The 72,089-nt window shown below is 33.9% G+C and overlaps 2 protein-coding genes and 1 pseudogene across 2 annotated transcripts; 2 read left to right on the top strand and 1 right to left on the bottom strand.

Annotated features, from left to right (window-relative positions):
- The first annotated feature begins 42,594 nt into the window (after positions 1-42,594).
- Positions 42,595-51,262, top strand: LOC139893000 (histone-lysine N-methyltransferase ATX4-like). The gene is made up of 22 exons (XM_071876129.1): positions 42,595-43,767; positions 43,867-43,922; positions 44,034-44,235; positions 44,310-44,435; positions 44,524-44,661; positions 44,751-44,842; positions 45,065-45,157; positions 46,173-46,308; positions 46,437-46,542; positions 46,838-46,937; positions 47,041-47,165; positions 47,267-47,412; positions 47,912-48,016; positions 48,173-48,237; positions 48,795-49,005; positions 49,472-49,558; positions 49,651-49,707; positions 49,860-49,949; positions 50,051-50,137; positions 50,222-50,296; positions 50,635-50,735; positions 50,821-51,262. The coding sequence occupies exons 1-22, from the start codon at positions 42,796-42,798 to the stop codon at positions 50,909-50,911; spliced, it is 3,261 nt and encodes a 1,086-aa protein (XP_071732230.1). The 5' UTR covers positions 42,595-42,795; the 3' UTR covers positions 50,912-51,262.
- Positions 51,263-52,666: 1,404 nt separating this feature from the next.
- On the bottom strand, positions 52,667-57,553 carry LOC139892999 (splicing factor SF3a60 homolog; annotated as a pseudogene).
- A 2,171-nt stretch (positions 57,554-59,724) lies between these two features.
- LOC139892997 (uncharacterized) lies at positions 59,725-62,140 on the top strand. The gene is made up of 6 exons (XM_071876128.1): positions 59,725-59,924; positions 59,999-60,052; positions 60,816-60,889; positions 61,347-61,464; positions 61,594-61,652; positions 61,890-62,140. Exons 1-6 carry the CDS (start codon positions 59,811-59,813, stop codon positions 61,966-61,968), a joined length of 498 nt encoding a protein of 165 aa, XP_071732229.1. The 5' UTR covers positions 59,725-59,810; the 3' UTR covers positions 61,969-62,140.
- The last annotated feature ends 9,949 nt before the right edge of the window (positions 62,141-72,089 follow it).

The raw sequence follows: 72,089 nt of genomic DNA, 5'->3' as shown, positions 1-72,089 counted from the left end.
GGTAATTGGGGTAAGAAATGAGGTTTTTAGATTGTTAAGGGACTGTTAGATATTACGTAACCCTCGTCCATTTGACGACATTACAACACAATGTATTATCAACGGCCATAACGGTTATGTTCCACAAGACCAAGGATGGGAAGTAGTCCTAGTAAAACCAGAATGCATGACTTATTTCTGGACGTATGAATTACGTGTCTTTATTGCCTTTACTGAACGACTTGTGTACTAGCTAGAATTATCTTCACAACTATCTTATATCAAAGTTATTGTGTGCTATATTTCATGCTATATGTAAAATAAGCGGTATTGTAAGTTTGTAAAATATTGTGTAAAAGTTTGAACGCGAAATATTATTATAATCAGTTTTTTATATAGAATTGTAGTAGTTGAATTGTATATTAGCTACTAAGTATGAACTTAACGGGTAGGTACTACCCGAATTTAAACTTATAAAATGCTAATATGAGGAAAAAGCTTTTATAAATGAGTTCATATTATGCTACGAGATACTATTGACTACTCTTAATATTCTGTATGATTAACTTGTTTCATTTGACTATTTGAAGGAAATGGTACCGACTACTCGACAAACCTTGAATATGAGTGAAGAGGAATTTCGTGCCTTTCTTGCTTCAAACATAGCCGCAGTACAGGCCGCGCTACATACCAATAATAACCTTGGATCTAGCAGTACAGGAAATCGTGTAGGATGCACCTACAAAGAATTCACTGCCTGTAAACCTTTAGAATTTGATGGAACCGAAGGACCGATCAGATTGAAACGGTGGACCGAGAAGGTCGAATCGGTGTTTGCCATAAGTAAGTGTACTGAAGAGGACAAAGTGAAGTATGCTACGCATACCTTCACAAGTTCTGCGTTAACATGGTGGAATACCTATCTAGAGCAAGTGGGACAAGATGATGCTTACGCACTACCGTGGTCAGCATTCAAGCACTTGATGAACGAGAAGTACCGTCCCAGAACCGAGGTCAATAAGCTCAAGACAGAACTTAGAGGGTTACGAACCCAAGGATTTGATATTACCACATACGAAAGACGATTCACAGAATTGTGCCTATTGTGTCCGGGAGCATTCGAAGATGAGGAAGAGAAGATCGACGCGTTTGTGAAAGGATTACCGGAAAGAATCCAAGAAGATATAAGTTCACACGAGCCCGCCTCCATACAACAGGCATGTAGAATGGCTCACAAACTAGTAAACCAGATTGAAGAAAGAATTAAAGAACAGACTGCTGACGAGGCCAATGTGAAGCAAGTCAAAAGAAAGTGGGAGGAAAACGGTGATAAGAATCACCAATACAACAACAATAGCAATTACAACAATAATCGCAACAACTATCCCAACAATCGCAACATCAATCGCAACTACAACAACTGGCCCAACAACAACAACAACAACAACAACAACAACAACAACAACAACAACAACAACAACAACAACAACAACAACAACAACAACTACAACAATCATCCCAACAACAATAATAACCAAAACAACAACAACAATCAGAAGCAGCTATGCCAAAGGTGTGAAAAGTATCACTCGGGGTTCTGCACCAAATTTTGCAACAAGTGTAAAAGAAATGGTCATAGCGCTGCGAAGTGTGAGGTCTACGGACCAGGGGTTAACAGAACGAAAGGAACAAATGGTGTCGGAACGAGTAATGGCAGAGCAAGTAGTGTCGGAGCAAGTTATGCCAATGTAGTTTGTTATAAATGTAGAAAACTGGGCCACATTATTAGAAATTGCCCGAACCATGAGAACACGAATGGACAAGGCCGTGGAAGAGTTTTCAATATTAATGCGGCAGAGGCACAGGAAGACCCGGAGCTTGTTACGGGTACGTTTCTTATTGACAATAAATCTGCTTACGTTTTATTTGATTCGGGTGCGGATAGAAGCTATATGAGTAGAGATTTTTGTGCTAAATTAAGTTGTCCACTGACGCCTTTGGATAGTAAATTTTTACTCGAATTAGCAAATGGTAAATTAATTTCAGCAGATAATATATGTCAGAATCGAGAAATTAAACTGGTTAGCAAAACATTTAAGATTGACTTGATACCAGTAGATTTAGGGAGTTTTGATGTGATAATCGGTATGGACTGGTTGAAAGAAGTGAAAGCGAGATCGTTTGTTACAAAAATGCAATTCGCATTATACGAGAAAAAGGAAAACCCTTAATGGTGTACGGAGAAAAGGGCAACACGAAGCTACATCTTATTATTAATTTGAAGGCACAAAAACTAATAAGAAACGGTTGCTATGCTGTTCTAGCACACGTCGAGAAAGTACAAACTGAAGAAAAGAGCATCAATGATGTTCCCGTCGCAAAAGAATTTCCCGATGTATTTCCGAAAGAATTACCGGGATTACCCCCACATCGATCCGTTGAATTTCAAATAGATCTTGTACCAGGAGCTGCACCAATAGCTCGTGCTCCTTACAGACTCGCACCCAGCGAGATGAAAGAACTGCAAATCCAATTACAAGAACTTTTAGAGCGTGGTTTCATTCGACCAAGCACATCACCATGGGGAGCTCCTGTTTTGTTTGTCAAGAAGAAAGATGGTACATTCAGGTTGTGTATCGACTACCGAGAGTTGAACAAACTTACCATCAAGAACCGCTACCCACTACCGAGAATCGACGACTTATTTGATCACCTACAAGGCTCGTCTGTTTATTCAAAGATTGACTTACGTTCCGGGTATCATCAAATGCGGGTGAAAGAAGATGATATTTCAAAGACTGCTTTCAGAACACGTTACGGTCATTACGAGTTTATGGTCATGCCGTTTGGTTTAACTAATGCACCAGCTGTGTTCATGGACCTTATGAACCGAGTGTGTGGACCATACCTTGACAAGTTTGTCATTGTTTTCATTTATGACATACTTATTTACTCAAAGAATTACCAAGAACACAGTGAACATTTGAGAAAGGTGTTAGAAGTATTGAGGAAGGAAGAATTGTACGCTAAGTTTTCAAAGTGTGCATTTTGGTTGGAAGAAGTTCAATTCCTCGGTCACATAGTGAACAAAGAAGGTATTAAGGTGGATCCAGCAAAGATAGAAACTGTTGAAAAGTGGGAAACCCCGAACACTCCGAAACACATATGCCAGTTTTTAGGACTAGCTGGTTACTACAGAAGATTCATCCAAGACTTTTCTAGAATAGCAAAACCCTTGACTGCATTAACACATAAAGGGAAGAAATTTGAATGGAAGGATGAACAAGAGAAAGCATTCCAGTTATTGAAGGAAAAGCTAACTACGGCACCTATATTGTCATTGCCTGAAGGGAATGATGATTTTGTGATTTATTGTGACGCATCAAAGCAAGGTCTCGGTTGTGTATTAATGCAACGAGCGAAGGTGATTGCTTATGCATCTAGACAATTGAAGATTCACGAACAAAATTATATGACGCATGATTTGGAATTAGGCGCGGTTGTTTTTGCATTAAAGACTTGGAGGCACTACTTATATGGGGTCAAAAGTATTATATATACCGACCACAAAAGTCTTCAACACATATTTAATCAGAAACAACTGAATATGAGGCAGCGTAGGTGGATTGAATTGTTGAATGATTACGACTTTGAGATTCGTTACCACCCGGGGAAGGCAAATGTGGTAGCCGACGCCTTGAGCAGGAAGGACAGAGAACCCATTCGAGTAAAATCTATGAATATAATGATTCACAATAACCTTACTACTCAAATAAAGGAGGCGCAACAATGAGTTTTAAAAGAGGGAAATTTAAAGGATGAAATACCCAAAGGATCGGAGAAGCATCTTAATATTCGGGAAGACGGAACCCGGTATAGGGCTGAAAGGATTTGGGTACCAAAATTTGGAGATATGAGAGAAATGGTACTTAGAGAAGCTCATAAAACCAGATACTCAATACATCCTGGAACGGAGAAGATGTACAAGGATCTCAAGAAACATTTTTGGTGGCCGGGTATGAAAGCCGATGTTGCTAAATACGTAGGAGAATGTTTGACGTATTCTAAGGTCAAAGCTGAGCATCAGAAACCATAAGGTCTACTTCAACAACCAAAAATTCCGGAATGGAAATGGGAAAACATTACCATGGATTTCATCACTAAGTTGCCAAGGACTGCAAGTGGTTTTGATACTATTTGGGTAATAGTTGATCGTCTCACCAAATCAGCACACTTCTTGCCAATAAGAGAAGATGACAAGATGGAGAAGTTAGCACGACTGTATTTGAAGGAAGTCATCTCCAGACATGGAATACCTATCTCTATTATCTCTGATAGGGATGGTAGATTTATTTCAAGATTTTGGCAGACATTACAGCAAGCATTAGGAACTCATCTAGACATGAGTACTGCCTATCATCCACAAACTGATGGGCAGAGTGAAAGGACGATACAAAAGCTTGAAGACATGCTACGAGCATGTGTTATTGATTTCGGAAACAGTTGGGATCGACATCTACCGTTAGCAAAATTTTCCTACAACAACAGCTATCATTCAAGTATTGAGATGGCGCCATTTGAAGCACTTTATGGTAGAAAGTGCAGGTCTCCAATTTGTTGGAGTGAAGTGGGGGATAGACAGATTACAGGTCCGGAGATAATACAAGAAACTACCGAGAAGATCATCCAAATTCAATAACGGTTGAAAACCGCCCAAAGTCGACAAAAGAGCTACGCCGACATTAAAAGAAAAGATATAGAATTTGAAATTGGAGAGATGGTCAGGCTTAAGGTTGCACCTTGGAAAGGCGTTGTTCGATTTGGTAAACGAGGTAAATTAAATCCAAGGTATATTGGACCATTCAAGATTATTGATCGTGTCGGACCAGTAGCTTACCAACTTGAGTTACCTCAACAACTCGCGGCTGTACATAACACTTTCCACATCTCGAATTTGAAGAAATGTTTTGCTAAAGAAGATCTCACTATTCTGTTAGACGAAATCCAAATCAACGAAAAACTTCAATTCATCGAAGAACCCGTCGAAATAATGGATCGTGAGGTTAAAAGAGTTAAACAAAACAAGATACCAATTGTTAAGGTTCGATGGAATGCTCGTAGAGGACCCGAGTTCACCTGGGAATGAGAAGATCAGATGAAGAAGAAATACCCGCACTTATTTCCAGAAGATACGTCAACACCTCCAACTGCTTAAAATTTCGGGACGAAATTTATTTAACTGGTAGGTACTGTAGTGACCCGAACTTTTCCATGTTTATATATATATTAAATGAAATTGTTATTTACATGATTAAGTGTTTCCAACATGTTAAGTAATCAAACTTGTTAAGACTTGATTAATTGAAATAGGTTTAATATAGACAATTGACCACCCAAGTTGACCGGTGATTCACGAACGTTAAAACTTGTAAAAATATATGATGACATATATATGGATATATATATATATATAGTTAACTTGATATTATGATAAGTAAATATATCATTAAGTATATTAACAATGAACGACATATGTAAAAGCAAGACTACTAACTTAATGATTTTGAAACGAGACATATATGTAACGATTATCGTTGTAACGACATTTAATGTATATATATCATATTAAGAGATATTCATACATCATATTATCATGATAATATAACAATTTAAAATCTCATTTGATATTATAAACATTGGGTTAACAACATTTAACAAGATCATTAACCTAAAGGTTTCAAAACAACACTTACATGTAACGACTAACGATGACTTAACGACTCAGTTAAAATGTATATACATGTAGTGTTTTAATATGTATTCATACACTTTTGAAAGACTTCAAGACACTTATCAAAATACTTCTACTTAACAAAAATTCTTACAATTACATCCTCGTTCAGTTTCATCAACAATTCTACTCGTATGTACCCGTATTCGTACTCGTACAATACATAACTTTTAGATGTATGTACTATTGGTATATACACTCCAATGATCAGCTCTTAGCAGCCCATGGGAGTCACCTAACACATGTAGGAACCATCATTTGGCAACTAGCATGAAATATCTCATAAAATTACAAAAATATGAGTAATCATTCATGACTTATTTACATGAAAACAAAATTACATATCCTTTATATCTAATCCATACACCAACGACCAAAAACACCTACAAACACTTTCATTCTTCAATTTCTTCATCTAATTGATCTCTCTAAAGTTCTATCTTCAAGTTCTTAGTGTTCTTCATAAATTCTACAAGTTCTAGTTTCATAAAATCAAGAATACTTTCAAGTTTGCTATCTTACTTCCAATCTTGTAGAGTGATCATCCAACCTCAAGAAATCTTTCTTATTTACAATAATATATCTTTCTAATACAAGGTAATACTTATATTCAAACTTTGATTCAATTTCTATAACTATAACAATCTTATTTCGAGTGGAAATCTTACTTGAACTTGTTTTTCGTGTCATGATTCTGCTTCAAGAACTTTCAAGCCATCCAAGGATCCTTTGAAGCTAGATCCATTTTTCTCATTTCCAGTAGCTTTATCCAGAAAACTTGAGGTAGTAATGATGTTCATAACATCATTCGATTCATACATATAAAGCTATCTTATTCGAAGGTTTAAACTTGTAATCACTAGAACATAGTTTAGTTAATTCTAAACTTGTTCGCAAACAAAAGTTAATCCTTCTAACTTGACTTTTAAAATCAACTAAACACATGTTCTATATCTATATGATATGCTAACTTAATGATTTAAAACCTGAAAACACGAAGAACACTGGAAAATCGGACATACGCCGTCGTAGTAACACTGCGGGCTGTTTTGGGTTAGTTAATTAAAAAATATGATAAACTTTGGTTTAAAAGTGGTTCTTCTGGAAAAATGATTTTTCTTATGAACATGAAACTATATCCAAAAATCATGGTTAAACTCAAAGTGGAAGTTTGTTTTCTAAAATGGTCATCTAGACGTCGTTCTTTCGACTGAAATGACTACCTTTACAAAAATGACTTGTAACTTATATTTCTGACTATAAACCTATACTTTTTCTGTTTAGATTCATAAAATAGAGTTCAATATGAAACCATAGCAATTTGATTCACTCAAAACGGATTTAAAATGAAGAAGTTATGGGTAAAACAAGATTGGATAATTTTTCTTGTTGTAGCAACGTGAAAATTGGTAACAAATCTATATTAATTATATCCTAGCTAACTTATATTGTATTATACATGTATTCTAATATATTATGTAATCTTGGGATACCATAGACATGTATGCAAATGTTTTGACATATCATATCAACCCATGTGTATATATTATTTGGAACAACCATAGACACTCTATATGCAGTAATGTGGGAGTTAGCTATACAGGGTTGAGCTTGATTCCAAAAATATATATACTTTGACCCATAGGTTCGTGAATCGACCAGTGGCCAAGTCTTACTTCCCGACGAAGTAAAAATCTGTGAAAGTGAGTTATAGTCCCACTTTTAAAATCTAATATTTTTGGGGTGAGAATACATGCAGGTTTTATAAATGATTTACAAAATAGACACAAGTACGTGAAACTACATTCTATGGTTGAATTATCGAAATCGAATATGCCCCTTTTATTAAGTCTGGTAATCTAAGAATTAGGGAACAGACACCCTAATTGACGCGAATCCTAAAGATAGATCTATTGGGCCTAACAAACCCCATCCAAAGTACCGGATATTTTAGTACTTCGAAATTTATATCATATCCGAAGGGTGTCCCAGAATGATGGGGATATTCTTAAATATGCATCTTGTTAATGTCGGTTACCAGGTGTTCACCATATGAATGATTTTTATCTCTATGTATGGGATGTATATTGAAATATGAAATCTTGTGGTCTATTGTTATGATTTGATATATATATAGGTTAAACCTATAACTCACCAACATTTTTGTTGACGTTTTAATCATGTTTATTCTCAGGTGATTATTAAGAGCTTTCGCTGTCGCATACTTAAATAAGGACAAGATTTGGAGTCCATGCTTGTATGATATTGTGTAAAAACTGCATTCAAGAAACTTATTTCGTTGTAACATATTTGTATTGTAAACCATTATTTAATAGTCGTGTGTAAACAGGATATTTTAGATTATCATTATTTGATAATCTACGTAAAGCTTTTTAAACCTTTATTGATGAAATAAAGGTTTTGGTTTGTTTTAAAATGAATGCAGTCTTTGAAAAACGTCTCATATAGAGGTCAAAACCTCGCAACGAAATCAATTAATATGGAACGTTTTTAATCAATAAGAATGGGACATTTCACTGGTGCTCCCCACGGAGATGAACTAGGACGAATGAAACCTTTCTCCAAAAGTTCTTGGAGTTGGTTGGATAATTCCTTCATCTCTGGTGAAGTTGAGAGGTATGGTGCATTTGCAATAGGTGCAGCACCGGGGGTCAAATCAATCTGAAACTTAACCTTTCGTTGGGGAGGGAGACCAGGGAGTTCTTCAGGAAATACTTCAGGAAAGTCTCTAACTACCGGTACATCTTCAATGCATTTTTCTTCCAATTCGACTTCCTTAACATGAGCCAAAATGGCATGGTATCCCTTCATTAGATACTAGCGGGTCTTGATGCAAGAGATGATGTTGAGTTTGGAACCACTCATCTCCCCTTGAACAATTAAGGTTTCCCCATTTTCAATAGGTATGTTAATGGTTTTCTCATAGCACATGATTGAAGCTCTTAATGGGCATAACCAATCCATCCCTACAACTACATCCAAGCTCCCTAATTCGACTGGCAATAGGTCGATCTTAAAATGTTTGTCGACTAAAATCAGATCACAGTTTTTATACACGTTGTCTACCCTCATTACCTTACCATTTGCTACTTCTACAAGACGCTTAATTTCTAAGGCTTGTGGTTTTTTAGTGAATAAGGCACAAAATTAAGTAGAAACATAACTTCTATCAGCACCAGAATCGAATAAAACAGTAGCATAGAAGTTGTTAACAAGAAACGTACCCGTTATCACTTCATCATCATCATGGGCTTCTTCAGCAGTCATCACAAATGCTCGGCTTTTAGCATTTCCCTTGTTACCCTTTTTCTTCGGACACTGGTTACGGATTTGCCCTTTCTCACCATAGTCATAGCATGTAGGAACGATTGCCTTGGTTTTGGTTGCAGGAGTATCCATTGGAGGAACTGCAACTCTACAATTCTTGGCTATATGGCCAATCTTCTTACACTTGGTGCACTCAGCCTTGCACCACCCAGAATGGTGTTTCTCACAACGCTTACAGTAAGGTTGTTTTCCAGAATAACCTCCTTTTGAATTTTCGGCAACTTTCGTATTTGAACCTTGGTTCGATCCTTGAGCAGATTCAAATTTCCTTTTGCCCTCATTTGTCTTAGCCTTGGATTGTTTATTTGTCGCGGCCTTTCTCCTCTTAGCCATCATGAGGTTCTGGGCCATCAGTATCACCGCATCTAAGGTCTCCTTACTAGCAGCAATGACATTTCCCTGAATCTCTTCAGGAAGACCTTCTATGTACCTTTCTATCTTCTTTTGTTCATTTAGTACCATATCTGGGCACAAAGTAACCAACTCAATAAACCTGTTTGTATAGGCTTCAATGTCAGTTCCTTTTACCTTCAATTCCCAGAACTCAACTTCCAGCTTTTGAATTTGGTTTCGCGGACAGAATTTATCTGTCATCATTCATTTCAGAACAGGCCATGGGATAGCATTTGCAGCATCTAGCCCTACAGTTTGGGCATAGCCGTTCCACCATGTTAGAGCTAGGCCACTTAGCATGTGAGTGGCATACTTAATCGGTCGACATTCGTACAGTTACAGATACAAAAGATGGACTCAAGCTTTTCGAACCAACGACTCAGTTCGACAGCTTCCTCATTCCCCTTAAAAGACAGAGGCTTGCAATTCATAAACTCCTTGTAACTGCAAGAAGTGGGAGGATTTCCTTGGTTGTTCCCTGGATGATTGTTATGGTTGCCTTGAGCGGCAGCCAACAGCTATTGGAATTGTGCAGGAGTCAGAGACACATTCGGAATATTAGTAGCACCTCGTATTGATTGGACCATCGTTCTTCAATACATAAATACGGTATTAGTTGAAGAGTTCGTGGTGCTAATAAATGATAAGTTTTATAAATGCACAAGGTTCACACAACAGATTCAACCAAACAGATTACCCAAACAGATATGAATAGGGTATGATAGATGGTAGGAATAACAAGATGTAATCAAAATACTTGAATTAAACCATAAAAACCACTAGTTTTACATGAATCAAAGAAAAATCAATGTAACTTAGGCATATGCCTTTACATAAATAACGGAAATGGAAATAAATGAGAATCCTAAGATCTAATCTTTCTTAGACGACGGAGGCTTGAAATGATCCTTAATGTACCCCTTGAAGTACATTACAAACTTCTCCAATTCCACCAGTGTGTAACGCTAGCGGTCGAGCTCCCTCTCTTGCCTAGCAAACATCACGGAGAACTTATCATAGACTCTCTTCACATCGCTATTTGTGTAGTCGATACGCTTCTCCATCATAGCCAAGCGATCACGAAACGTATCTCTCATAGTTTCAGTGCGACTCTGTAGATTCATGATATCACACCGAACCAGAGCATGTTCATACTCGGAGTAGACAAACTCAAAAGTATTTGGCTTCTTGGATGAACTAGCATCATTAGTAGTGGGAGTCTCAGGCTCCTTCCTGTTAGGTGAGGAAGTCTTGATAGCAGGAGGTTCAACTTCCTCCTCGGAATCATCTTCTAAACTGCATATAACTCCAATACCATCATAAGCCGGATTAGCCTCCTCATTAGTTGGTTCTTGAACTTCCTCTTCTTCATGTTCAGACTCTTCCTCGGGTTCCCCCTCAGAATCATCTTCACCTTCGAGGTGTTCTTCAACCTCTTCATCATCACCCTCATCATCCCCATCATAATCATCATGTGGCTCTTCCTTCACCGGTGAGTATGGTGGAGTGGCAGGCGTGTAGACCGGTGATGCAGGAGGAGTAGCCGGTTGGTAAATTAGAGATGTTGGTGGAGAAACGGGTCCATAAATTAGAGTGTGAACGGATCTTTCCATATCAGATTCTTCGGAGTCAGAAATAACGATCGGGTTGCGGCTCAACATCCTAAAAGAAAGGAAAGAAAGAAATCAGAATGTTTCTAAGGTAGACGTAAAAGCACAGAAAGGAATAATCAGGAAAGGCACTAAAATCTTAAGTCAGGAAAGGTTATAGTCCTATAGATTACTAAGGCACCCTAACTAACACATAAGGCACACATTGTAGTGACCCGAACTTTTCCATGATTATATATATTAAATGAAAACTATATTTGCATGATTAAATGTTTCTAACATGTTAAATAATCAAACTTGTTAAGACTTGATTATTTGAAATGAGTTTCATATAGACAATTGACCACCCAAGTTGACCGGCGATTCACGAACGTTAAAAACTTGTAAAAACTACATGATGATATATATATGGATATATATATATATATATATATATATATATATATATATATATATATATATATATATATATATATATATATATATATATATATATATGATTAACATGAGATCATGATAAGTAAGTATCTCACTAAGTATATTAACAATGAGTGATATACACAAAAATGAGATTATTGAATTAAGAAACTCGAAACGATATATATAACGATTATCGTTATAACAACGTCTTACTAAATACATATGAATCATATTAAGATATCGTTACACTATGTTTAACATGATAAAATGATAGTTAAATATATCATTAAAGGTGTTAACAGCAAACTACATATGTAAAACAAGACTACTAACTTAAGAGTTTCGAAACAATATATATATATGTAACGATTATCGTTGTAAATGTATTTTAACATATATATATGATGTTAAGATATATTTATATACCATATTATCATGTCAACATAACAATTTAACATCTCATTTAAGTATAATAACAATGAATTAACTACATTAAATGAGATCGTTAAAGGTTTCAAAACAACATTTACATGTAACGACTAACGATGACTTAACGACTCAGTTAAAATGTATATACATGTAGTATATTAAGATGTATTAGTACACTTTTGAAAGACTCCATGAAACATATCAAAGTACTTCTACTTAACAAAAATGCTTACAATTGCATTCTCATTCATTTTCATCAACAATTCTACTCGTATGCACTCGTATTCGTACTCGTATAATACCCAGCTCCTAGACGTATATACTATTAGTATATACACATAATAATTCAGCTCTTAGCAGCCCTTGTGAGTCACCTAAACATGTGGAACCATCATTTGGCAACTAGCATGAAATATCTAACAAAAATACAAACTAAATGGAACCTTATATGGCATGCTAGTTCACGTTTTCACCATCACCATTATCACTTTCATTTTTCAACATTCATGCATCAAACACATCTCTCTCTTGTTCTCTCTTGATGTTCTAAGTGTTCTTCATCACCTTCAACAAAATCTAGTTCAATCTAGTTCATAAATCCTAACCTAGATCAAATTTCAAAACAACTACTCAAGTAAACTTCAAGAACACTTTCAAGTTTACAAGTCTACTTCCAAGCTTTATAATCCATTTGTAAGACCCTAATATTTATTGTACGGAAGTGTAATTATGCTACATAGAGTGCAGGAAGTATTCTGTAATTAAACGAAGGTCAGAATCTGCCCAGACTGTTGTACGCTCCGCGCACAGTTATGGGTGCGCGCCGCGCACCTTGCCAGCGACAGAATTAAGCCTTTTCTAATTTTGAGTTTAATGAAGGGCAATTTGGTCTTTTCACTTGAGGCCGGATCTCAGGCCTTATCAGCTGGGTTGGATCCACTTTTGGATCATATTTCACATCCACAAACACTCTCAAGTATCTTAGAGAGAGAGGGAGATTTCTAGAGAGAGATTTGGGGTTTTGGTGAAGAAGGAGTTCGAATTGATCAAAAGCTCGGGTTTTAAAGTTGTTCACCTCGTTCCTAGCTACGTTTTGGTTGTTGTGGTAAGTTCTAACTCCGAATTTCATTGTTTGATTTGATATTCAAAGTTAGGGTTTGAACTTGATTTGTAGAAAAACCCATTTAAAACTCTTGAAGTGAGTTTGTTGATGCTAGTAATCGGGTTTATTGTTATTGTTGGTGGATTTTGGGTTAGTGAACAAATTGGTCTTGTTTATGACTTGTAATTGGGTTTAATCACTAGGTTTAGTGATTATGGAAGTATTGGAACCCTTTTTGTGTGTTTGAAAGACTAATTTTGGAATTGAGTTAAAATTAGGGTTTTTGGGTGATTTTGAGATTGATAAGTGTTAAACACTTAAGTTTGGGTTCATTTGGCTTATTAGGACCATTTTCACTTGTGATTAGTGATTAGTGGTTAGTTTGGACGCGTTTGGTGTTTGTAAGTGCAATTGGTCGAATTTGCACTAAGTGTCGAATTGAGTTGGTTTGTAAATCCACTCTAAGTGTGTTATTGTATTTGTGATAATGGATTAGGTACTTTCCATTGACATGTTGCGGAATTACTCGGTTGCATTCATCAAGGCAAAAAGGTGAGTGTTAATATCTTATATGCATATGTATGTGTAGGATGGGTACGGTTCAGGTGAAGTGGTTCTCGGTTATAGAGCTCACTTCATATATAGGTGGATTTGATGGACTTGCGTTTAGATCCAATTGGCACGGTTGTGCGTTTTGGTTGACCACCTTTGGCGAGGTACACGTTTTGTGTGTACACTATCGCACGTGGTTGTGATGTGGATGATATAACCCCAATGGCGAAGGGTTTTGATGTTGAAAGTGAATCGCGTGTGGTTTCGAATTCACGATGACGCGTGTAGTTCGGTCATCTTATTGAGGTAGTGATCTCGTGTAGTTCGGATCACTAAGGCTCGTGTAGTTCGGCCAGCCTCGATGTTGTCTTGTTGAAGATAGTAATCTCGTGTGGTTTCGGATTACTAAGGCTCGTGTAGTTCGGCCAATCTTCATTGTGGTGTTTGGTATTCGGTAATGGGTTAAGGGGTTAACCTTATTCGTTTATATATTGTTATATATATATTGTTGTATTGTCGTGATGTAGCTAACCCTCCGGGTGTAGCTTCTTGGCGTTGTTCACATCGTCGTTGGTGAACTTATGTTTGTTGATGCATATTTAGCTTGTTGCTTAGTGATCGTACGGTATGCTTAGATTAGCTTGCCTTTATGCATGGATGCTCCGGTATGCGGTATTTGATTATTTGTGTGGTGTGTCCATTTTATGCATATATATGTATGTAGTATATTTTCACTCACTAAGCATTAGCTTACCCTCTCGTTGTTGACTTTTTTATAGATTTGCTTGGAGACGGTGGATCGGGTAAGCGTGGGGGCTAGTGGACTTACATAGTTGCTTTAGAAGATCTTGCTTTTGGATTGATTAGGATTGGGTAGCGTATCCCCAATCTCCATGCTCGGTCTTTATTTTGTGTTAAAAATCATGTGGTTGAAAACTTGTATTTTGTACGAAAGTCGTAAAACGGCCGATGTGGGCCCGGTCTCGTAAAACTCATTTTATTATTGGAACATGTTAGTTTTAACTAATATAAAATGTTGTGAAAAGCATTTGGTCTAAAAGTGTCGGGAAGCAAGAGATCTTTTTACGAAAATTGGAAAAAGTGGACAGCGGGCTGCCAGGCCCTGTGCGCGCCGCGCACAGGTGTGGGTGCGCGCTGCGCACCTCATCTAGTCAGCTCAGTTTTAATTTTTTTTTATGATGCGTTTTTGGTTGGTTAACCGGTTGGGTTGTTACAAGTGGTATCAGAGCATGGTCTAAGGGATTTAGGTGACTTGAGATAGGTGCCTAGACTTAGACTTTTGTGCGTGCTTAATTTGTTGCGGGACTTGTAGGATTACGGGTCGGAATGGGTTATAGTTAGTGCCTTGTTTGTAGGTGGACTAACGTTTATATTAGTAATGCGGATATTATTAATATATTATTGTGTTGTGTAATTCTCGCGTGTGTTTATATCGCGTAGAATTTTGTTTGTGTTTGTTTATATCATCGAGCGAAGCGGTCGTTGTACTAACGAGTTGATACGGCGTGTGTGCGTAATAAGGATTTGCAAACCTTATTACGGGTGCAAATCGAGTCTAGCAAGTAATGTACGACGAGTGTTTAGCAAGATGGGGCGTTGTGGAGTGTGTGTTTTATACGTTCGTGATCTAATCACTTTGCATTCCTTAGAATGGCGACGGGAGGTGGGATCGAGACGAACGATTTGGAGTTTAATGCTAGAGTTGCGGCCACCGTTGCGGAGCAAATGAGTGCGTTTCGAGAAGAAATGAATAGGAAGTATTCCGAACTTCAAAGTAGTGGTGAAATGGAGCGTTGTTATAAGAGCTTCATGAGGACTAAACCCCCTATGTATGATGGGAAACCGGATCCTTTGGTGAGCACAACTTGGATCTCGGATGTCGAAGGGTGTTTTCGTACTATTGATTGCCCTCCCGAGAAGAGGACAAGACTCGCTACTAGTTTGTTGCGAGGTAGGGCGAAGGATTTGTTGGATGGTAAGATTGATCTTGTCGGTGGTGAAACGTTTATGGCTTTATCGTGGGATGAATTTAAGAAGGAATTCTTCGAGGAGTTCTGGACTTCAGCCGATTTGTGGGAATTATGTAATAAGTTGCGAAATTTGCGACAAGGATCTATGGATTTGAATACTCTCAAGACGACCTTTATGGCAAAGGCTCGTTTTTGCCCGGAGTATTTGGGGAATGATCGTTTGTTGATGGGGGATTTCTATCGGACCTTGAATGATGACTTGAAGAGTAAAACTAGCCGAGGTCAAGCAAAATCTTTTGCGGAATTATTCGACTTGGCTAGAGGTTTCGAGTCGTATTCACGATCCAAGAAGGGTGAACCTTCAAGTGAGAGAAGGGTTGTTTCGTATGGTGCTCCAAGTAAGAGGACTAAGGGTCCGAGTGTGAGCACGGGTGGTACACGGACGGGTATATTAGATTCTAGTGCATCTAGATATTACAATTGTGGCATGAGGGGTCACAAGTCTTGGGAATGTTCGGTACCAAAGGGTGATGGTATGGTGTGCTTCAATTGCCAAGAAGAAAGACATCGTAAGTCGGAATGTCCCAAGTCAGCGGGGACGAGTGCAGCAACGAGACGTTAAGGTTCGTTTCATTTTAATAAATATGTCCTTTGATTATTTATTAAGTGCCGTTTGAGTTTGAGTTGTAAAATGCCTTGTGTTGTGCATATTGTTGTTGTGGGTGACGTTCCTAATGGAAGTACCCTATGGTGATGCCTTGATTGTTGGGCGAAGGGCGTAAGACTTGGTGCAACCAAGCATTCCTTAGTATTTGGGAAATGTTTCTACCAAGCCATGGAAATGGGCTTTGGTGTTCGGTCGTTAAGCGCATGTTCGCTCTCATGTTGAAATTGATGAACCGTGAGGTTCGTCGGGTGGTTGGAACCCTTAAGATGGAGTGTTTTGAATCTCAATGTATGTTGGTAATGGAGTCTATATGACGCGACATTAGGTGCCTCTTTTATACCTACTAGCGTGGTGTTCGACTCCGATTGTGTTGTGGTTACATTATACTAAGGGTACCGAGGTGAAACCCTTAAGTACATGAGTGACTAGGTGAAGTTGACAAACTATAGCAATTGGATGATTGCGAGGGTATAGTTTGTGTAATTTGTGGTACACTTTTTGTTTGAAGTGTTTAAGGATAGGTTAAAATCCTTCGTATGCTCAAGGTTGGAGCAAGATATGGTGATGGGGCGTGTGAACCCAATTGTTGGTAAAGTCTACCTTTGGTAGCATTGTACAGTTGTACGAGTTGTGGATATGGAATGTAGTTCCAAGTGGGGGAGTTACACTTCCGCACGAGGAGATCTTAGGGTGAGAATTCGGATAATGCTTATGGTAGATCCGAAACTTGTGTTGGGACCTAGTTTTGGTCGATTTGTGGTAGAGTACAATTTCGGTTAAATTGTACTTGTGGTTTTGGATGTAAAATTATCGCCGAGGTGATAATGTGGTAATCTCGTTGAGAGATAATGGACGTGTTGGACGAGCAACGTGAAATCCCTCGGTTAAGGGATGTGTGTGTGTCGGGTTCTCTTTTGGAGAATTGTTGTTTTGTGCCTATGTTTGATATAGGTGGTTCTTGCTCGATTGTGTGAATGGTTAGTGGTATCCGTTAGGATTCACTATGGCGTAGCAGAGCGCGATGTTACGCTACTCGTTGTTCGAGGCCAAAAGGGCGTTGATTGGTGAAGCATGACCTTCGGGGTCTGCTGACTTCATCAAGGGAGTAGTGTTACGTAGGCATAGCATAACATTATCGGGAAATGCGAGTATCATTCCTGTGTTGAGATTGTGGATCGCGTGTGATTTCAGATTCACAAATGACTCGTGTGGTTTCGGTCATTGTATTGTGTAAGTGAGTCGCGTGTAGTTCGGATTCACAAATGACTCGTGTGGTTTCGGTCATTGTATTGAGAAGTGAGTCTCGTGTAGTTCGGATTCACAAGTGACGCATGTGGTTGCGGTCATTCTTTTGGGATAGTGACTCTCGTGTAGTTTGGATTCACTAGGGCGCGTGTAGTTCGGCCAATCCCGATTGTTGCGCGGTGGAGGTGGTGAGTCGCGTGTGGTTTCGGATTCACTAAGGCGCGTGTAGTTTTTGGCCACCCTTCATGATGTTTGATCTATTGGTTGTTTTATACACCAATGGTGGGGTCGTAAGGACCATGATGCGTGATCTATCGGTTGTTTTATACAACGATGGTGGGGTCGTGAGGACCATGTTGTATGATTAGTGATGCGATAGCCGTGTTTCGCTCACGTGATGTTAAGGGTGTGACGATAGTCGATTTTGTACACCTTGGGATTAGCGTTGCCATAGTCGTTGGGCGCAAACGGTTTTAGCCATTGGGTTATGATGTTACGGTAGTTGCGTATTGGTCGTGTTGCGCACTACAAGGGATGTTAAGTGGTGAGTGTTATCCGTAAGGATTCGCTTCTTTTCGGTCTTTGTCGGTTTAGATGGTTGACTTTATTTTGATGTGCGGTTGTTACTAGCGGTGTACTTGGTATGGTATGCTAGGGGTTGATATCTCGGTTCGAGATTGGTTGAGTTTCTCCCGATGTGAGGGATTGAGCATAGTGCTCAGAATTGTGGATTTATAAATCGCGGGTGACGATTTTAGTTAATAGAGGCGATTTATTGGGAAGCATTGCTTAGGAAAGTCGGATTGGGATTATGTTTGAGGACCGTGGAGTGTGGTCCGTTTGGTTAAGTGACGAGCATCACGAGGACGTGATCGATTCTAAGTGGGGGAGAGTTGTAAGACCCTAATATTTATTGTACGAAAGTGTAATTATGCTACATAGAGTGCAGGAAGTATTTTGTAATTAAACGAAGGTCAGAATCTGCCCAGACTGTTGTGTGCACCGCGCACAGTTATTGGTGCGCGCCGCGCACCTTGCCAGCGACAGAATTCAGCCTTTTCTAATTTTGAGTTTAATGAAGGGCAATTTGGTCTTTTCACTTGAGGCCGGATCTCAGGCCTTATCAGCTGGGTTGGATCCACTTTTGGATCATATTTCACATCCACAAACACTCTCAAGTATCTTAGAGAGAGAGGGAGATTTCTAGAGAGAGATTTGGGGTTTTGGTGAAGAAGGAGTTCGAATTGATCAAAAGCTCGGGTTTTAAAGTTGTTCACCTCGTTCCTAGCTACGTTTTGGTTGTTGTGGTAAGTTCTAACTCCGAATTTCATTGTTTGATTTGATATTCAAAGTTAGGGTTTGAACTTGATTTGTAGAAAAACCCATTTAAAACTCTTGAAGTGAGTTTGTTGATGCTAGTAATCGGGTTTATTGTTATTGTTGGTGGATTTTGGGTTAGTGAACAAATTGGTCTTGTTTATGACTTGTAATTGGGTTTAATCACTAGGTTTAGTGATTATGGAAGTATTGGAACCCTTTTTGTGTGTTTGAAAGACTAATTTTGGAATTGAGTTAAAATTAGGGTTTTTGGGTGATTTTGAGATTGATAAGTGTTAAACACTTAAGTTTGGGTTCATTTGGCTTATTAGGACCATTTTCACTTGTGATTAGTGATTAGTGGTTAGTTTGGACGCGTTTGGTGTTTGTAAGTGCAATTGGTCGAATTTGCACTAAGTGTCGAATTGAGTTGGTTTGTAAATCCACTCTAAGTGTGTTATTGTATTTGTGATAATGGATTAGGTACTTTCCATTGACATGTTGCGGAATTACTCGGTTGCATTCATCAAGGCAAAAAGGTGAGTGTTAATATCTTATATGCATATGTATGTGTAGGATGGGTACGGTTCAGGTGAAGTGGTTCTCGGTTATAGAGCTCACTTCATATATAGGTGGATTTGATGGACTTGCGTTTAGATCCAATTGGCACGGTTGTGCGTTTTGGTTGACCACCTTTGGCGAGGTACACGTTTTGTGTGTACACTATCACATGTGGTTGTGATGTGGATGATATAACTCCAATGACGAAGGGTTTTGATGTTGAAAGTGAATCGCGTGTGGTTTCGGATTCACGATGACGTGTGTAGTTCGGTCATCTTATTGAGGTAGTGATCTCGTGTAGTTCGGATTACTAAGGCTCGTGTAGTTCGGCCAGCCTCGATGTTGTCTTGTTGAAGATAGTAATCTCGTGTGATTTCGGATTACTAAGGCTCGTGTAGTTCGGCCAATCTTCATTGTGGTGTTTGGTATTCGGTAATGGGTTAAGGAGTTAACCTTATTCGTTTATATATTGTTATATATATATTGTTTTATTGTCGCGATGTAGCTAACCCTCCGGGTGTAGCTTCTTGGCGTTGTTCACATCGGCGTTGGTGAACTTATGTTTGTTGATGCATATTTAGCTTGTTGCTTAGTGATCGTACGGTATGCTTAGATTAGCTTGCCTTTATGCATGGATGCTCCGGTATGCGGTATTTAATTATTTGTGTGGCGTGTCCATTTTATGCATATATATGTATGTAGTATATTTTCACTCACTAAGCATTAGCTTACCCTCTCGTTTTTGACTTTTTTATAGATTTGCTTGGAGACGGTGGATCGGGTAAGCGTGGGGGCTAGTGGACTTGCATAGTTGCTTTAGAAGATCTTGCTTTTGGATTGATTAGGATTGGGTAGCGTATCCCCAATCGCCATGCTCGGTCTTTATTTTGTGTTAAAAATCATGTGGTTGAAAACTTGTATATTGTACGAAAGTCGTAAAACGGCCGATGTGGGCCCGGTCTCGTAAAACTCATTTTATTATTGGAATGTGTTAGTTTTAACTAATATAAAATGTTGTGAAAAGCGTTTGGTCTAAAAGTGTCGGGAAGCAAGAAATCTTTTTACAAAAATTGGAAAAAGTGGACAGCGGGCTGCCAGGCCCTGTGCGCGCCGCGCACAGGTGTGGGTGCGCGCCGCGCACCTCATCTGGTCAGCTCAGTTTTAATTTTTTTTTATGCTGCATTTTTGGTTGGTTAACGGGTTGGGTTGTTACACCATTCCAAGCTATCATCAAGGATCAAGAAACATTTGTTATTTACAGTAGGTTATCTTTCTAATTCAAGGTAATATTCATATTCAAACTTTGATTCAATTTCTATAACTATAAACTATCTTAATTCGAGTAAAAATCTTACTTGAACTTGTTTTTGTGTCATGATTCTACTCCAAGAACTTTCAAGCCATCCAAGAATCCTTTGAAGCTAGATCAATTTTTGTCACTTCCAGTAGGTTTACCAACTAAACTTGAGGTAGTAATGATGTTCATAACATCATTCGATTCATATATATATAACTATCTTATTCGAAGATTTAAACTTGTAATCACTAGAACATAGTTTAGTTAATTCTAAACTTGGTCGTAAACAATGTTAATCCTTCTAACTTGACTTTTAAAATCAACTAAACACATGTTCTATATCTATATAATATGCTAACTTAATGATTTAAAACCTGGAAACACGATGAACACCGTAAAATCGGACATACGCCGTCGTAGTAACACTGCGGGCTGTTTTGGGTTAGATAATTAAAAACTATGATAAACTTTGATTTAAAAGTTATCCTTTTGGGAAAATGATTTTTATTAATGAACATGAAACTATATCTAAAAAACATGGTTAAACTCAAAGTGGAAGTATGTTTTTCAAAATGGTCATCAAGACGTCGTTTTTCGACTGAAATGACTACCTCTTACAAAATTGACTTGTAACCTGTATTTTCGACTATAAACTTATACATTTTCTGATTAGTTTCATAAACTTCAGTTCATTATGAAACTATAGCAACTTGAATCACTCAAAACGGATTTAAAACGAAGAAGTTATGGGTAAAACAAGATTGGATAATTTTACTTGTTGTAGCTACGTGAAATTTGTAACAAATCATAACTTAACTAACTTATATTGTATTATACATGTATTCTAACATATATTATGTAATCTTGGGATACCATAGACATGTATACAATGTTTTGACATATCATATCGACCCATATATATATATTATTTGGGAACAACCATAGACACTCTATATGCAGTAATGCTCGAGTTAACTATACAGGGTTGAAGTTGATTCCAAAATAATATATATACTTTGAGTTATGATCTAGCCTGAGACTTGTATACACTGGTTCGTGAATTGATTCGAGATAATATATATTGATTTATTTATGTACTACTAACTGTGGACAAGTAGTTGTAGATTACTAACGTTGGACTCTTAACTCAACAAACTTAAATCATTAAAATGTAATAAAAATGTTGTAAATATATTTTGATCATACTTTGATATATATGTATATACTTGTTATAGGTTCGTGAATCGACTAGTAGCCAAGTCTTATTTCCGGCAAAGTAAAAATCTGTAAAAGTGAGTTATAGTCCCACTTTTAAAATCTATCATTTTTGGGATGAGAATACATGCAGTTTTATAAATATTTTACGAAATAGACACAAGCGATCAAAAAAATTACATTCTATGTTGAATTATCGAACCGAATATGCCCTTTTTTAGCTTGGTAGCCTAAGAATTGGTGTTTATTATAATTGCCACCAATTGATGCGAATCCTAAAGATAGATCTATTTGGCCCAACAAGCCTCATCCGAGTTACGGATGCTTTAGTACATCAATTTATCATGTCCGATGAGAGTCCCGGAATGATGGGGATATTCTATATGCATCTTGTTAAGGTCGGTTACCAGGTGTTCATCATATGAATGATTTTTATGCAGTTTGCATGTTATTGAGAAATGGAAATTGAAAATCTTGTGGTCTATTAATACGATTTGATAAATATATAGGTTAAACCTATAACTCACCAATATTTTGTTGACGTTTTAAGCATGTTTATTCTCAAGTGATTATTAAGAGCTTCCGCTGTTGCATGCTAATTTATGGACAAGAGTTGGAGTCAGCATGCTTGTATAATATTGTTTAAAAACTGCATTCGAAGTCATATATTGTTGTGTAATATTATTGTAAACCATTATATAATGGTCGTGTGAAAACGCTATATTTTAGATTATCATTATTTGATAATCGTCGTAATATTTTTAAACCTTTATCGATAAATAAAGGTTGTGGTTTGTTTTAAAATCGAATGCAGTCTTTGAAAAACGTCTCATATAGAGGTCAAAACCTCGCAACGAAATCAATTAATATGGAATGTTTACAATTGATATGAACGAGAAATTTCAGTTGGTATCCGAGCGTTGGTCTTAGAGAACCAGAAATTTGCATTAGTGTGTCATACCGAGTTTGTTAGGATGCATTAGTGAGTCTGGACTTCGACCGTGTTTTCTTTAAAAACGATTGCTTAACACTTTTTGTTGGAAACTATATATTATTAACATGTAAATATTAAGTGATATATTAATCTCTTCACGTGTTTGATATTGTGTGATAGATGTCTACCTCTAGTACAAACCCATCGACTCACCAAATAATAATGAAGAGTCGAATATATTTTGGGAAGATTCACAAATTCCCGAGGAAGAACCGGAAGAGGAGGAACCGGAAGAAGAGGAACCGGAAGAAGAAGAGGTTCCGGAGGAAGAAATATTAATAACTACAGAAAAACGGTTAAATAAAAGAAAATCCTTAACCAATGGACCAAAGTTAAAAATGGTCAATGGTGTTTCCGCCAAGGAAGCAAAATATTGGGAAAATTACCAGTTTTCTGATGAATCGAATCCCGATGAGGATTCCGATGATGTTATAGAAATTATCTCGACCCAATTTAAAAAGCAAAAGAAAACAATAAGGGAAAAGGCATCAAAATAGAAAAACCCGAACCCAAAACCGATGAACTTTATGTTAACATAAAGTACTCTGATGGGGTGTACCGTAAACACCCGTATTTCTTAAACTTTCACTATAACCCGAGAACATCTAAGCCACCAGGTTTTTCTAGACCATTTGAGAAAAGAACGGCTCATATTAGGGGAGCACCATATATCCCTAGGAAATTAGCGAAACGGACCAAGTCCGAAGAGGAAGAAACGAGTGAGTCGGAATAAAGAGTTGTAATCATGTTGTGTAATATATGTATTGTAGTGTACTTGTATTTTCATGTTATATGTAAAAATTGCTTGTATTGTTTGATAATTATTTTTTTACGAATATAATCCTCGTCGATTTTACAGTATAAAAATATACAATGGACGTTAAGGATAGACAACTGAATATTTTAGAAGACCTACCCGGGGACATGATTGACGAAATCTTGTCTAGAGTCGGTAAGAGTTCATCGGCACAATTATTTATGGCGAAATTTGTTTGTCAAACATTTGAAAGACATTCCAGGCATGCTTTAGTTTATAAAAGGCTTTCCTTTAATAGATGGGGTATATCACATTGGGAAGACCATAAGTTACGCCGTGTTTTCTTTAAAGCATTGAATGCGGGGAACCCAGATGCAATTTTACGCTACGGGTTGAGAGCCTATTTTGACTCTACCAATCCGAACTTAGGACTTCGTTCTTTAGAAAGAGGTTCAAACATGCAACATAAAGAATCATGTTATGTCTACGGGTTAGTAATGTTCGCTTCTCACCAAATCGAGAAAAAGAACATAGGATTGCAACTACTAAATAAAACATTCCCACAAGTGACGGATTCGGTAGTTGGGGTGAGAAACAAGGTTTTTAGATTGTTACGGGGCTGTTGGGCATTACGAAACCCTCATCCTTTTGACGACATTACAACATGCTGCCTAGCCAACGGTCATAACGGTTATTTTCCACAAGACCAAGGATGGGAAGTTGTCTTAGTAAAACCAGAATACATGACTTATTTCTGGACTTATGAATTACGTGTCTTTATTGCCTTTGTTGAACGACTTGCGTACTAGCTAGAATTATCTTCACACCTACCTTGTATCAAAGTTATTGTGTGCTATATTTCATGCTATATGTAAAATAGCGGTATTGTAAGTTTGTAAAATATTGTATAAAAGTTTGAACGTGAAATATTATTATAATCAGTTTTTTATATAGAATTGTAGTAGTTGAATTGTATGTTAGCTACTAAGTATGAACTTAACGGGTAGGTACTACCCGAATTAAAACTTATAAAACGCTAATATGAAGAAAAAGCTTTTATAAATGAGTTCATATTATGCTACGGAATACTATTAACTACTCTTAATATTCTATATGATTAACTTAATTCTTTAGGCTATTTTTGAAGGAAATGGCACCGACTACTCGTCAGAACTTGAACATAAGCGAGGAAGACTTCCATGTTTTTCTTGCTGCCAACATAGCCGCAGTACAGGCTGCAATGCAAAACAACAATAATAACTCTGAATCTAGCAATGCAACTAACGCCACAAGAAATCGTGTAGGATGCTCCTACAAAGAATTTACTACCTGCAAACCTTTGGAATTTGATGGAACCGAAGGACCAATCGGATTGAAACGGTGGACCGAGAAGGTCGAATCGGTGTTTGCCATAAGTAAATGTACTGAAGAAGATAGGGTGAAGTACACCACGCATACCTTCACAGGTACAGCGTTAACATGATGGAATACCTATCAAGAACAAGTGGGACAAGATGCTGCTTATGCACTACCGTGGTCAGCATTCAAGCACTTGATGAACGAGCAGTGCCGTCCCAGAAACGAGGTCAATAAGCTCAAGGTAGAGCTTAGAGGATTCACAGTGTTGTGCCTATTGTGTCCAAGAGCGTTCGAAGATGAAGAAGAGAAGATCGACGCATTTGTGAAAGGGTTACCAGAAAGAATTCAAGAAGATGTGAGTTCACACAAGCCCGCCTCCATACAAAAGGCAAGTCGAATGGCTCATAAACTCATAAACCAAATTGAGGGAAGAATTAAAGAGCAAGCGGCTGAAGAAGCCAACATGAAATAAGTCAAGAGAAAGTGGGAAGAAACCAGTGACAAAGGTCACCAATACAACAACAACAACAACAACAACAACAACAACAACAATCACAACCACAATCGTAACAACTATCCCAACAACCGCAACATCAATCGCAACAACAACAATCGAAATCCCAACAATAATTACAACAAACGTCCCAACAACAACAACTACAACAACCGTCCCAACAACAATAACAACCACATCAATCCCAATAACAATCTCAATAACAACAATGACAACAACAATCAGAAAATTCCATGCTATAGGTGTGAAGGGTATCATCCGTGTAAATTTTGTGAAGTAGTATGTACCAAATGTAATAGGATGGGTCATGCTGCAACGAAGTGTGAAGCTTTCAGACCATTGACTAAAAGAACAAATACTGCCCACGTTATTTGTTTCGGATGCGGGAAGAACGGCCACTACAAAACTACGTGCCCAAACCAGGGAACTAATAATGGGCAAAGCCGTGGGAGAGTTTTTAACATTAATGCGGAAGAAGCACAGGAAGACCCGGAGCTTGTTACGGGTACGTTTCTTATCGATGAAAAACCTGCTTATGTTTTATTTGATTTGGGTGCGGATAGAAGCTATATGAGTAGAGATTTTTGTGCTAAATTAAGTGGTCCATTGACGCCTATGAATAATAAATTTTTACTCGAATTAGCAAACGGTAAATTAATTTCGGCAGATAAAATATGTCGGAATCGAGAAATTAAACTGGTTTGCGAAACGTTTAAGATTGATTTGATACCAGTAGAATTAGGGAGTTTTGATGTGATAATTGGCATGGACTGGTTGAAAAAGGAGAGAACAGAGATCGTATGTTACAAAAATGCAATTTGCATTGTACGAGAAGAAGGAAAACCCTTAATGGTGTACGGAGAAAAGAGCAACGCGAAGCTAAATCTTATTAGTAATTTGAAGGCGCAAAAGCTAATAAGAAAACGTTGCTATGCTGTTCTAGCACACGTCGAGAAAGACAATTCCGAAGAAAAGAACATCAATGATGTTCCCATCGCAAAAGAATTTCTTGATGTATTTCTAAAAGAATTACCGGGACTACCTCCACATCGATCCGTTGAATTTCAAATAGACCTTATACCAGGAGCTGCACCAATAGCTTGTGCTCCATACAGACTCGCACCCAGTGAAATGAAGGAACTCCAAAGGAACTACAAGAACTTTTAGAACGTGATTTCATACGACCAAGTACATCACCATGGGGAGCTCTTGTTTTGTTTGTCAAAAAGAAGGATGGTACATTCAGGTTGTGTATCGACTACCGAGAGTTGAACAAACTTACCATCAAGAACCGTTATCCACTACCGAGAATCGATGACTTATTTGATCAACTACAAGGCTTCTCAGTTTATTCGAAGATTGATTTACGTTCTGGGTATCATCAAAAGCGGGTGAAGGAGGATGATATTCTGAAGACTGCTTTCAGAACGCGTTACGGTCATTACGAGTTTGTGGTTATGCCGTTTGGGTTAACTAACGCACCAGCTGTGTTCATGGACCTCATGAACTGAGTGTGTGGACCATACCTTGACAAGTTTGTCATTGTTTTCATCGATGACATACTTATTTACTCAAAGAATGATTAAAAGCATGAAGAACATTTGAGAAAAGTGCTAGAATTGTTGAGGAAAGAAAAACTGTACGCTAAATTTTCAAAGTGTGCATTTTGGTTGGAATAAGTTCAATTCCTCGGTCATATAGTGAACAAAGAAGGTATTCAGGTGGATCCGGCGAAGATTGAAACTGTTGAAAAGTGGGAAACCCCAAAAACTCCGAAGCATATACACCAATTTTTAGGACTGGCTGGTTACTACAGAAGGTTCATCCAAGATTTTTTCAAAATAGCAAAACCCTTGACTGCATTGATGCATAAAGGGAAGAAATTTGAATGGAAGGATGAGCAGGAGAAAGCATTTCAATTGTTGAAGAAAAAGTTAACTACGGCACCTATATTGTCATTGCCTAAAGGGAATGATGATTTTGTGATATACTGTGATGCCTCAAAGCAAGGCCTCGGTTGTGTATTAATGCAACGAACGAAGGTAATTGCCTATGCGTCCAGACAATTGAAGATTTACGAGCAAAATTATACGACTCACGATTTGGAATTAGGTGCTGTTGTTTTTGCATTAAAGACTTGGAGGCACTACTTATATGGGGTCAAAAGTATTATACATACCGACCACAAAAGTCTCCAACATATATTTAATCAGAAATAACTAAACATGAGGCAGCGTAGGTGGATTGAATTATTAAATGATTACGATTTTGAGATTCGTTACCACCCGGGGAAGGCAAATGTGGTAGCCGATGGTATGAGTAGAAAGGACAGAGAACCTATGCGGGAAAAAGCTATGAATATAATTATTCGTACTAACCTTACTACTCAAATAAAGGAGGCGCAACAAGGAGTTTTAAAAGAGGGAAATTTGAAGAATGAAATACCCAAAGGTTCGGAGAAACATCTTAATATTAGGGAAGACAGAACCCGGTATAGGGCTGAAAGAATTTGGGTACCAAAGTTTGGAGATGTGAGAGAAATGGTACTTAAGGAAGCACATAAAACTAGATACTCAATACATCCCGGAGCGGGAAAGATGTATAAAGATCTCAAGAAACACTTTTGGTGGCCGGGTATGAAAGCTGATATTGCTAAATACGTAGGAGAATGTTTGACGTGTTCTAAGGTCAAAGCTGAACATCAGAAACTATCAGGTCTACTTCAGCAACCTGAAATCCCAGAATGGAAATAGGAAAACATTACCATGGATTTCATTACTAAATTGCCAAGGACTGCAAGTGGTTATGATACTATATGGGTAATAGTCGATCGCCTTACTAAGTCAGCACACTTTCTGCCAATGAGAGAAGATGATAAAATGGAGAAGTTAGCACATTTATACTTGAAGGAAGTCATCTCCAGACATGGAATACTAGTCTCTATTATCTCTGATAGGGATGGCAGATTTGTTTCAAGATTCTGGCAGACGTTGCAACAAGCATTGGGGACTCGTCTAGACATGAGTACTGCCTATCATCCACAAACTGATGGGCAGAGTGAAACGATACAGACGCTTGAAGACATGCTACGAGCATGTGTTATTGATTTTGGAAATAGTTGGGATCGACATATACCATTAGCAGAGTTCTCCTACAATAACAGTTATCGCTCGAGTATTGAGATGGCACCGTTTGAAGCACTTTATGGTAGAAAGTGCAGGTCTCCGATTTGTTGGAGTGAAGTGGGGGATAGACAAATTACGGATCCGGAGATAATCCAAGAAACTACAGAGAAAATCATTCAAATTCAGCAACGGTTAAAAACCGCCCAAAGTCGACAAAAGAGCTACGCGGACATTAAAAGAAAAGATATAGAATTTGAAATTGGAGAGATGGTCATGCTTAAGGTTTCACCTTGGAAAGGCATTGTTCGATTTGGTAAACGGGGGAAATTAAATCCAAGATACATTGGACCATTCAAGATTATTGATCGTGTCGGACCAGTAGCTTACCGGCTTGATCTACCTCAACAACTCACCGGGGTACATAACACTTTTCATGTCTCGAATCTGAAGAAATTTTTTGCTAAAGAAGATCTCACCATTCCATTAGACAAAATCCAAATCAATGAAAAACTTCAATTCATTGAAGAACCCGTCGAAATAATGGATCGTGAGGTTAAAAGACTTAAGCAAAATAAAATACCAATTGTTAAGGTTCGATGGAATGCTCGTAGAGGACCCGAGTTCACCTGGGAACGTGAAGATCAGATGAAGAAGAAATATCCGCACTTATTTCCAGAAGATGCGTCAACACCTTCGAGACGAAATTTATTTAACGGGTAGGTACTTTAGTGACCCGAACTTTTCCATGATTATATATATTAAATGAAAACTATATTGGTATGATTAAATGTTTCCAATATGTTAAGCAATCAAACTTGTTAAGACTTGATTATTTGAAATGAGTTTCATATAGACAATTGACCACCCAAGTTGACCGGCGATTCACGAACGTTAAAAACTTGTAAAAACTACATGATGATATATATATGGATATATATATGATTAACATGAGATCATGATAAGTAAGTATCTCACTAAGTATATTAACAATGAGTGATATACACAAAAATGAGATTATTGAATTAAGAAACTCGAAACGATATATATAACGATTATCGTTATAACAACGTCTTACTAAATACATATGAATCATATTAAGATATTGTTACACTATGTTTAACATGATAAAATGATAGTTAAATATATCATTAAGTTTGTTAACAGTAAACTACATATGTAAAACAAGACTACTAACTTAAGAGTTTCGAAACAATATATATATGTAACGATTATCGTTGTAAATGTAGTTTAACATATATATATATGATGTTAAGATATATTTATATACCATATTATCATGTCAACATAACAATTTAACATCTCATTTATGTATAATAACAACGAATTAACTACATTAAATGAGACCGTTAACTTAAAGGTTTCAAAACAACATTTACATGTAACGACTAACGATGACTTAACGACTCAGTTAAAATGTATATACATGTAGTATAATAAGATGTATTAGTACACTTTTGAAAGACTCCATGACACATATCAAAGTACTTCTACTTAACAAAAATGCTTACAATTATATTCTCATTCATTTTCATTAACAATTCTACTCGTATGCACCCGTATTCGTACTCGTACAATACCCAGCTCCTAGACGTATATACTATTGGTATATACACATAATAATTCAGCTCTTAGCAGCCCTTGTGAGTCACCTAAACATGTGTAACCATAATTTGGCAACTAGAAAGAAATATCTAACAAAAATACAAACTAAATGGAACCTTATATGGCATGCTAGTTCACGTTTTCACCATCACCATTATCACTTCCATTTTTCAACATTCATGCATCAAACACATCTCTCTCTTGTTCTCTCTTAATGTTCTAAGTGTTCTTCATCACCTTCAACAAAATCTAGTTCAATCTAATTCATAAATCCTAACCTAGATCAACTTTCAAAACAACTACTCAAGTAAACTTCAAGAACACTTTCAAGTTTACAAGTCTACTTCCAAGCTTTATAATCCATTCCAAGCTATCATCTAGGATCAAGAAACCTTTGTTATTTATAGTAGGTTATCTTTCTAATTCAAGGTAATATTCATATTCAAACTTTCATTCAATTTCTATAACTATAAACTATCTTAATTCGAGTAAAAATCTTACTTGAACTTGTTTTTGTGTCATGATTCTACTTCAAGAACTTTCAAGCCATCCAAGAATCTTTTGAAGCTAGATCAATTTTTGTCACTTCCAGTAGGTTTACCTACTAAACTTGAGGTAGTAATGATGTTCATAACATCATTCGATTCATATATATAACTATCTTATTCGAAGATTTAAACTTGTAATCACTAGAACATATTTTAGTTAATTCTAAACTTGTTCGCAAACAAAGTTAATCCTTCTAACTTGACTTTTAAAATTAACTAAACACATGTTATATATCTATATGATATGCTAACTTAATTATTTAAAACCTAGAAACACGATGAACACCGTAAAACCGGACATACGCCGTCATAGTAACACCGCGGGCTGTTTTGGGTTAGATAATTAAAAACTATGATAAACTTTGATTTAAAAGTTGTACTTCTGGAAAAATGATTAAAAATCATGGTTAAACTCAAAGTGAAAGTATGTTTTTCAAAATGGTCATCAAGACGTCGTTTTTCAAATGAAATGACTACCTCTTACAAAATTGACTTGTAACGTGTATTTCTGACTATAAACTTATACGTTTTCTGATTAGTTTCATAAATTTCAGTTCATTATGAAACTATAGCAACTTGAATCACTCAAAACGAATTTAAAACGAAGAAGTTATGGGTAAAACAAGATTGGATAATTTTACTTGTTGTAGCTACGTGAAATTTGTAACAAATCATAACTTAACTAACTTATATTGTATTATACATGTATTCTAACATATATTATGTAATCTTGGGATACCATAGACACGTATACAATGTTTTGACATATTATATCGACTCATATATATATATATATATATATATATATATATATATATATATATATATATATATATATATATATATATATATATATATATATATATATATTTATATATATATTATTTGGGAACAACCATAGACACTCTATATGTAGTAATGCTCGAGTTAGCTATACAGGGTTGAGGTTGATTCCAAAATAATATATATTCTTTGAGTTGTGATCTAGCCTGAGACTTGTATACACTGGGTCGTGGATTGATTCGAGATAATATATATTGATTTATTTATTTACTACGAACTGTGGACAACTAGTTGTAGATTACTAACGTTGGACTCTTAACTCAACAAACTTAAATCATTAAAACGTAATAAAAATGTTGTAAATATATTTCGATCTTACTTTGATATATATGTATATACTTGTTATAGGTTCGTGAATCGACCAGTGGCCAAGTCTTATTTTCGGCAAAGTAAAAATTTGTGAAAGTGAGTTATAGTCCCACTTTTAAAATCTATCATTTTTAGGATGAGAATACATGCAGTTTTATAAATATTTTAAGAAATAGACACAAATGATCAAAAAAATTACATTCTATGTTGAATTATCGAACCGAATATGCCCTTTTTTAGCTTGGTAGCCTAAGAATTGGTGTTTATTATAATTGCCACCAATTGACGCGAATCCTAAAGATAGATCTATTTGGCCCAACAAGCCTCATCCGAGTTACGGATGCTTTAGTATTTCGATTTATCATGTCCGATGAGAGTCCCGGAATGATGAGGATATTCTATATGCATCCTGTTAAGGTCGGTTACCAAGTGTTCATCATATGAATGATTTTTATGCAGTTTGCATGTTATTGAGAAATGGAAATTGAAAATCTTGTGGTCTATTAATACGATTTGATAAATATATAGGTTAAACCTATAACTCACCAATATTTTGTTGACGTTTTAAGCATGTTTATTTTCAGGTGATTATTAAGAGTTTTCGCTGTTGCATGCTAATTTATGGACAAGAGTTGGAGTCAGCATGCTTGTATAATATTGTTTAAAAACTGCATTCGAAGACATATATTGTTGTGTAATATTATTGTAAACCATTATGTAACGGTCGTGTGAAAACGCTATATTTTAGATTATCATTATTTGATAATCGTCGTAAAAATTTTAAACCTTTATCGATAAATAAAGGTTATGGTTTATTTTAAAATCGAATGCAGTCTTTGAAAAACGTCTCATATAGATGTCAAACCCTCGCAACGAAATCAATTAATATGGAACATTTAAAAATTCAAGGTAATATTCATATTCAAACTTTCATTCAATTTCTATAACTATGAACTATCTTAATTCGAGTAAAAATCTTACTTGAACTTGTTTTTGTGTCATGATTCTACTTCAAGAACTTTCAAGCCATCCAAGAATCCTTTGAAGCTAGATCAATTTTTGTCACTTCCAGTAGGTTTACCTACTAAACTTGAGGTAGTAATGATGTTCATAACATCATTCGATTCATATATATAACTATCTTATTCGAAGATTTAAACTTGTAATCACTAGAATATAGTTTAGTTAATTCTAAACTTGTTCGCAAACAAAGTTAATCCATCTAACTTGACTTTTAAAATCAACTAAACACATGTTATATATCTATATGATATGCTAACTTAATTATTTAAAACCTAGAAACACGATGAACACCGTAAAACCGGACATACGCCGTCGTAGTAACACCGCGGGCTGTTTTGGGTTAGATAATTAAAAACTATGATAAACTTTGATTTAAAAGTTGTCCTTCTGGAAAAATGATTTTTATTAATGAACATGAAACTATATCCAAAAATCATGGTTAAACTCAAAGTGAAAGTATGTTTTTCAAAATGGTCATCAAGACGTCGTTTTTCAAATGAAATGACTACCTCTTACAAAATTGACTTGTAACGTGTATTTTGGACTATAAACTTATATATTTTCTGATTAGTTTCATAAATTTCAGTTCATTATGAAATTATAGCAACTTGAATCACTCAAAACGGATTTAAAACGAAGAAGTTATGGGTAAAACAAGATTGGATAATTTTAGTTGTTGTAGCTACGTGAAATTTGTAACAAATCATAACTTAACTAACTTATATTGTATTATACATGTATTCTAACATATATTATGTAATCTTGGGATACCATAGACACGTATACAATATTTTGACATATCATATCGACGCATATATATATATATATATATATATAGATATATATATATATATATATATATATATATATATATATATATATATATATATATATATATATATATATATATATATTATTTGGGAACAACCATAGACACTCTATATGCAGTAATGCTCGAGTTAGCTATACAGGGTTGAGGTTGATTCCAAAATAATATATATACTTTGAGTTGTGATCTAGTCTGAGACTTGTATACACTGGGTCGTGGATTGATTCGAGATAATATATATTGATTTATTTATTTACTACTAACTGTGGACAACTAGTTGTAGATTACTAACGTTGAACTCTTAACTCAACAAACTTAAATCATTAAAACGTAATAAAAATGTTGTAAATATATTTCGATCATACTTTGATATATATGTATATACTTGTTATAGGTTCGTGAATCGACCAGTGGCCAAGTCTTATTTTCGGCAAAGTAAAAATTTGTGAAAGTGAGTTATAGTCCCACTTTTAAAATCTATCATTTTTAGGATGAGAATACATGCAGTTTTATAAATATTTTACGAAATAGACACAAATGATCAAAAAAATTACATTCTATATTGAATTATCGAACCGAATATGCCCCTTTTTACCTTGGTAGCCTAAGAATTGGTGTTTATTATAATTGCCACCAATTGACGCGAATCCTAAAGATAGATCTATTTGGCCCAACAAGCCTCATCCGAGTTACGGATGCTTTAGTACTTCGATTTATCATGTCCGATGAGAGTCCCGGAATGATGGGGATATTCTATATGCATCCTGTTAAGGTCGGTTACCAAGTGTTCATCATATGAATGATTTTTATGCAGTTTGCATGTTATTGAGAAATGGAAATTGAAAATCTTGTGGTCTATTAATACGATTTGATAAATATATAGGTTAAACCTATAACTCACCAACATTTTGTTGACGTTTTAAGCATGTTTATTCTCAGGTGATTATTAAGAGTTTTCGCTGTTGCATGCTAATTTATGGACAAGAGTTGGAGTCAGCATGCTTGTATAATATTGTTTAAAAACTGCATTCGAAGACATATATTGTTGTGTAATATTATTGTAAACCATTATGTAATAGTCGTGTAAAAACGCTATATTTTAGATTATCATTATTTGATAATCGTCGTAATATTTTTAAACCTTTATCGATAAATAAAGGTTATGGTTTATTTTAAAATCGAATGCAGTCTTTGAAAAACGTCTCATATAGATGTCAAAACCTCGCAACGAAATCAATTAATAAGGAACGTTTATAATCGATATGAACGAGACATTTCACACATAAATGCAACCTTGGTTCTCTATAACAAACTGTGCTCTGATACCACTCTGGCATACCCCCCAAATAGGGCCGGGGGTAAGTATGACATTTCAATATCATTTCACAATTATATAAACGAGAATGACTCTAAATGAGACGTAAATAAAATCAATAATTTAATTTGCAGCGGAAAACGTAATTGTTTACATGGTAAACCCAAATGAAATAAATGTTTAACAAATGCTGAGATATAAATAATGCGAACTTTAATGCAACCAGCTAGCAAAGCAACGTAGGGTAGCACATAAGCTATTCTTCACCTGAGACAAACATGCTTAAAATGTCAACATAATGGTTGAGTGAATATCATAGGTTTAATAATTAATAAGTTTAGACCACGAGATTTATTTCAAAACATCAAAATATTCAATATGCCATGAGTTATAATATCGAGCTAAACATTAACCCCTGACACTGTACGGGTGTCGGTAATCATTATTATGTACCCCCTTGACGATAGGTCAATGGGTAGAGACATCGCTCTCAATAGGCCTACTCACAATAATTAAGCTTGCAACATTTCAATTCCAGCAATTAACGATATTATGGTGGGGATTTGCATGTAAAAATACAAGTTAACAATAGTCTCACGAAGTTGCATATCAAAAAGTTTAGGCACTTGTGTCTAAATTGTAAATCATTTCAAAAGTAAGCATGTGTCTCACCCAAAGATTTATAAATTTCAATAAAATATGTAAAAACGGGGCTATGAGTTCACCTTAGTAGCACAGAAGAGTTATTCCACAAAAGAATGAATTGAACGGAACGGACGTGATCGAGATCTCAACCTAGAGATAGAATGTATGATCAGATATTGTCTAATAGACATAAGTATAGTAACTATACTAATGATAATGGTTTTCTAAAAGAAATTCCATCTTTGGAAGGTTACTATTTATGGAAAGTTTCCATTCTTAGTAACTTCCAATTATAGAAAGTTCGGGTTGCAATCTTTAGCAAGACGTTGTATAACTCTCTCAAAACCCGTTGCTATCAGATAAGTCACTCTGATGATCTGTTGTTACCGGGCGCCCAGAATTCTTGACCAGAATCTATGTCTTGGCATTCGAAATCCACAAGCGGTTCCCATAAGGCAACAAGGACCACCTTAGGCCGTAAGTAGCGGTGAGGTTCGTATTAGTGCACGTTATCTTTCGATTATAACCTTCACATTAAGTCTAAGTCATAATCTAGGTTATTATATTATATTTATTAATGATCCAATATTTAATTCATACTTATTATAAAAGTATTAATAATTATCCTATAATTATTTATTAATAATGTATGAATAAATTACTACTATAATTAGTATTATAAACTTTTAATTATTATATAATAATCAAAGTATACTATTAATAATTAAATATAATTATTATATTTATTTATTTATTTATAATTCATAATTATCTTATTATTTCTAATTACATTAAATCAAGTAAATATCTAAATTATATTAAAAATAATATTTCATATTTATCTACTGATTAAAATAGGTAAGATAATCATATAAAAACCTTAGATAATATTTTATCTTTTTTATTATTTATTTATATATTTATTTCCTTATTTATCTAAATTTACATCTAATACAAACTTAATTATGGAATAGATATAAAATCGACCCAGAGATATAATTTTATATTTTTTACAGATTTCTACAAGTTTATTAAACTTAGAAAAATTTTATATATTTTTTTATTATTATTCTATATTTTTATTACGAATTTTATTCCTTTTATTTGTATTAATATTAATCGAATAGTAAATAAATGTAGATTAAATACCTATAGTAATATATAAATTAAATTTTCGACTCTAATAACTTTTAATAACTAAATATATTCTGTAAAAATTATTTTTACTAATTTATAGGTTGTGGATTAATTAAATTCAATTTTTGTTATATATATATATATACTAACCGAATACATATAATAGAGAAAATAATTGTTATATTAATCATAATAATATATAAAAATATGTTTTCACTTAGAATATTAATAATAAGAGTATTGATCAGTAAATATTTATTTATTATATTAGTTTTCTATTTATTCCAATTTTTAATGATTTTTAGTTCATAAAAGCAATATTAATCTATATAATTTTGAATTTAATTTTTATAAAATATGTACTGACCTAAATAATTAATTTTAATGCCATACTTTACTGGAAAAATAATTATATAATTTTTTTCGCCTTTTTCCTATTTTTTTTTATAGACTAAAACGTATACCGTATATATATACATAATTAATTATTTTTAATTAAATAAATATAAAATCGTATTATTAATCAGTAAAATTATTTTTCCTAGATCCCATATTACTTATTAGCATTTATCATGCATAACATATAATTTAATAAACTCGTTATATTTTTATTATATATTTTTATATGGTTCGGCCGAATAAAAACACAAAAAAATAAAAAATACAAAAAACAAAATACAAAAACGAATTAATTTTCTAGAAAATCAATTTTTATAAATCCTAATCATCAAGTTAATATTAATCATGTATTTAGAAAAATTTTATAAATTGCAAAACTATTTTATTTATTTTTTGTTGTGTTCCGGCCGAAAGAAAAAAGAAAAAGAACCGAAAAAAAAAGAAAAGAAAAGAAAGAAAAGCACTTACAAAAAAATTTAGGGTTTTTTTGTGTGCTCTCAAATTGATGAATGAAAATTATAAATGTAGGGAGGTGTATTTATAGGGATTAAAAACTTAGTGAGCAAGAAAAATACAATTTCCTAATCCTAATACAATTCTTTTTATAATAATTAATTTTTTTTTTAAATTCGACCGAAGCCTTTTAGGTATATATATATATATTTTTTTAAACTAATTAGAACATTCTAGAATTTTTTTGCATTTTTTTATCAATTTATTATTTATATATATTAATTGATATATATATATATATATATATATATATATATATATATATATATATATATATATATATTATTTTCGGCATAATTATAATTATAAATATATGTTTTATAAATTTTATACTTATTACACAATACATATACATTTTATATACATACACATAAGTATATACTCATTACATTTTATTTATATTAACATATATTATATACATATTAATACATAGTATATACATTTAATAATAATAATAATAATAATAATAATAATAATAATAATAATAATAATAATAATAATAATAATAATAATAATAATAATAATAGGGTTAGGGTTAGAGTAATAAATACGATCATTTAATTAATTATAGTTCATTTAATACGAGTATTAGGGTTAGGGTTTACATTAAACGTTTACGAGTATTAATTACTTCATTTATTATGTCCGGATAACAACCCTAATAATAATGTACGAGACAACAATGGAACCCTAAGGGTATTTTAGTCATTTCAGAGTGGACAAATGAGGGTTGTAATACGAAACGCCAAGAAGTAAAAGGTTTACCTATATTGGTTCACGATTGCTTCCAGCTAATGAACGAAACTGGTATGAGTTTATGTGGAGGAAACATATCAATCGAAATGAAGGTGATCTGTGGCTTCAGAGAAAGTATCGGTTGACAGAAGTACTAAATATTACTCGAGTCGGAGTTGAAATTAGTGTAAAGAAAGACGTCATCAGTCAGTTCCATATTATCAGAGAAGATGAGAAAGAGTACAAGTTCACAGAGGCTGATTTTCAGAATCTAGATATGCTTGACATCATTCACATCTACAACTACCTCAGTATTCTCACAATACGACATTTTGCTAAGTCTCAAGCTTTGGAAGCCGTGAAGAGATACATGATGGAGACAATTGAACTGATGAGACGTCGACGTGAAGACTTTCAAATTGGTCTCGAAGCGAAAAGGAAAAAGATTCGAATCACATGTCCGAATCAATTTACAAAGGGACTGGAGGATATGAAAATGTTTCAAATGCAATTCGAACCCGAAGGGTTTGTATTTGTTAATTCACAAAAAGAAAAGGTGTTCATCCGAACGAACGAGCTAAACAAATATTCAGATTGTACACTAAAGGCTGCACTGAAGTATCTCAAGTTTCGTCAAAGCAAGTTTGATGAAATTGACATGAAAATGGGTCTTGGAGAGTTCATTAAACACATCAGAGATCGTCTCAAACTCCGGATCCGAACTAGACAATTTGAGATTCTTCGTGGTCAAAGAAAAAGACGGTATTTTAAAGAAATGGATGAATATCCATTACATGAGGGAGATCCAAGAATGGTGTGGGGAGTCTGGAAGCCTTCAAAGAACATTTCAGATAATCAAGTTGAATTTTTTGAACCCACTGGCAAAAGATGGAAAGCTACATTTGGACCTCTCAAGATTATTCAATAGGATTACATTGTAATTTTCACATTTAACACTAAGAGGGAGATTGTTAGGACCCCGAAGTATGTATAGTGTTAATGTGAAACATGCCTAAATGAAGGTTCCTTAGAAGAGGGCTATATAAGGAACCTAAGTAGTCCTAATTAGATAGCCATTGCATTGTAAACTAGTTTAAGAAGCTGTGGAATGTAATTTTACCGATTCTCTCTAATACCGAATCTGTTCTTCACTTATCGAGTCTCACTCTAACTCATCACATCTTCTAATCTCACTATGATCTGACCTATCATAGCCTATTCGAGTAGGCTAGTAACTCCAAAGAAAATAGATGAAGAACAGATTTGAGGCAATTTTCTCATATCATTAATCAATGCAAGCTTACAATTATACTATGCAAAAGAAATCTAATCGTTACAAAAACATAAACGTGCAAATGCTATTCTACGTGAATCACTAAAAAAATGCATGAAATCATGTGAGACGTGTGCATGACTTGGGGATCACATAATGACTCCTTCAAAACTAGGAATGGCAATGGATCGGATATGGATCGGATTACGCCATATCCACATCCATATCCATTAACCAAAGTTTCATCCATATCCATATCCATATCCATTAACCAAAATTTCATCCATCCATAACCATATTCGATGGATTATTCGGGTTAATGGATATCCATTGGATAAGTCATCGTTAATTTTTTTTTTTCAACTTAATACTAGTTTAAGTCATCACTTGTTATAAAGTTATTTAAAAATAAGTCATAATGTATATAACCAAAAAGCTCGATATCACTTAACCGACTATTCTATCGTAACTTGTGTGTATATATACATATATACGATATGATAACAACATATAAACATCATACATATAAGAATATGATCATCTCTATGGGTACGATGATCGAAATATCAATTAACTTTGTAGAAAAATATCCCGACGTTAAGACTTAGACGTATTGAAAATTTAATTTAATAAAAGGTGAACGGAATATGTATATATATAATGAAATATTATATATAATTGAGAGTAATTATAACGATATATCTATATTTATATATTATATGTATATATATTTAAGCATTTCGGGTGAAATCAGGTTCATCCATGGATTATAAATTTTTATCCATATCCGATCCAATAAACATCCATATCCGATATTCATCCATTTAGATCATCCATATCCGCTTTAAGCGGATCGGATCGGATGGATATCTATCGGATCGGATGATCGTTGCCATCCCTATTCAAAACTCACGTGCAAGAACCAATCTCTTATTATGTGGATGCTCTAAATTAATACTTGTTGGACTTCTTTGCTATAATGGGCCAGAACCATAATCTCTATATCAGGGCAGAATAACCTTGGCACGAGCGGGCCTCTGGACTCCTTGTTAAATTGGGCCGCTATCAAGATACCTGAACAATAAGATCTTCCAGAAGCGTCCCATGAAGCGGTGCATTTTATTTAATTCTATTTGTATTTTTTTTCATTTAATTGGTATAGAAGTATATTTTATTTAATTCTATTTGTATTTTTTTCATTTAATTGGTATAGAAGTATACGGAAAAAGCTTGTAAATTAGAATGATTGGTGTCTTAAGCCATTGTAAGAGCTTGTAAATTGAATTGATTGACGTCTTAAGCCTTAAGCCATTGTAAGTTAGTTTGCGAGTCTATTTTAGTTTCTTGCAAAAATAACTCGTTGGTTTTATTAATATATTCTGGTCGTTCTTGAAAAAAAAATAAAATCAATGACACCTCTTTACCCTTACACATCATCAAACACTATCATCACGACTGAATTATGGATACATCACAAAATTGGAACAAACGAACTGTCAGTCTGTAACCAAAATCTTCACACCAACATAGCAACCAAGTTCTCTAACCCAACCCCACAACACAGTAGACCTTTGTTAGCTATCGAAAGTTCGAAACCCCACTTGTATTTTTATTACATTTTCTTTTCTTGAAAAATAGAAACAGATATAAAATAACTTGACACATAATAAATAAATACTCCACATATATAAATGGCACAAACAAATATAAATGATGACACCATGTAAGAAAAAAACACACATTTGATATCGCCTCCATAACCCACATTGCATCCCTAACAAACTACTCTTTTTCTAGTCACTGTCAAGTTAATTATCAGTGGTCCGTGGTTCCGGCAAGCTTCCCGCGAAGTTCCGTTGACAGTTTCCATCGGAAACTTTCAAAGACGATCTTTAAAAAGTTCATGACAAAAAGTGACCTTGGACACTTTGGGACAACATCGTGTCACTCACTCATTCAGTCATTCTACAACCATATATTATCCACCCTCTAGCAAAAAGACATGATTTTTATTTGAAAGCTTAATTAAAACTTCGCGTTTGATCCGAACAAAAAACTCGAACAAGACACTTTTAGAAGCTTTTTGGGTGACCAAAATCAGTAAATCACAATCTCCGGTAGCCATGAACCAAGATCAACTTCATCTCTTTTATGAAAAAAAATTAAAAAAAAAAAAAAAAAAGGTGTTCTTGTGAAATCCCGACTTTGCCCTCACAATATTATTTTTTAATCGTTTTTCTTGAAATAAAATTTTTAAAAAAATACTTATTTGAAATCAAAAAAGTAAAATCACTACTACGTATAATGGCTCGATGCTCGCTTACAAAAGTAAAATCACTACTACTACAAATCTGTTTTTTTTTATTTGTAAATCAACAAAAACTAAAAACACTTTTGAAGTTTCTTTAGAGCAAAAAATAACTGATTACAGAACAGCATATAATCTCAAAACAAGAAGTTGGTGTTGCAAACTTAAAAAGTAGGGCGCAAGTAAGCATAAAACTTCAACTTTCTCTCTCTTCTTTCAGACTACCTATACATACACCACATTGTATCTATATATCCAAAAACAAAAAATATATCCAGTAATATAAATCTTTCTTCTTCGGATGATAAATCTTCTCTCTCTTTACATGAATTCGATTTTAAGCTTCTTTTTAAACTTTTATTTCTCGAAATATAAATTAAAAAAATTATATTTACAAGAAACAGCTTGAAATTAACTCGTATCTTTTATTTATCGGTGACTTTGAAAAAACAGAGAGAGATATAAAATCCCCTAATTCATCAAATTTCGCTAAATTATATCAAATTATATAAAAGTTTTTATAAAATTAGTGTTTCGGAGTGATTAATCGAACGTTTGTTTCGTTAATTCGTTCGATTAACTCTTTAATTCTGAGTATTAGGTTTTTGTGTGAAGTTAGGGTTTGGAGAATGATAATTAAGCGGGAGTTAAAATCGGCAATGCCGAGTTTGAAGCGGTGCCGAGTTAATGAGTCCGGCAGTGGTGAAGACGACGGACTGTGGTGGTCGTCGGAGAAATCACGGAAGAAACGGAAGAGTTATGCCGGTGACCGGAGCAACGGTTATTATCCGTTACATCTGCTCGGTGAAGTTGCTGCCGGTATCATTACGTTGAATGAATTAGGATTTCACTTTGCTGACGGTGTTATTCCGAGCTTTTGCACCGATACCGGAAAGGTGGTGATCGTTGACTCGAAACCGAAACCGAAACAGAGACCCGAGGTTGAAGATGATGATAGTAACGTGAATAGTAATGTGATTGGTGATAAAATTGTTAAATCAAAACCGGCAAAGGCACCATTGGTACGGACGTCACGAGGACGTGTTCAGGTACTTCCATCTCGGTTTAATGATTCGATACTTGATAATTGGAAGAAGGAAAAAAATAAAATTGATGTTAGTAATAGTAGTCAAGATGATTTGAATTTTGACCCTGAGTTTGCACTTGATGATAAAGAGAAGGCTAGTAATAATAATTGGAAGTGTAGCGATCATGTTTTAACCAAGAAGCATAATGTAGATAAAGTTAGTTATAATAGGAATCGTAATTTATCGCGGAAGTTTAAAGAATTTGATGATGAAGATGAGGAGGATTGTAAGAGGAAGAAATATTCGAGGTTTAGTGAGCAACTTGATGATGTTAAGAGTGTTGCGATTGATAAAAAAAGGAATGATTCTTCGAATAAAAATCAGATTTTTAAAGTACCGGATGAGTTTTCACCTGGTGATATTGTGTGGGCTAAATCCGGAAAGCATTACCCTGCTTGGCCTGCTATTGTTCTTGACCCGGTAATACATGCTCCTCAACAAGTTCTTGGCTTTCGGGTTGATGGTGCTTATTGTGTCATGTTCTTTGGGTACTCAGGAAATGGTACACAAAGGGTAAGACTATTTGAATTTTTATTTATATAATTTTAATTGTATATATAAGAATATATGAACTACAATTGTTGATGTAATCTAGTGAGAACTATGATATAGGATTATGCATGGATTAAAAGTGGGATGATATTTTCGTTTGTAGAGAATGTTGACAGGTTTGTTGTAATTTAGCTCCTTTTTACATTATTAATTTCTTTTTTTCCGTTTTATTTTCAAGAAAAATGATAAGATGAGAATATAACTCAACAAGTTCTTGGCTTTTCTAGGTTTCAGGGTCAGACTGACTTACATGACAGTGAACCGAGTGTGCTTCGGTCAGCCATAGAAGAGGCGTTTCTAGCAGAACACGGGTTTACAGAAATGCTAATGGTTGAAATTAATGCGGCAGCTGGTAATTTGGATTATCTCGATTCTATCACTGAGCCACAAGGATCAAATCGTGAACATGAACATGTTTCTCAAAAGATGGTACGTTTGTGTTCATAATTACTCTAAAGCTTAAAACTTCGACGTTTATTAAGATTTGTTGTGTAAATTTGCAGGAAATAAATAGAAGGCGGAACACACAAACATGCGAAAGCTGTGGGTCGACTATCACACAGAGAATGTTACGAAAAATGAATGATGCGTCTGCTAATAACCGTCTTCTTTGTACGACATGCACTAGGGTTCGTGTAACACTTGTGACTTTAGGTTTGCTTTCTTGCTTTTGATGTTATATTATACTTGTGGTATTCACATTTTCTTTTATTGCAGTTGACAAAATTAAAACATTATTGTGGCATTTGCAAGAAATTATGGAATCGTTCGGATACTGGTAGATGGGTTAGATGTGATGGTTGTAAAGTGTGGGTGCATGCAGAATGTGATGAAATTTCGGGTCATCAATTTAAGGTTCTCTTCAATCTTTCAGTTTTATACAAAATCATTGTGTAGTTTGTATGATATTTTTTGTAGCATATCAATTCATACTCAATTTGTAGGATCTTGGGACAAGCGATTATTACTGCCCGGATTGCAGAGCGAAGTTCGACTTTGAGTTATCAGATTCAGAAACTTGTCAACCTAAAAATAGGTGAGTAAGTCTTTGTTATAATAATATTTCCATAAATAGAACAATAAGTTTATAACTATAAACAACTCGCTTAGTACTTCGTAGGAATCAGGAGATGTCCAAGACTATGACTATTTTTGATAATGAACTAGGGTTGTATTGAGTATGCTGAATATTGTATTACACTAATATTTTGGATCGTATGAACAATGTGTCATGAATTGATCAAACTTTGTATTTCAGATATAATAAAAAGCAGGAGGAAATGGTGCTGCCTAACAAGGTCACTGTTGTCTGCAATGGGGTGGAAGGCATATACTATCCAAGCCTGCATTTGTAAGCATATAAATACATATTTGTTAAGCCATGGTTGATTTATATTTGAAATTAGTCCTAACACGCATGATTTTATTATTATTTTATGGATTTTCCTAATGAAAACCCTTTGTTAAGGTGAAAAAACACTTGTTTTTTTTCAATAACCACCATATTAAAGTCGACGTTAACGGCTTTTTGTACAATACAGTAATATGCACCTTAACGAGAAAAATCCTTACGTTATTTTGTCATGTTTATTTTTTCCCTTTTATTTTATCTACCACTATAGCAACTTTCCCATGAAAATTTGGTTTTACCATTTTCATGGCGTCTCACTTTTATTTTTAATTTAATTTTGTTTTTTTAAAATTTTTTTTCCTACTTATTGGCCGGAGGTCCACTCGGAAGCAATCTCTCTATCCGTCGAATAGAGAGAGGGATGACTTTCTCTACTTTTGAGAGTGTTTTTCACTCTGGGTGGAGAAATGACTTGTCTTTATTCTCGGATAGGGGAAGGATTGTCTACATCTCACCTCCCCCATACACCACTTATGTGGTATTGGGTTTTGTTGTTGTTGTTGTTGTTATATCAACCATATGTGTTGGTGCACAATCTCTCTCTTAATAATTACACCCCCTCTCGCTCTCACTTCAAAAGAAATATAAATATAAATTAAGGAAAATCTGTAACTTTTTTCCCTTACTCATCCATTTCAAAACTGTTCGTAATATAACTTACCTATTTGGCCATTACTATGATGAAATTTGTTGCGCTAGTTTAAATTGTTTCCTAAAAATAACGGTATATATTATCTTTATATGGTTGGATTTTAAAAGATATTTCTGAATAAAATGTGTCAAGCTGCTATCCAAAAGCCATTTATCTACATGAGATAGACAATTAACGGTAAGATCTTCTACATTAGAAATTCACACAAATAACATCTTTTTATTAACATGTTTAGATTTTGTGTTGTATTTTTTATCAAATGAGTCTCATGTTTTAACATAACTTTTTATTGTCCTTTTTAAGGGTTATCTGCAAGTGCGGATCTTGTGGGACACAAAAATTGGCACTTAGTGAATGGGAGCGGCATACAGGCTCAAAACTGAAAAATTGGAAAAGTAGCATCAAAGTCAAGGATTCTTTGCTGCCACTTGAACAATGGGTCTGTACATAATATAGTGTTGTCTGTTGTTTTTCATTTGGTAGCTTGTGATTCAGATTTCAGTGTTACAAGTGTGTGTAATTATTTTCAGTTTTTATTGAATCACCTAAAAAATTGTTGTTTTGCAGATGCTGCAAGTAGCCGAGCATCATTCGCGTACTGTTGCTCCTGTCAACTCTGTTAAACGCCCTTCAATAAAAGCTCGGAAACAGAAATTACTAAGCTTTCTACGAGGTTTGTCCTTGATTCTCGCAAGTGGGATTAATGTTAATGTTAGTTCTAACCCATTGACTCATAAATGGATCATTATATTTTAGGCGTTACGTTACTATTGAGGTAATATAATTTTTTGTAATCATACTAATTATTTGTTACTAATTAAAAAATTACGTAGTATTTTAAAGTTTGGACAAAATGTCAAATCTACCCAAACCAACCACCATAAAGTATACAACCCTTTGCCCAGTCTAGTTATCCCTCCACCTCAAATGTTTCTGCATATTTGCTAATATTTTTTGTTGTTGTATAGAAAAATACGAACCTGTAAATGCCAAGTGGACAACTGAGCGTTGTGCTGTATGTCGTTGGATTGAAGATTGGGACTACAACAAAATCATTATATGCATCAGGTCTTATTATTTTTTGGATTGCAACTTTATATCATGAAAAGGCAAATAAAAAATAAACTTTATTAAAATAATCGGAATGCTGATGGTCTATTGCTCATGACAGATGTCAAATAGCTGTGCATCAAGAATGCTATGGTGCAAGAAACGTTCAAGATTTTACTTCATGGGTTTGCCGGTCCTGCGAGACACCAGATATCGAACGCGACTGCTGCCTCTGTCCTGTAAAAGGCATAAAACTTTACTTGTTAACTGATTATCTTATTTTCATGTGTAGTTCATTATTCGCTAATATTTATTGACTTTTTCTGTTTCATTTATTGTTGTTTCAGGAGGTGCGCTGAAGCCTACTGATGTTGCTCCGCTGTGGGTTCATGTAACCTGTGCCTGGTTTCGGCCTGAGGTTTGTTTTGCAAGTGACGAAAAGATGGAACCTGCAATTGGAATATTATGCATCCCATCTAACTCTTTTGTAAAGGTACTATTTAAATTTTTCAATAGTTACTGTAACATATTTTTACGCTCTTTGCATATTTAATGTGAATTTGATATTTGACTTATAACACAAGTTTACAGGATTGTGTATTTGGAATAACAATCTAAAATAAAACTGAATAATGTTCCAAAAATATGTTTTGGACCAAAAAATATTTATTTATAAAAGTTTTGTTTAAAAGACGGTGACATTGATTCGGTCCACAACTTTTCTTATTTGGTCATTTTCTCTTTATCTGTCAGTTACTGTATTTATATAAATTTCTCATAAAATTGCAAATTTGCTGTGTCGAGTTTCTTTATTTTCCCTTAATCATATTACCTATAAATTAATACTACTATTGATCGATTAAGATCTCGTTTCTTTTTGGCGTGTGATGTATTTTCAAACAGTCAGATTTTGTCCATATGCTACCCATCGAGCTAGTATTGCAATTTTAAGCAATTGACAAATAGTAAACTTTCGACTGATCTTGTTTCAGATATGCGTTGTTTGTAAGCAAATTCATGGATCTTGTACACAATGCTCCAAGTGCTCCACGTATTACCATGCAACATGTGCAGCGAGAGCTGGCTATCGTATGGAGGTGAGGATATTGTTTTTTAACGGTTTATGGACATGATGTTCGTTGTTCTGTCATACTTTGATGCCAGTTTTATTGCTACGACAAAAAAAGTTAGGTTTTTAGCTTACCTAAAATTGAAATGGTAGTGACTCATGTGTATATTTTCTTCCTTCACAGCTGCATACCCTACAAAAGAACGGGAAGCAGATTACAAGAATGGTCTCATATTGCGCTTATCACAGGTACTAGATAGATTTTAACAAATGAACAATGTGTAAGGATTTTTTGTTCCAATTGAAATGGTAGTGTCATATTCTCGTATGTACTAAATTATATTATATAACATATTTACAAAAAGAATACACTTAAACCCGGGAATCGAACCAAATCCGTCGACAATATTATATGTAAGCTTTGATGGTATGGCTCAGTGTGGTCCGGAAAGGTTGGAACCGAGTTAGAAAGGTTCGGTTCACGGTTTCAGCCTCAACCGAATCATAGGGTGATATATTTAGAGGTGGCTATTTTGACATATCTACTTATGAACGCGTCGATCCGGGTGGTATCGTTTCTTTAAACTTAGCTATAAAGAAACTAGTCAAATAGGTCAAAAGTAGCCCAAGGTGTAACTCCTTATAATAATAAAATATTTCTAATAGTACTTGACTCACTAATTTGTGATAAAATATTTGGACGAATAATGTTTTGGTGAATCTGACCCGTTTAGACGTGCTACCCAGCCCAGCAAACACCTCTGGTATAATTTGTTGTGTTTCTACGTGTTTGTGTTTTTTTGCAGGGCTCCGAATCCTGATAGTGTCCTCATAATACAGACACCAGGTGGCACGATATCTACTAAAAGCCTAGGCGTGAACCATAACAAGAGCGGTTCGAGATTGATTACACCAAGAAGATTACAACTTCAAGAAGCGCCAGTCTCTGAAACATCCACGGAGGCCGGGCCATTTTCTGCCGCAAGATGCAGGGTGTACCAAAGATCACACAACAAGGTAATCTTAAATAATGGTGGCTATTTGATCGAATTGGGTAACGGGTCAAAACGTGTTCTGTTCTAAATTGGTAACTTTTGTTGTGGGATGAAACAGGTCGATTTGGATTGACCCCAAAAACACGTGTTCCCCCTTTAAAGAGTTTTAAGGTGCTAAAGTGATAACGAAAACTATATAAATGCAATAGTAGTAACTAGTAAAAATCTAAGTCTATGATTAGAACAATATATGAAATTATATGCGTTAAAAACACTTTGGACGACTTTCGTCCCATTTAACCGATTCATTTTTAGATCATTGTTTTTTACTTGACCAGGCTGGGAAAAAATAACCCAACTCGACCCATTTTGACTTAAACGGGATAGTATTGTCGTCTCAGCACATCTTATGTTTTAACTGTGAAATGAAGCCACAAATGAAATGATGTTGTTTCATGCCCTTTTTTGTTTTGGATTTTGTGTGACAGGATATGGTAGACAGGTTAATTATGCACCGAGTCACCAGACCATGTCATCACTCTTTAGCGACAATACAACGATTGAACAGCCTTAGGGTATCCTCATTTTTTTTAGAAAGTTTTAGTAATATTGGCTCCGATATTTGCAAAAGTCTCGTTATGACACACTTGGTACGTTCTATTAACAGGAAACGCATGAACCTCGAAGTTTTTCTACCTTCAGAGAAAGATTACGTCATTTACAGGCAAAGTTTTAACCTTTTAAACACCCAACATTTTCTTATTTAAATATATTTCTGTAACAACCATTCAAATCAAATATCGCATGAAATAATAATCGTTGACCATTTTTATAAGTATGAGTTTGTGATGTTTGAACTTTTCATTCCGAATACAGAGAACCGAAAATGACCGGGTTTGCTTTGGTAGATCGGGAATTCATGGATGGGGACTTTTTGCACGACGAAACATCATGGAGGGCGAAATGGTAAACACTAATACTTAATCTCTTACTTTTATGAACATTTTGTGACAGCTCTTCGAGTAAAAACGTTCAACATGATCTGTTTACGTGCACAAATTCTCCAGGTTTTGGAATATCGTGGTGAGCAAGTGCGGGGCAGTGTTGCTGATTTAAGAGAAGCACAATACCGAAGAGAGGGCAAAGACTGCTATGTTAGTTTCTAACGCTTTTCATGTAATTAACAATGTCAAACCACAAATAATAGCGAGTTGACTTGGTCAAAATCTTGTTTGCAGCTGTTCAAAATCAGTGAAGAAGTCGTCGTAGATGCAACAGATAAAGGAAATGTAGCACGCTTAATCAATCACGCCGTAAGTTCCTAACGACCGTTTTACCTTGCATTTCTAATGGGTCAAATTGTTAACTTGTAACAACATAGCTATGGAGTAAAAAGGAAATGGGTCATAAAAAGTGAAAGTCGCCCAAAGTGTGCTTATAACGCATAACAAATTTATTTAATTAGGTAGATTGATATTGCAGTATAATTTACGTAACTTTGTGATGATATATAGCACATCAGTTTTATATTTTATATGAATTTTAAAAAGTAAGAAAAAAGGTCACTTGCAGTGGCTCAACCCACCCAATTTGACACCTCTATTTTTTCTAACATAATTTCACTTACAATCGTTCATGTTATTGTCTCTAGTGTAATCCAAACTGCTATGCACGGATCATGAGCGTTGGTGGCGAGGAAAGCCGAATCGTGCTTATAGCGAGGACTAACGTGACCATTGGTGATGAGTTATCGTAAGTTACTCGTAATTAAACCAAGAATCAAAGCATATCCCGGGTACATGTTTCCTGATTTATATTGCTGTTTTCTGGTTTTTAGGTATGATTACTTGTTTGATCAAGATGAGAGTGACGATTGCAAAGTCCCGTGTTTATGTAAAGCGCCGAATTGCCGAAAATATATGAATTAGAGAGAGAGCGATAGGGGAAAAGAATACAGAAACTTTCTCCAACAGAGGAGGAGCTCTTTTACTAACCTGAAAACTAATTATACTTGATTTTTTGTTTTTTTGGGAAGGTAATAATGTTAGATATAGTAGAAGGCTAATGATATTTCCAATACGATTTTTGATAAATCCACTAGTCATGTACAACTATTTATACATAAAGTACAAGTACATATCGCATAAAACTGTTGGATTTATCAAAATCTTTTGTAGCAGTATCATTGCCAGAGAAAAACTAGTAGCAGTCTTTGATGCAAATGTAGAAAGATCATACCTACATTTGTAGGTACATTATTAAATATATCTATAGTTTTGGTGTACTATTTGTCGGTTTACTAAATTTTGTAAGAGTAAATATGTACTTTTGGTGAAGGCAGGTAAAAAAAAGTTTCTATTTTGAACTTGGGTAAGTTAAGTAGGGTATCAACAGGGTTAAAGAACCCGATCCGGATTTGCTATATTTCCAGAAGATTTGGCTGGAAACATGAGCTAATCTTTTGAAAAATGGTGTATTTGTTCCAACAATAAGCCCCAAGAAAGAGTCTTCTTACAGGTTAGTTGATAGCTTTCCAGTGTGACCTCTGATCTTCCTTGCTCCTCCTTGAGGAAATCGACCCTGAAGCTAGCCGCCCAGTTGTCGGGGGCCTGCATAATCTTTTGAAGAAAAGCTCAAAGCAGAAATGAAAGTCGATTTTGATCCTATATCGCAGCATCATGACTCGTCAATGAAGCCGACATGGGGCTAATATCCCTTGTTTGATTGTAACAAAAAATCTGTATAACTTATCATTAAGGGTATTATAGTACATTTAGGTGGATTAAGTAAAAACAGTGGTAATTCCCTGAAAGAAACGTTGAGTAAAAGTAAAAATGGTGATTGAAAAGGTAACTTTTAGAGTTTTTGGGCAAAATCATTTTTTACATATGTACATGATGCCATTAAATTTATTAAACTGTATATCTTATTTAGAATCCGGTTTGAATGCAGAATTCACTTCAAAATCATATGATCTGTACCCCCAAGGCGCAAGCTTTTATTAAAAGCATCTCACTAAAATTCAACGCATTTAAATTCTATTACCATGGACAAGTAGGTTGTCTAATCGCAAGATGTCTCAGTAGTTAGTAGTTGGCGTACAAATATTCCCACGAGAAGTCTAATTAGCAACACATTAGGGTGCGTAATCAGGTAAAAGGTCATATGATTAACCGCGTACATATAAGAAAATATTCGTCTTCCTCGAATTACTTGAAGAGGGAAAGCTCTCCTTTTCCGTTTACCTGTTTATATATCTACAATACTTTACATACATGATACAAATCGATATCAGACTCAACAAATTAGCACAATATATTCTGCCATTCACGTAGCGTAATGACTGATGTTTGAGCCTTATAAAACAACTCAGAAGAAATACAAGATTCTTGTTACCAAGAACTATAAAGACCAACACTCTAAATGAAATATTGCAACGATTTCAAATCTCATTCAAAGTTCACAATGAGCTCGAATGTTTTCACCTTCAGATCAAAAGGTTTAATAACTCGAAAAAGACAGCTACTTTAAGAAAAGAAAAAAGACGTTATTAAGTTGAAGTGAGCGTAGCTTTCAACTTCAACTCAATAGACTTGATTGAACAAGGGTCAGACCATCAAGAACATACCATATAGAATGTTAAACACTTAACCTTTTGCCCTAACACGATATTGAGTTTGGCAGTGGAGCATGCAATGCATTTTCTGACAACTGATGCAAATTAAATTACAAGGTATTAGCATGGAAAACTAGCTTTTTGTGTAATTTGAAATAGTAAATGAATATCAAAATGAAAAAACTTGCTTGAAGTAGAAAAACCCATTATATCAAGCCTTGGCGTTGAAGATCAGTGTAGGTCTTTTTGTTGTATATGTTGCCGTCCCTGTCTTCATATTCTTCCTCGAGTTCTGGTCGCCATTTGTTCACCCCTTGATTTTCTTTTATTCTCTTCCATAGTCTTTGTGCTTCCTGTGAAGCATTATTAATATGCCAAAAACAAAAAAGTTAATATATGTAAATATTACTCCGTATTCAATAAATGGAAGATGCAATGCATACCTCAATTGATGTGATCTCATTGAAATTCTTGGTATTTGGAATACCAAGTCGGCGCATACCATATTGATGTCTAAATTCCTTGAAATGACGCTCATAAGCTCTTCGTCCCTGGTAGCTATATTTTCCACACATCTCACACTTGAACTCCTAAAGGATATAATAAAACACATTAAGAAGAAATATACATTTATCATATTTGAGTATGCATTAATGTAAGCAACCAACAGAAGTAACATTACCTGCCCAAGGCCGTGGAGCTTGTATAGCCAGTAAGGAATAGGTTTTCCACCCCAACCCATTGGCAACTTTAAAGGATTATATATCTGTTGATCCTCATCATCACTCTCAACTTCAGCTACTTCCTCCTAAAAAAATTTTGTTAAAGAGATGACCAGAGTAAACATATACATACATACGGAGTAGTAAAAGTATTACCATAGAGAACAAGATCTTACATCGTCCCTTCCCATTTCCTCGTAATTCTGACCGTGTTTATTCACAACCTTATCTTTAGTTCTCGTTATTGTCTGGAAAAGAAACAAAATGTCACTTTATCATTAATTATCTGTTAAAAATACAATGCAATAATTATATTATGTATTATGTATATATATGTATGTATGTATACTATGTACGTATCTATATGTGTATGTATGTATGTAGCTATACGTGTATGTATGTATATGTGTGTGTGTGTGTATGCAAGTATGTATGTATATATATATATATATATATATATATATATATATATATATATATATATATATATATATATATATATATATATATATATAACAAACTTACATCTGACAACTGCTCACATAGCTTCTCTAATTTGGTCTCCATGAGAGCAATTTCTTTTGAAACATCATCCTGTTGTGGATCAGCAATCACACAATTCTGTTTCGGTCTTTGTGCACCTTTAGAAAAATGCTTTTTATCTAACTTCGCAAGAGGTGTGTGCTGCGGGACCATAATAAATGCACAAAGAATAATTGTAAAATATGATATCTGATATTCACTAATGAACAGAAATGGAGTACATGTGAGACATAGAATAACTCACATTGAGGTTACATCTGCCCCAAAACCTGAAATAAGGACTTAAGGTAAATGGAATTGAATTTGTATATCCTTGTGTAACGATAATTAATATTAAAAGTAGTAATATTCTCATTGCAAAACAAGTACGGAGTAACTATAATAATAAAATAATAATAATACATCATTAGGATTCATAAACATCTCAGCTTATCACTACTACTTAAATAACTATTTTACTTCTTACCACTTTCAAAAAGTTATTTACAACCAAAAAGTACAGCTTTATGATGCTCAAAAGTAATAAATAAAGATTAAAGAGTGTAGCATAGAGCAAATACCTTCGTTAAGAAAAGTAATAAATAAAGATTAAAGAGTGTAGCATAGAGCAAATACCTTCGTTAAGAAAAGTCTTTCTGCACGCTGTTGAACAATACCTCCTGTCTTCAAGCCTAATGCAGCTAACGTCTAGCATGTTATAATAGAATTAGATTCCGAATTTAGAGTTATTTGGTTAACATGCTAACTTCAGTATTTTCATAATTGACGAGCTACATTACATATTTACATTTAAGTATATAAAATAGACAAAGCTACCAAATAATACGTCTAAAATGCCCCTTACCTCCTTCAATCTTTGGGGCCCGAGTGCAACCAAAAACTCAACTGTACTATAGTAGTCGAGATCGACTACACTATGTTGTTCAAGATCATGACCATTTTCTTGAGCGTAATCCTGCCATCCATCTACTTTGCCATCAGCCCATTGCTTTTCAAACTGTGACACCACCTGAAATTAAACAATCAGATAGAGTTCGTAATAAATAAATATCCTAAATTTATCTGCAAAAAAAATCAGTATATACAATTAAAACAAAGAAAACTGAACTCAATATCATCAAACATTGTAAAAACATTTAATAAGGTTTAAAAAGCTTGATGAGATGAAAACACAGTCGTTGCTACTTTCTAGAAACGGCAGTTTAAATAGATTCGCCCAGCCATCGCCATTTTACCCAGCTTACTTTTGACTGAATCAATTCGGACTATGTTATCTATAACAATCGGACAAGTAATTCAAGAATAAAATTAAAAAATTGAATCATAGAACTAAAATAATGCCTCACATGATTCAACAAAAGCTCGTAAAATTCAAGCAATAAACAAAAACTTTCTCTACGTTTCAATTCAACGGGTAGTAACGAAAAAGTAGAAACATGAAGAAAAAAAGTTTTTGCAACTTAGTATAAGATGCTAAAAACTTAAATTCGAACAAAATTGTTACCGAAAGTAGAGAGAAAAATATATACAAATGGCTAGGTGTCTAGGAGGGGCAACCAAATATGATTCTCCAAAATCTAATATATCTAATCTAATCTAACTCTGTATTAAAAATAAAGTCATAATTAGGTTAGCGTATTCGATATCAACCGTTTAAATTTTTAATTTGATCATTATCTCACCATTGATTTGGATGATGATGTCATATTTGCCTCTCATATTTTAAACCATTGATTTGGATTCTAGCCACTAATTTGAATTTCAACCATTGATTAAAATTTAAACCAAAACCTTAGTTATTAATTTTTGTTACTCGTAATTAATTATTGAATTATTAATTACGAGTATTATGTATTAATAGATTAAAAATAATTTATTTAATTATTGATATTAATTCGCAAAGTTGCGTGTATAGATCAGTAGACATAAAAAGAAGATACATACGAGTAATATTCTTCAGCAGGTACTTTTGAGAATAACCTATCAAGGTCTAGCAGGGGCTCTGTGCGCTCAATGAAATACACCAGATATTCAATTACTTTGCTCAAATACTCCCTATACTGCCTGGAAAAACAAAATAAAATCAGGCCTAAACATTTCTTATTATGATTAGATAAATAAGTGAATCTACAATCATATGATGAAAAAAAACAAGAGATGCCAAGAACTGAAGATATTTATCCAACAATGGATTTAACCAAATCCTTATGGCCAGTCACAACTCGAAAAAGCATCAAGAAACTAGTATGCAACCATTACAAATTATTATTATCACTGCTTAAATCTTAAAAACAATACGGAGTTAATTATATATGAGTATATGACCCAAAAAACTCAAGTAATATGGAACTGTAGGATTAGTTATATATTGGAAACACCGGTGAAGATAAATAATAAATGCATATAAAAGAAAATAATCAAAACTTGAAGGAGCTTAATGTTACCTAGACATTTTCAGCTTTCGGGAGATTCTATGTGGTTGTGGAAACACTTCAAGGTAAGCAACAGAATCATATTTCTCACCAGTGTCAAGATTGATGGAGCCAAACTTAGAATTAATAAATTCATTGTACAATTCATGCATATCTAGGTAACGTCCATAGGCTTCCAGCAAAAAGCTCCATAGAAAAAGACAACAGTAAAACAACGAACGTACTAAAACAAACACGGAGAGTGACTAACCTCCCCACTGAAGTCAAATTGTGGTTCTTCTTCAAGTAACTGCTCGTATTCATCAGTGGCATCATGATCAATAACTCGTGCTGATGGATGACGCCTATGATAGTCCCGAATCTACACAAGAAGTTATCACTGTTTACGTGATTTATCAAGTTATTTTTAGTCAAAGATTGCCACCAACACGAAAAATGACCCGGACAAAGTTCATACTTTCACATAAGTGACTCAAATCTAAAAGCCACTCCAAATTAATACATGGCAAAACAAAAATTGACAACTAAAAAAAATACATAATGGCAGGGAGTTAAATTACGCAATTTAACAAAATGCAACATTCAACAAATTTGAAATCCAAAAGCTATGAATAAAAAGTCCCTCACAAAATACTTACTAAAAACTAACGATAAGACTTAGAAATTTGAAACCAATACAAACAAATATATAAACAACACGAAACCACTGACCTCTTTCAACCGGTCGTAAAACGCACTGAAAACATTCATCACCGTCCAGTTTGTCCACCAAGAGTGGCAATTTCATCCTTCCTAGCATGGTCTTTATCTTCATATATTTCAACCTATAACATCATAAAACCAGTAATGTAACTATATCAAGTACTTATCAAATGCATAATTAATACTCCGTAACTATATATATACATGTTCAGTTTCATAACCTAAGATTTTACACAAATACGGAGTAATTCACAATTAAATACCAATTCTGCTAAGAGCGAAGAAGTATAACATGCTATCAAACTCAATCAACATGAACTATATCATCAATAAAGTGAAACACTTACGACTTTGTGAGAGGTAGATGTGATTTGATCAATCATATGGCGAACACGATGACTCTGTGAGAGACGGTCCTTACTTGAAGCCGGTTCGTTCTGTAGATCTTTAACAATGAGTCGCTCGAACCGCTCGGTGTCCTCGTGAGCTGCACGTGTCAACTCTAACAGCGTTGATGACATTGTTGTACGCTTTTACGAAATCTAGGGTTTCTAAATAACACGAGGGTTTTAGACAGGGTGTTCATAATATCCGAATCCGAATCCGAATCTGAATCCGCAATCCGAATAATCCGAACATTCAATCCGAAAATATTCGAAAAATTGGATATCCAAATTTTCGGATACCCGAAAATCGGATATCCGATTTTTCGGATTCGAGTTTCGGATAGCACTTTTCAAAAAATTCGGATATTCGGATATACGATATCCGATATCCGAAATATAAATTAATAATTAAATAATTTTTATCAATTATAATGTGAGTGGGCTGTAAATTTGAAAGAAAATTAGAGATATGGTTGGATTAATTCTAGATCTTGAAAAACTCCAAATCGCCATATTATCTCGGAAGTAAATGAATCCATATTATCTCATATATGGATGGACTAATTGCAGATATGAATTAACCTTTTTCAATCTTGCAACTGTAAATGTGATTCTTAACCACTTGTTACAATTCCTCAAGGTGGGTTTGATTTTTTATCTTTTAAAGTTTATTTTTTATTTTTTACTTTTTGGCTTATACTAACTTATGCTCACACACATTCATATATACATATACTGCAACAAACTCACATAAAAACAAAGAGATAATTAACACCAAAAAATTAATATAACCCCATTGTTCGATGCTGGAATAGGTACAACATATTTAGAAATCCTTTTTAGTCAACCGTATACTTGTGTATGCTGTAATTGTTAATTGATACTTCCATTCTCTTAAAATGAAGTTAGATTCGGTTATTTGTTCAGTGTAAGGAAAATATTAGATTTCTTAATTTGAAAATTTCGGATATTCGGATAATCCGATATCCAAATCCGAAATTTCGGATATCCGAAAATCGGATATCCGAAATTTCAGATTCGGATATCGGATGGTCAAATCCACTATCCGAATTTTCGGATATCCGAAATTCGGATATCCGAATTTTCGGATATCCGGTTTTGAACACCCCTAGTTTTAGATGATGAGAAAAAGGGAGTAAATCGAATTAATGATGGTTGTGTGTGAAGAGTTTTAGATCGAATTAAAAAAAAAAAAAAAAAAGACAAAATTGTCAAAATCCCATTTTTGCCCTTTCTTATTTTAAAAACTGCAATTTTCATCCATGTAAATGTGTTCCAATTTAGTCGCTAATGACATTTTTCAGTCTCAATTTGGTCCCCTAATTAAGTGAGGATCTCCGTAGTATGCCAAATTTCCACGGAGAGTCCAAATCATTAACGGACGTTACTAATTTCGTTACAATTCATCATCATAGGTCCTCAAAGTACACGGGATGAGTCCAAATCGTTAATGAACGTTAAAAGGCTTCGATTGAGAAGGTTCTTCATTTTAATCTTTCACGAATTCATCATTAATATACAAGTCGTTTCATGAATTCATTATATGTTCGTAAGAGCTAAAAATAAACTATGACTCATACATTTTTTTTTTTTATCTTCGGAACCACATTTCGACACATTCATTATATCTATGTTCTTATAAACATTAAAATCATCAACACTATAACAAAAAAAATTATCATCGCCATTTTTAAAAATCAAAACTCATTTGACAACCCATTTTGAGAAGAAAACTTTCAAGAAAATGAATCAGAAACATAAACATAAGTCGATTTATGTACATCGCGACTTTTGTGGCAACTTTAGTTGCTCACGTCGGCGATTTCGGTTGCTCCGTTTGCATACAAAACCCAACTTTAGGTCTAATCATTTTTCACGCTTATCGAAAAAATTGCAGGCTATCGGCTAGTGGGTTGATCGAAGTTGTTCGATTAAATGAAATGAGTTCTATTGTAGTTTAATTTAGATGTTATCCTAGTTATCCGAGTTTAATTTGGACTTTGGGACATGAGGTGACGAATTTTAACGAAAATTTTAATATCCGTTAATGATTTGGACTCCTCGTGAAAATTTGGCATACTACGGGGATCCCCACTTAACACGGGGACGTAATTAAGACTGAAAAATGTCTTTAGTGACTAAATTGAAATACATTTACGCTATTAAGGATGAAAATTGCAAGTTTTAAAATATATGATGAAATGATTTGGTAATTTTGTAAAAAAAAAAAATAAATGAAAAATAAATATGAAGGAAAACGTGCATCCCTCTACTTTTTGAAAAAAAATACTAACAACCCCTTCGTAATTGATAAACCACAACTCCACCCCCTGTAATTTACAATCACGGTTGTATAAAGAAGTGAAGTAGCCATTGACAAACTAAACTTCAGATCATCATAAAAAATGTGGAAACAGGCACAATCTCTATTCGCGGAACAAGAAGTAGAAGACGATGAAGAATTACAAGAAAATTTGTTGGAAGAAGCCGATGGTCTCTGCTCTTTATCTCCTACTCAGGTACATCTTTTTGTAATGAACCCTAAAATTACACAATTACACAATCTGTGACTGAGATGTTGGTATGTTTACAGAGATTATATGGATTTGGCGCTTGTTCGTTAGCTGGACTCGTTTGTATGTTTCTGGTACTCCGATTTATATTTGTGTTTTTATTCGATTTCATTAGATACCATCTGCAACGAAATATGAAGAAAATTGTCAGCTTAATGGTTGATTTTTATGATGGAAGTTATAATATATTCAGAAACTTTTGGATTTACGATTTGGGAGGCATAGGCATATTTGATTTGATTATGAAACCTGCACATGCCTATTGAACTAATAAGTAGTCGATTACGAAATGCATGAAATTGTGTAGGGGTTGGCCATATGCTGTGATTAGAAATGAAGTTGTTTGAGTACTTGGTAGTTATGCTTAATTTGTGAGAGTTCTATAATAAGGTAAATAATTTAATAATTAGATTACTTAGCTTCATAGAAGCATTTTGATTAAGCAATTGTCTTTTTGAGAAGTACGTCATGGTTAGGACGGGACTTAAATGCTCTTGTAACAACCGATATGTTTGAGATAGTGTTGAACATACTTCGACTATATAAAAGAAATCACTACCAAAATTCTCTTGTGGAACTACTTATGTGCTTTTTTATGGAGGATTAAAAACTTAAATATAGTTATTTATTTAAGCAAATAACCACTTCAAAATTAAGCAATAATAGACGCTCCCTAACACTCAAAACTGCTTATCTTCCGTATGAAAGGCAATAAGCAATCCCAAAAGACATACTCTTTGAATTTTCATGATCATAACTATTTTAAAGTTGCGTATTGACTTAATCCTATGAATTATAACGTTAACTATATGAAATATTGAATGGGTTGTTTTGCAGTCAATGATCGTGTTTGCCATACCGATTAAGTTTGCTGTATTGTTTACCTTTGGCAACTTGTTGGCTGTTGGAAGGTGCGTTATTATTCTTTTGTGAAATTCACTAGCACTTAAGTTCTCTCTCAGATTTCAGTTTATAGTTTTGTGGCTTGCAAACTGATGTTTTATTTTTCTTTACGTGATCATCACGACAAAGAACATGTTATATTTGATGCTATTTCTTACTATTAAAACTTTCACTAATTGAGCTTAGAATGAGTGTTGAAGTATTAAGTACTCCGTAAATGTGTAGAGTACCCTTCAACGGTGACAAAATAAAGTTTTTTTTTTTTTTTTTTTTTTTTTTTTTTTTTTAATACCAAAATTAAAGGTAAAATTTTCTGCACCATCTTCAAATTCTACTTAAAAAAAACAAACAGTATACATTCCAAAATGTAAGTTATATTGGACAAAAAAAATCTATATGGCTGACCCTTTAGTCAACTCTTTTTTAATATAAGCTTTCATTAAGCTTTTTTTTGTTGCCTCACAGCACAGCTTTTTTAATGGGAGCTACACGTCAACTGCAAATGATGTTTGATCCAGTTCGTATTTACGCCACATCTATTTATATTGGATGCGTTGTTCTAGCTCTCATTTGTGCTCTTTTGGTAAGTAACCGAGTTAGCAAAACAACCTTGTTTATACTTTAACGAGAAACATTTTTAACAATAGTTGACTCAGAAGTAACATCCGTTTGCAAATTTTTGACTTCTGATGTAACTTCCGTTCATTTGCAGATTCACGACAAGTTATTAACCATCATCGCCATATTATGTGAAATATGTGCCCTTATTTGGTGAGTTAGTCATTTTTAGATGTAGTTGGGTCCAACCCATTTATATTTAAACGGGTCAATTAGGGCTGTATTACTGATTCTGGGCAGACAAATCCAGCCCGTTCTGTTATAGTCTGAAAATAGATCTAACGGTTTGACATCAACTTTTTCTACCCTTCACCACCTTCTTGTTTTGCCTTAAATATGAACACGATGATTTCTTTAAACTATAACGTTACCAGTATCGAATATTTTCAGGTACAGTTTAAGCTACATACCTTTTGCTCGCACGATCGTCTCAAAAGTGACTATCCGTCTTTTTGATACAGAGATCTAACTAAAGATAAAAACTACCTTTTTTGAGTGTGATTTTGTTAGTCATTCATATCAATGTTATAAATTGTGTCATCATCATGGTCGCTTCTTATTTGATTTGTTGCAACTTTTTGAATAATGTTTGTATTGAAGTTCACTCATCATTTGCAGCTATTGAATATTTGTTTCCAACATTGCAACCTTTTACAGATTCAATAACAATTGCTACATGACTATATTAACCGATTTACTTATAAGCAAGGCATACAATATTTTGTAAAATATGCCTTTGGAGTGACTCGTTTCAATAAACGGATAAGGTTTTCCCTTTTCAGGTTACCCGGTGAAAGAAAGTATTTGTACTATGATGTAAACGACCTAATTAAATTATCTTGTGACCGTTTCGACTTTTATTCTGGCCACCTCAAATATGATGCTAGCGAGGCTTGAACATGAGACGTCTTGCTAGGATATCAGGATCCTAATGACTAACGACTTGTTTACTTTTCACTTACAACTCTTAATTCAGGAAGTAAAATTATTGCTTCATTGTCACTTAATCTGTCATTTAATCTGAATTTTGGTCTGTTTCTAGAAGACATTGAATCAGACATCTCTTCTCAAATAGCGTCAAATTTAACCATGATTTAATACAGAAAAAAGTAAACAACCCCTAAGTTTGGAAGTTTGGTTAATGACTGATTTCAACGTGAACTCATTTTGACCTGTTACCAAATTTGGGCCGATCTACCCATTTTGTCACCTCTAAGTTATATCAATCAGGTCCATTTAAATGAAAGCAAAAATCACGTTAGAGCACTGGGTGTAGTGACGCGCCAATTCAGTGTTAGTTCAGTGTCTTGCTGATGACTGGACGCTGACTGGACTGACATTGTAAACTGACATTGGTGAAAAAATAGGGGAAGTGGAGAGATTGTCAGTTCAGTGTCTTGGAGAGAGAATATATTTATTTTTTATTATATTTATTATTATTATTATTATTTTTATTATTATTATTATTATTATTATTTTAATTTATCATGAATATATTGAAACACTATTTGATGATATAAAAGAAAAATAAAATAAAATAAAAATATTTATTACTATATACGTAAAATACTCAATGACAATTTATTTTCATATAAACCATAAAATCAGATTATATGTATTGTCTACTTTTTATAATAATAAAAAAAATAAGTTAATGAAACTTTTTGCAAAGAATAAGTGAGTGTAAGATTTAAAAATGTCATGTAAAATACATATAGTTAAATTAAATGACATAACATTAAAATTTAAAATGTGAGATTAAAAGTAAACGATAAATATAAGTTGAGGGTTATAATATGTAAATTGAAAAAGATACTTCATCTTCTTCAAATTTCAGCCGCCATTCTCGTTCATCACCCGTTTCTTCGAATTTGTGACTATAACTTTCAAATAGTTATCTATTAAAACACAAAAGGGAAAAAGGAAGAAATGGATGAAAAGGAAAGAAAAAAAAAAGAGAGCAACGGATCTAAAATTTGAATTGGGACCCCACAAAACCGATTGAAACCAACGTCGTGCAGACGACTTTGAAGCTTGAGACGCCGGACCGACACGGAAAGGGTGTCGACCGACCGTCGGTTGATATTAAATAGGAAGCCGACGGTGGGGTGACATTTTCCACACCTAGAGCTCTTAGACTTTTGCATGTTTTGATAGATAACTTTTGGTGTGGTGGTGAAACATCTTTTTCCATGTTTTGGAAGTGAGTGTAAATCTTAATTCTTGATTCAGGTAGGTGAAGTTGCTAGAATGATGACTAGAATTTTGTTTTCATGAGGAAATTAAAATGAAGTAATACAACAAATTGACCCGAAAAAAGTTTGTCGGTTTATCAACTGACTGATTGTGATTAAATCGTGCTTAACAGACCAAGTTAAAAATCCAGTTTGGCGGATATATAGTTGATTTATAAACTTTCATGTTAAACGACGAGTTGTTGACTACTTTTACGTCACTAGTATGGCATTGAACATGATTCGATACGAATCTAAATAAGGGTTTTAGTGTCTATATGAACCGATTTCCATCTTTCTATAGCGATTTGAAGTTGTTAACTTTAATTGACTACTTCAGGTAGTGGTGCACAATGTTAGGATTTAGGACCCAACAATTTAACGTGGTTATATGTAATCAGAAGTTGATTACTTTAATCCACGGACCAAACTAGAGAGATTTTATTCATAGAATTCATAATAAAATGTATGTGTTACATTAGGGTGATTATATAGGCAAAACTCAACAAGGAAACAACTTAACGACCAAGAAAACTTGGTTTTGAAAACTTTGGCCGACCAGACCCCGTTTCGCGATAGCGAGAATCCTCAAGCATTCTCTTTCGCGATCGCGAGATATGTGGCGAGGGCATCTTCCAGTCGTGAACTCCATTTTCCCAATCGTGAGTTCTGATCCATGCTATACTCACGATCGCGACGTCCACTCCAGCAGTCGCGAGTGTTCTGCTTCTTCGTTTTTGTTTAAGCTACTTCACTCCAACAATCTCCCACTTGAAGGAGACTTTAATAAAACCCAATCTTCGTCAACCCAACACATCAACAAACTTACCAAGATTGTCAAACCACCATTCATACCGCCAAAACGCCATTTGGGACACGCACACTTATCACATACGTCGGAAAAGTAGACTTTCGATACAAGATCTTCAACACTTCTTGTTAGACCCGAATGATCATCTCTCTATCTCTATAGTAGGTTATCTTCTCTCATTAATTCATTAGAAGACCGGTTGAGGCAATGCAAAACCTCAACTTATCCGTCGTCACCATCTTAGTAAACATATCCACGAGATTCTTTGAACCAAGGACTTTCTTCAATATTAAAGTACTATCTTTTATATGTTGTCAAATAAAATTATACCTCAACTTGATGTGTTTCGTACGACTATGAAACACCGGATTCTTCCCAAGATGAACCGCACTTTGATTATCACAATACAAGACACAATAGTCTTGTCTTTTACCCAACTCACCCAAGAAGTTCTTCAACTAAACAAGCTCTTTAGTAGCTTCCGCAATAGCCATGTTCGGCCTCCGTTGTTGATAAAGCAACACTCTTTGTAGTCGAGACATCCAACTGATCGTCGTCTTCCCTAATGTGAACACATAACCCGTAGTGATTTTTCTCGAATCATCACATCTACCCAAATTAGCATCCGCATAACCTCTAAGTATGACATTTTTTTAGAAAAACACAATCCCATATTAGAAGTACCTTTCAAATAACGAAGCAACCATTTGACCGCTTCTCAATGCTCTTTCCCGGAATTAGACATATAGCGGCTCACAACTCCCACTAAATGGGCAATATCCGGTCTCGTACAAACCATGACATACATAACACTACCCACAGCCGATGCATACAAGACCTTTTCCATCTCCGCCTTTTCTTCTTCCGTTTTAGGTGATTGACTTTTAGATAACCTTATCAAGCTACCAAAGGCATATAATCTAATGCCCCGTCCTAATCCATTTAGACGAATACATTACATTTGGTTACATCGCGAGGTACTTGACCTCTATATGATACATTTTACAAACATTGCATTCGTTTTAAAAAGACAAACTTTCATTACATCGAAAGTTGACGGCATGCATACCATTTCATAATATATCCAACTAATAATTGACTTAATAATAATCTTGATGAACTCAACGACTCGAATGCAACGTCTTTTGAAATATGTCATGAATGACTCCAAGTAATATCTCTAAAATGAGCAAATGCACAGCGGAAGATTTCTTTCATACCTGAGAATAAACATGCTTTAAAGTGTCAACCAAAAGGTTGGTGAGTTCATTAGTTTATCATAATCAATCATTTCCATAATTTTAATAGACCACAAGATCCTCATTTTTCATAAATATCATTACACTCGCAAGTGTATAAAATCCATTCGTATGATGAACACCTGGTAACCGACATTAACATAATGCATATAAAATATCCCCCGCATACTCGCAAGTATGCCATAATATTGGCAATCGTAATCACCATTTAAATCGAAGTACTAAAGCATTCCAAATTCTAGAATGGGGTTTGTTAGGCCCATAGATCTATCTTTAGGATTCGCGTCAATTAGGGGCCATTTCTCTAATTCTTAGGTTACCAGACTTGAAGGGGAAATATTCGGTATAGTAATCCAACCATAGAATGTAGTTTTAAGTACTTGTGTCTATTTCGTCAAACATTTATAAAAACAGTGCATGTATTCTCAGCCCAAAAATATATATTGCAAAAGCATTTAAAAAAGGGAGCAAATGAAACTCACTTAATGTATTTTGTAGTAAAAATACATATGACTATTTTGAACAATGCAGAATTGTCCTCGGATTCACGAACCTATATCATTTGTATATTTATTAATATACCTAATTGTAATCGAACAAATATATATATATATATATATATATATATATATATATATATATTATTAGTGATATAATTTTGTTTATGTTGATAACCTATATATGTCATTTTATATATATATATATATTAAATAAATAACCATATTTATATAGTTAAGTTTTATATTAAGTATATATGTATATATATATATATATATATATATTTGTATATTCATATCTATTTTATAAATATCTTTTGTTTGTTATCTTAATGATAATACTAATAACAATAATACTAATAGTAATAATGATATTATTGATAATAATTGTAATAATAATACTGTTAGTTTTATTGATAGCTTTAGTAAAATTGATAGTATTGATAGTAAATTTTAATAATAACAGTATAAATATTGATGATCATAATAATAATAGTAAATATTAATGATTATACTTATAAAAATAATAATGATAGATATGTTATTAATAATTATAAGTATATTGTTAAAACTAATATTTATAAAAGGATAACAATCCTAATATTAATGATAATAATAATATATTTTTATTACTCTCATAATAATAATAATAATGATAATCATAATCATAATCATAATAATAATAATACTTGTATCAATATCAATAATAATAATAATACTAATACTACCTAATGATATTATTTAATAATAACAAAAATGATAATAATATTAATCCTATTATTTACTAACATAAAACAATAATTATTAGTAATAATAATAATAACAATAATGATAATAATAATAATAATAATAATAATAATAATAATACTAATACTAATAATAATAATAATAATAATAATAATAATAATAATAATAATAATAATAATAATAATAATAATAATAATAATAATAATAATAATAATAAATGAAATGATAATAAAAAAATAAAAAAATGAACTACCTTAAATGAAAAGGCTGTTAAAAAGAAATGCTCCATTAGGGACTCGAACCCCCGACCTCTCGCATACCCGTCAATCCTCTAAACCATCTGGGCTATCGCCCTTTTTCTGATTTATTTCCCACCCATAAATATATATCTATACGTACACTGTTTCTCCTTCTCCTTTGTAATTTGCATCGAGCAGTATATAAACCATTCCACAATATGTTTCTTAATTGATTTTAGGATTTAACACAGATACAGAAACAATTAAAGATTTTGTTAACTTATTTAAAAACAGAAAAATAATTAAAAAAAACTGAAGAAACACGCTGATGAATACCAAATAACTCAAAACCCATTTCGAAATTTTAGAGTGTTTCAACCTAGGATTATAACATGAAAATGGTCCCACATCATATGTATGAACTTTCTGAATCATTAATTTATCCAGAAACAACACACAGTCTACGAATTTCCTGATGAACATTTAAGTTGACTTTTTTTTAAAATTAAAGTTTGACTCAAAAATCTGAATTTGATATGAAAAATTGAGATCTCAAACTTTACAGAAAGTTTCAGTGATGGATTTAAAATAGAACGACATTATTAGATTTTGAAAATTGACATTAAATCGAGTTTTTGGTAAAATAAATCAAGAACAGAGGTTAAGGTGTCGTTCTTGAATTTTTATGCTGAATTTTTCAAATAGCAGTATTGTTTATTGATAATTGATATAGCAGGTGAATACTTGTGTGATTGTGAGAGTAACAAAGACATTTGTTTGATTTAAATCCCAAAGTAGTCGATTGATTCCATTAGTGAAAAGAAAGAAAGAAAAAATAATAATAAAGAAAAATAAAATAGGTTAAATCGTACAATTGATTTTGTTTCTATATATACAACTGGATTCAATTCATTAACTTTAGCAGACAAGAACAAAAAAAAATGATACAGGGTCGATGGATTAGGTAACAGCTTCAGTAACTATGTGTACCATTTTCAATTAATTAATGAATATAAATATTATATTAATAATACTTTTAATATTAATAATCATAATTAATAATAATGATAATAATAATAAAATTTTAAAAATGATATTATAAATGATAATAACAATAGATTGTATTATTATTTTTTTATAATAATAACTATAATAATATTAATAATATTACTAATAAATATAATGATAATAATAAATATCCATTAATAATAACTAAGGTTTTTAATCTTATAATTAGTTATGATATGAATACTGATAACAATAACAAATCAATTGTATCAAATTTCATAATTATATATTATACATTATACCTACTAATAATAACACCGTCATTAATATTAAATACTTATTCTAATTATAGTAATGGAAGTAATAATAATGATTTTAGTACAGATAACAAATTACATGCATTAAATTTCATATCTATATATTATTTATAATAATACAACTAATACTGAAATTAATTGTTAATATTAATATTAGTATTAGTGATAATAATGAAAGTAATAATAATATTACTATAACAATTATGTTTTAACTTGTTATTAATATATTATTAATTATGTAATATTTAATAATCATATAATATTATTTAATAACTTTTATTGATTCTTTATTATTTACAAATTTCATATACATTATAATATACATATACTAATTATACATAGTAATCATATATATTTATATATAGATTCATTTTGAATTACACTTAATTATTTTATATCTTATTTTACATATTTAATTTTATTGTTTATTTTATAATTTCTAATTATATATATATATATATATATATATATATATATATACACACACACACATACATTTATATGAATATACATCGTAGTATTTATTTACAAACAATCGTTCGTGAATCGTCGGGAATAATCAAAGGTTAGCTGAAATTATGTAAACGGTTTCAAAATTTTGTAACTCAACATTACAGACTTTGCTTATCTTGTCGAAATCATATAAGATTAAGTTTAAGTTTGGTCGAAAATTTTCGGGTTGTCACAGTACCTACCCGTTAAAGAAATTTCGTCCCGAAATTTGATTGGGATCGTCATGGTTGAAAATAAGTATGTTTTCATGACTCATATGAGCTGATAAATAGTTTTATCTTTATTGATTAATATAGACAAAACGACTCAATTATGTGAAGCGTACAAATGAAGCTATCACATATGAGTGAGATAAGTAAATGCAGATTCGTCTCAACCAGTGACGTAGTCACGGTTGATTTCCGGAATTCAAGGGATTTAGAGGAAATCTTCGTAATCTATTCAAGATTTGATTCTTCGGCAAGTAAGGAAATTAAGATCTCTATAATTAAATACGGCGATCTGCCTCGATTACTCTGTTTGATATGTCCATTATAAATTAAACTTTTCCCGTTCCAATATTTTTCACCACTCCCATTTTCTATACTTTAATTCATATTTCCACATCATCAGTCAATATGCTTCATCCAGTTTTAATTCTGGATATATTCCTGACTTTCCTATCTGTCATTCTCCTTTTTCATCTACTACCGGAGGAATCTGTCTACTTCTACTATGCTCTTGGGTTTATAGTGTTTTTAGTTCTCCCGAGTCTTTATATTGCTATTCGTATTAATATCCACGATTTGTGACCTCCATGTTGTTATTGGGCTTTATATTTTCTCTTATACTTTGGAGCTCTTTGCCTTTTTATTTTCTTCTCGACCTCTAGTTAAGCGAGTAACGGTCCAGAGTTCGTAAGTATGGAGTTTCGAATGAACTTAATGTTCTAACAAGAAAGAACGTAATAGCACGATTTGATTTGTCAAATTACCAGAATCACTGAGAATAAAACTATAAAGAATATACTGTCTTGATATGTCCAGAAATTAAGCAGAATGAAAGAGTTATGTAACATGGCACATGATGACGTTATGATCTGTGAATCATCACATTCCATTAGAAACTCAGCATGACTTACTGTAATATAATCACGTTGATCAAGTGTCATTATATTATACTAACTAATGCATCAATTTCCAACACTACTTCAAAAGCATTCTTATTTTAAACTCGAAGGTTTACAGAATAAAGAAACTAAGACAGTTTCCTTTTATGATATATCACAGATAGCGCGAAGAGATAAATAATTTCGGACAAGAATATTTATGGAAATATCCTCAGAAATATCGAAGATATTTATGATGATATTTTCAGAATTTCTATGATCGAAGGTTGATGAAGAAAGATTTTCTACAAGATTTAACATGGGTACGGAGCAAGATATTCTCTAAAGATTTCATCGGATCCAGAATTATCTGGGTTCTTTGAATATAGGGTTTGGTCCTTGTATTTGTCCTTGGTCTCCTTCATGGTTTGCTCAATCCATTTTTCAGTACCAAATTTTCTATCGAGTGTTCCTAACACTCCACTCTTTTATCATCACTTTTGGCCATTAAGACCATTTACTACATGCTGCTTCGTCAGCATTTTCAAAGTTACCGGATCTGGATCATTGGTTATCAAACCGATGGGTTTCAAAAGAATTGTGTTTTTAGATGATTAAACGCTGATTTCTGGTAATTGGTATGGCAATTCTCGTTACAAGGTGCGGATGAGTTCATGATACGACTTCAATAGATAAATATAGTGATTTATCGGAGAGATTTAAGCCAAGGAGCAACGAGGTTGCTGGTACGTCTGCTGGTAATATGGTGGAATATAAAAGGTTCCCTGGTAACAATAAAAGAGTACACATATATATCAAGGTTATAATAAGGTTGTTTCGAACGAAAAGTCGAAGTTGACTTGCTGAAGCTGTGACAAAATTTACTACTTTGAAAGGGTTTGTAAAGTTATTTTGTGTAATAATAATGCTAAAGGATCTAGCACAGATACATGTTAAACGTTTACTCATGTTCCGAGTGTTTTCAGGTGCATAACTATATGCATTAATCTTTTCTTCCATAGATGAAGTGAGGTTGGTTCATCCTCTCCATTGAGGTGTTTTCAAGAATCATGAAAGGTTTGAACGCAGCTTGTAATCGTCAAAATACAAATGAGGGTTAAGATGAAATCAAGTGGCAAACTTGAAGAAATGTTTAGTTTCGTATGTTATAATCAATATTTTAATTCATTTTAATTGTCCAATGTTATTAGTCCACAGTCGATAGTCCACATTTAACAGTCCAATAATTTATATATAGTTTAATATATAATATTCGAATTAATTAATACGTATCGTGACCCGTGTACATGTCTCAGACTCGATCACAACTCAAAGTATATATATTATTGTAGAATCAACCTCAACCCTGTATAGCTAACTCGATCATTACTGCATATAGAATGTCTATGGTTATTCCAAATAATATATATAGATGCGTCGATATAATATGTCAAAACCTTGTATACGTGTCCCGATATTTAAAATGCGTAAATAACATTATTTAAATGACGATAAATAAAGTGCGTAAAATAAATAACAGAAATTAAATGACAATAAATAAAATTGCGAGAATTAAAATTGCGATAATTAAATTGTGATAAATAAATGTAATAAGGAATTAACAGTTAGCTAGGAACAGTTAGCTAGGATCTTGTTAGCGTGGATTCTTAACAAAATTTCTCATAGTTAATTTATTTTTGTTTCTAACAAATTTTATTTTTGTCCAATGTTTTCTTCATTATGCCACTTGTTGGATTCTGGTAAGTCAAAATTCAAATATGAATTTGAATGAAAATGGTTATTCTGTGGTGAACGGATTCGTATATCTGTGGTTGTAAATAGGATAGTAAATGACTGTTGAATCAGATTTGAAAGAAT

Source organism: Rutidosis leptorrhynchoides, chromosome 2, assembly GCF_046630445.1.
Source record: "Rutidosis leptorrhynchoides isolate AG116_Rl617_1_P2 chromosome 2, CSIRO_AGI_Rlap_v1, whole genome shotgun sequence".
In the NCBI taxonomy this organism is placed as follows: Eukaryota; Viridiplantae; Streptophyta; class Magnoliopsida; order Asterales; family Asteraceae; genus Rutidosis; species Rutidosis leptorrhynchoides.
Note: the sequence above shows the minus strand (reverse complement) of the source record. Positions and strands in the feature narration are given on the sequence as shown.

What these genes read in the sequence shown, in the direction of transcription:
- LOC139892997 (XM_071876128.1), top strand. Translation starts at nt 59,811, where the DNA reads ATGTGGAAACAGGCACAATCTCTATTCGCGGAACAAGAAGTAGAAGAC. An exon ending in AACTTGTTGGCTGTTGGAAG is followed by an intron (nt 60,890 to 61,346) that starts GTGCGTTATTAT and finishes GTTGCCTCACAG; the next exon opens with CACAGCTTTTTTAATGGGAG. An exon ending in GAAATATGTGCCCTTATTTG is followed by an intron (nt 61,653 to 61,889) that starts GTGAGTTAGTCA and finishes GAATATTTTCAG; the next exon opens with GTACAGTTTAAGCTACATAC.
- LOC139893000 (XM_071876129.1), top strand. Translation starts at nt 42,796, where the DNA reads ATGATAATTAAGCGGGAGTTAAAATCGGCAATGCCGAGTTTGAAGCGG. An exon ending in CAGGAAATGGTACACAAAGG is followed by an intron (nt 43,768 to 43,866) that starts GTAAGACTATTT and finishes ACTATGATATAG; the next exon opens with GATTATGCATGGATTAAAAG. An exon ending in TACTATCCAAGCCTGCATTT is followed by an intron (nt 45,158 to 46,172) that starts GTAAGCATATAA and finishes GTCCTTTTTAAG; the next exon opens with GGTTATCTGCAAGTGCGGAT.